This window comes from Heptranchias perlo, unplaced genomic scaffold, assembly GCF_035084215.1.
Source record: "Heptranchias perlo isolate sHepPer1 unplaced genomic scaffold, sHepPer1.hap1 HAP1_SCAFFOLD_128, whole genome shotgun sequence".
Taxonomy (NCBI): Eukaryota; Metazoa; Chordata; class Chondrichthyes; order Hexanchiformes; family Hexanchidae; genus Heptranchias; species Heptranchias perlo.
The window spans coordinates 85,189-156,338 of NW_027138516.1; the positions used below are offsets into that span (position 1 = coordinate 85,189).

General features: G+C 48.8%; 2 protein-coding genes, 1 long non-coding RNA gene and 1 pseudogene across 3 annotated transcripts; 2 read left to right on the forward strand and 2 right to left on the reverse strand.

Annotated features, from left to right (window-relative positions):
* The first annotated feature begins 1,979 nt into the window (after positions 1-1,979).
* LOC137308306 (zinc finger protein 229-like) lies at positions 1,980-31,197 on the forward strand (annotated as a pseudogene).
* A 2,282-nt stretch (positions 31,198-33,479) lies between these two features.
* LOC137308304 (uncharacterized) lies at positions 33,480-35,682 on the forward strand. The gene is made up of 2 exons (XR_010959489.1): positions 33,480-34,577; positions 34,642-35,682. It is a non-coding gene; the product is annotated as an uncharacterized lncRNA (long non-coding RNA).
* A 12,719-nt stretch (positions 35,683-48,401) lies between these two features.
* LOC137308305 (interferon-induced very large GTPase 1-like) lies at positions 48,402-53,351 on the reverse strand. The gene is given in 3 exon segments (XM_067977107.1): positions 48,402-52,205; positions 52,366-52,925; positions 52,928-53,351. Coding segments are annotated over 3 exon segments (4,788 nt in total).
* Positions 53,352-57,861: 4,510 nt separating this feature from the next.
* Positions 57,862-65,905, reverse strand: LOC137308307 (5,6-dihydroxyindole-2-carboxylic acid oxidase-like). The gene is made up of 3 exons (XM_067977108.1): positions 65,880-65,905; positions 59,768-60,153; positions 57,862-58,181 (listed from the first exon to the last, which is right to left on the reverse strand). Exons 1-3 carry the CDS (start codon positions 65,903-65,905, stop codon positions 57,862-57,864), a joined length of 732 nt encoding a protein of 243 aa, XP_067833209.1.
* Between the last annotated feature and the right edge of the window lie 5,245 nt (positions 65,906-71,150).

A 71,150-nucleotide genomic window follows, 5' to 3' on the forward strand; every position in this document is an offset into this window, starting at 1 on the left:
ATGTTGCTTCCGCTGTTTAGCATACATGTAGTCCTGAGTTGTAGCTTCACCAGGTTGGCACCTCATTTTTAGGTACACCTGGTGCTGCTCCTGGCATGCTCTTCTACGCTCCTCATTGAACCAGGGTTGATCCCCTGGCTTGTTAGTAATGGTAGAGTGAGGAACATGCCGGGCCATGAGGTTACAGATTGTGCTGGAATACAATACTGCTGCTGATGGCCCACAGCGCCTCATGGATGCCCAGTTTTGAGATGCTAGATCTGTTCTGAATCTATCCCATTTAGCACGGTGGTAGTGCCACACTGCACAATAGACGATGTCCTCGGTGTGAAGACGGGACTTCATCTCCACGAGGGCTGTGCGTGGATCACTCCTACCAATACTGTCATGGACAGATGCATCTGCGACAGGTAGATTGGTGAGGAGGAGGTCAAGTAGGTTTTTCCCTCGTGTTGGTTCGCTCACCACCTGCTGCAGGCCCAGTCTGACAGCTATGTCCTTCAGGATTTGGCCAGCTCAGTCAGTCGTGGTGCTACCGAACCACTCTTGGTGATGGACATTGAAGTCCCCCGCCCAGAGTACATTCTGTGCCCTTGCTACCCTCAGTGCTTCCTCCAAGTGGTGCTCAACATGGAGGAGGTCTGATTCATCAGCTGAGGGAGGGCGGTAGGTGATAATCAGCAGGAGGTTTCCTTGCCCATGTTTGATCTGACGCCATGAGATTTCACGGGGCCCAGACTAAAATGTTGAGGACTCCCAGTGCCACTCCCTCCTGCCTGTATACCACTGTGCCACCACCTTTGGTGGGTCTGTCCTGCCGGTGGGACAGGACATACCCAGGAATGGAGATATCTTCAGTTATCCAGGGAGCTCTAACTTTGGATGCTCTTCCTTTTCCCCTTGCAGAGATGTGTTTACTCTGTACCCAAACCAACTCATCCCTGAAGGTCTCCTATTGTTCAATTACTTATTTTGCCTCCAATTTTTGATTCTCACCCACCTGTGCAAGATCCCTTTTTAACTCACTGAAATTAACCCTCCTCCAGTTAAGTATTTTTACATTTGCTTGTTCCTTCTCCTTTTCTATAGCTATTGTAAACTTTATGATCACTGTTTCCCACATGCTCCCCCACTGAAACATGCTCCATCTGCCCCACTTCATTCCCCACACTGAGCCCACTGCTGTTCTCACATTTACAACCCCTCTCACCCTTATGGTTTAGGGCCACTGAAAGATGATGCGGTGGGTTTGGATTTCAGCACGGAGGAGTGTGGGACGGGGATTTATAGCTTTGGGGGAACAAGAGAGGAAAGAATGCAGAGGGTAGATGCTGAAAGATTGTTTGCCCTGGCCAGAGAGTCTAGAACTAAGGGACATAGTCGCAGGATAAGGGGTCGGCCATTCAAGACTGAGATGAGGAGGAATTTCTTCACGCAGAGGGTTGTGAATCTGTGGAATTTTCTACCCCAGAGGGTTGTGGATGCTGAGTCATTAAATATGTTCAAGGCTTAGATGGAGAGATTTTTGGACTCTAGGGGAATCGAGGGAATATGGGGAACGGGCAGGAAAGTGGAGTTGAGGTGGGAGATCAGCCATGATCTGATTGAATGGTGGAGCAGGCTTGAGGGGTTGTATAGTCCGCTCCTTTTTCTTATGTTCTTATGCAGAATGTTCTATCGAAACTAGAATTGTCTGTTCTGAATTTCTATCCTGTTCTTAGTGATGATTTTTGTAAACTTTTTTTTTACAGGGTATTGGAAAGAGAGAATTTGCATGCAGGAAACTCAAACTAAACATCACCACAAGATCTGACAGAGTCACTCGATTCATCAGGACCTGAATATCATTGGCCTTTGAATATTGAAGGAGAAATGTTTGTCTGTTCTGTCTGTGGGAAAAGATTTCAAACATCAGTGTGACTGGGAAAAGATTTCAAACATCAGTGTGACTGGGAAAGACCGAGACACACCCCCCCTGAGTGAGAGTGTTCCAGTGCACTGACTGTGGAAAGAGCTTTAACCAGTTACACAGCCTGAAAAAACATCGCACCATTCACAGCGGGGAGAAACCGTCCACGTGTTGTGTGTGTGGACGAGGCTTCAACTGATCGTCCAACCTGGAGAGACACAAAGACACCCGGACCACGGAGAAACCGTGGAAATGTGGGGACTGCGGGAAGGGATTCAATTACCCGTCAGAGCTGGAAACTCATCAACGCAGTCACACTGGGGAGAGGCCGTTCACCTGCTCCGTGTGTGGGAAGGGATTCACTCAATCATCCCACCTGCTGACGCACCAGCGAATTCACACTGGGGAGAGGCCATTCACCTGCTCTGTGTGTGGGAAGGGATTCACTCAATCATCCCACCTGCTGATACACCAGCGAATTCACACTGGGGAGAGGCCATTCATCTGTTCTGTGTGTGGAAAGGAATTCACTGATTCATCCAATCTTCTGTCGCACCAGCGAGTTCACACTGATGAGAGACCTTTTAAATGTTCTGACTGTGAGAAGAGCTTTAAAAGCACAAATGATCTGCTGCAACATCAACGGGTTCACACTGGGGAGAGACCGTTCACCTGCTCCGTGTGTGGGAAGGGATTCACCCTGTCATCCACCCTGCTGAAACACCAACGTGTTCACACTGGGGAGAGGTTGTTCACTTGCACTGAGTGTGGGAAGGGATTCACTCAGTCATCTACCCTGCTGCAACACCAACGGGTTCACACTGGGGAGAGGCCGTTCACCTGCTCCGTGTGCGGGAAAGGATTTACACTCTCATCCCACCTGCTGAGACACCAGCGAGTTCACACTGGGGAGAGACCGTTCACCTGCACTGAGTGTGGGAAGGGATTCACTCAGTCATCCCACCTGCTGACACACCAGCGAGTTCACCTGCGACTGCAGGGGTTGGATTCTGCTGTAATTGCTGCTGTTAATCACATCCAGGAGTGAACCATGTTCATTCTGACAGTCGGGGTTTGTTTCTGCTGATGTTAATAACCCCAATAACTGGGCTGGAGTTTAATATTCTGGATATATGTTAAATAAATCAACTTTGTTTTGAACACCTTGTTGTAGATTTTGGTCTTTCCCACCTGAGTGTTTAGCATCACCTGACTGGAGCTCAGAAAGGACAATCTGGGGGGAGGATCGTCCGGTGGGAACAGAACTTCAGTCTGGACACAGTCCGTCAGGGCCACACGGAGAGGGGCAAACGGCACTTTGGTCTTTCTCGTTCTCTCTTCACTGACCGCAAAGTCGCCGTGCGGGTTAATCGTGAGGTGTGTAAGAAATGTGTCCCAGCCGCTCTGTTCTATGGTTCAGAGCTCCAGGCACGGAACAGAAGACTCCTTTACAGCGGTGTTTAGAGTCAGGAAGAACAACAGTGAGTGCTGGAAACATGCTGTCAAATCAGAGATTGGTGTAAAACTGTGATCTGTTCCTGACTGGAAGTGAAACGGCAGGTTTAAGTCTCCAGTCTAAAAATGATCCTGGTAATTATTCTATGAAGATTTAACCTGTTTGTGAGGCAGTCCTGAGTCTACCATTTTAAGGTGAGCGTTAACTCATTTAAAATAATCTGAATTAAAATAGCAGAGGGAGGAGTTCACAGGAGCCTGTTAATTGCTGGTACAATTATTCACCAGTCATTTGGTCCCCAGATAATGAAGGACCCGCAGTGTGTTTCCAGAATTCCCTGTTTTATTGATGTGTGTTGTTAGACACCAGGGTAACTCAGAGTACATGACCCGGAGCATCCACGGGGTGGGGATGTCGATCCCAACGGTCACTCTGGGATCACTCCCACTGCGGAACTCCACCACTGACCCTGCTAAAGGTTGTAGGTTCGGGGAGTGGGGCCTCCAGGAGTGGACTGTAAGAAAGCTGGGTTTCGGTATCCTGACAAATATATGCCGAGGAACCAGAGGAATCCTTACTGGGGAACGGCCTGGGGTTTTACTGGTCAATGTAGGTCAAGAGGTGAATGATTCCTGACTCCCCAAGCTGTCTCATATTTAACCCAGGTCAGATCAAGATGAATTTAGTTTATTAAACCTTAGTTAGGTTTCCCTCAAGCTGCTGAGTGAGTGAATTAACTTTTTCTTGACAAATCACCAAGGGAGAAGCCAGACTACAAGTCATGCACTAAACACTTTATTGGTTACAGATCACAACTTATGATTAAAGCTGGATGCTTAATAGCCATGCATAAATGTAATCAGAGTTTTCTTGCAGTTGAGCAGTAAATCACTAATGGACAGAATTACTTAACAAAATAAGTAGAAAAGGTTACAGTCAATTCAGTGAATGCAGAGTATTTGGGGATGAAGTGATAAATCCCTTCCCCCACACACAGCAAAAGAATGGCCTCTCCCCAGTGTGAAATCGCTGGTGATTCAGCAAGTTGGATAAAACAATGAATCCCTTCCCACACACAGTGCAGGTGAACAGTCTCTCCCCAGTGTGACTGTGCTGATGAATTTCCAGCTCACGTGGGAAATTGAATACCTTCCCACATTTCCACGGTTTCTCTGTGGTCCGGGTGTCCTTGTGTCTCTCCAGGTTGGACGATCAGTTGAAGCCTCGTCCACACACACAACACGTGTACGGTTTCTTCCAGCTGTGAATGGTGTGATGGTTTTTCAGGCTGTGTAACTGGTTAAAGCTCTTTCTGAATTGAACACTCTTACTTGGGTGTGTTGGAATCCCGTAATGAGGTACGGTAGTCCCTTTTAATCAATTCGACCGGATACCGTATTAGTAAAGAATTGAGGTTTTATTGTTCACAAACAGCAAATGAAACACACATCATTGAGCGATAACTAATAATCCCAGACTGGAAATACATTACCTGTCTAGGACTGGACAGCCGGCGCGGGTGCCACGTCTATATTCCTCGCCACGTCTGCTTCTGTTAAGTCTCCCCTTTTAGGACCAGAGGGTTAGCCCATTTTGCCAGCATTCACGTCCCCTGATCCTTTTGATATTCCGACTGTCCTTCTGCTAGCTATGGGTCAATCTTTATACACTGTTTTCTGCCTGGGACATGCTCTGGTCTGCACGTACTGTCTTGCAGGTGATTTGGCCAGGTAGGGGGTGTGTTCCCTCTAAACCTGTGATAAGCTGATCTTCACTGTCTCCATCGCAGGTTTTTGATACACAATCACATTCCTCTTTTACTGTTTCAATGTTTCCCCAGGTGACTGAGCCATTATGTATCTGCATTCTTTCTTGCACTGAGTTGATGGCCTGATCATTTCTGGTACCTTCATACCCCTTCTTTCAGCAGGGTTAATGGGCCTGCTGGTTCATGGTTTCTTTTGCACACTCCTGGTTTGGCTGCTTAATCTTAGTTCCTTCATCCCGTCCACAGTTAATTTCATATTTCATTGTTTATTAGCTTGATTGCTTTATCTTACAGCTCCCAACCTTGAGAACGAGAGACGTTAGTCTTGAGTCATCATAGATTGTTTATTTGATCATTAATAAATTTTGTGATTTCTACGCAGGCCGTGCGATGCCTAAGTTTACCTAACATTCCCTTAAGCACGTGAAGCATACATACTAAAATTATCACAATAAAAACCTGTACCACCACTGGAACATGTGAGGCAATACAGGCCCACAGGTGTGTCGATATGCTGCTCGCTATCTCCCACCATTTTGCTTCAACATTTTTAAAAATTCGTTCACGGGATGTGGGCGTCGCTGGCGAGGCCGGCATTTATTGCCCATCCCTAATTGCCCTTGAGAAGGTGGTGGTGAGCCGCCGCCTTGAACCGCTGCAGTCCGTCTGGTTAAGGTTCTCCCACAGTGCTGTTAAGGGAGTTCCAGGATTTTGACCCAGCGACGATGAAGGAACGGCGATATATTTCCAAGTCAGGATGGTGTGTGACTTGGAGGGGAACGTGCAGGTGGTGTTGTCCCCATGTGCCTGCTGCTCTTGTCCTCCTTGGTGGTAGAGGTCGCGGGTTTGGGAGGTGCTGTCGAAGAAGCCTTGGCGAGTTGCTGCAGTGCATCCTGTGGATGCTACACACTGCAGCCACAGTGCGCCGGTGGTGAAGGGAGTGAATATTTAGGGTGGTGGATGGGGTGCCAATCAAGCGGGCTGCTTTATCTTGGATGGTGTCGAGCTTCTTGAGTGTTGTTGGAGCTGCACTCATCCAAGCAAGTGGAGAGTATTCCATCACACTCCTGACTTGTGCCTCGTAGATGGTGGAAAGGCTTTGGGGAGTCAGGAGGCGAGTCACTCGCCGCAGAATACCCAGCCTCTGACCTGCTCTCATAGCCACAGTATTTATATGGCTGGTCCAGTTAAGTTTCTGGTCAATGGTGACCCCCAGGATGTTGATGGTGGGGGATTCGGCGATGGTAATGCCGTTGAATGTCAAGGGGAGGTGGTTAGACTCTCTCTTGTTGGAGATGGTCATTGCCTGGCACTTATCTGGCGCGAATGTTACTTGCCACTTATGAGCCCAAGCCTGGATGTTGTCCAGGTCTTGCTGCATGCGGGCTCGGACTGATTCATTATTTGAGGAGTTGCGAATGGAACTGAACACTGTGCAGTCATCAGCGAACATCCCCATTTCTGACCTTATGATGGAGGGAAGGTCATTGATGAAGCAGCTGAAGATGGTTGGGCCGAGGACACTGCCCTGAGGAACTCCTGCAGCAATGTCCTGGGGCTGAGATGATTGGCCTCCAACAACCACTACCATCTTCCTTTGTGCTAGTTATGCCTCCAGCCACTGGAGAGTTTTCCCCCTGATTCCCATTGACTTCAATTTTACTCGGGCTCCTTGGTGCCACACTCGGTCAAATGCTGCCTTGATGTCAAGGGCAGTCACGCTCACCTCACCTCATTTGTCAATGTCTTTGTACAATGCTGTGTTGTCCTGCTGGAGCTGGTCTAAGTGTTTAAGGGTTGTGTTCAAGCGTGAGATTATTTTGGATAAACTGCTCAGAGTAGGGGAATATGTCGTAACCGAATCAGGCTACGCACTGGTGCAAGGCCACCTTTAAGGGTATTGTTGATGATCATATTTACCTGGGACTCGTGGTGACACAGCATGTGATTCCTGTTGCTCAGTCACATGATACGCACACCCCTGAGCCTTCGTCGACCCCATGCTCAGTTACCCAAGTATCGTTTAGGTTACAGTCCATTATGTGTCCCGATCCGTCAATCAAGCTGGTGATCTCAAGTATTCTTCGCACGTAGTCCACATGTTCCACCCTTTTCCAGTCACAGTTGGGTTACCGTGCTTTTAAGTCTTGTCTTCGGTGTATCCCAGGGCGTTTCCCAGTACTCCGACCAGGAAGCACCACTTCTGGTTCATAATTAGTGCCTCCACTTATCTATTGATCAAGCATAATACGTCAGTGACCATTTTTTAGCAGCTTTTAGCTGATTAATGTGATACCATTTGGCCTCCTTTTTATTTTTTCCTGGGTACTGGATCAGATATACCGCAGGGCTGGCTCTGTACATAATGGGGAACGGGCCTTTCCATTTTGCTTTTAATACATGGTGCTTTTTGCCATAATTAAGCACCATCACCATTTCCCCTATTTGGTATTCAAAGGATCGTACTTTTTTGTCAAAGTACTTTTTAACCTGTTGCTTTGATTTCCGTTTGTTCGGCAACAAACTGATTGGTCTGATTTATCCTGTCCACCATTTGTGCTAGCCAGGTCTGGCAGGCAGGGCCCATCAACAGCGGGGAGCAGGGTTGCTGTAGGTACTAATAAATGACCGGGTGTTGGCATCAGGCGGCCTGTCATTGCCTGATATGGTGAGATGCAGGTTGTGCTGTGGGGGTGGAATGGACGGCCATGAGCTACATGGGCAGCCTATTAGCCCATTGAGTGTGGTGATCGGCTCAAAACTTTTTCAGCATAGTTTTCAGGGTCTGATTTCCTCTCTTCACTGCCCCAGACAATTGAGGGTGCTGGGAGATATGCAGTTTATGTCCTATCTTCTTAAGCTTTTGCAGCTGGCTGAAATATTTCCCTGTGAAGTTGGAGCCCCGATTGCTATCGAACTGTACGGGCACGCCCCACCTTCAGATCACCTCGCTTAATAATACTGCTGTCAGAGCAGTGTTATCTCTGCAGGGGAAGGCCTCCATCCATTTAGTGAACTTGTCAACTATTACCAGGTCGTGTTGGTGGCCTGAGGACCAATAAATTTGGAGATGTGTCCACAGCCCGTCGGGCAGTGGGGCACTCTGTAGGAACGCTCGATTGGTGTGGAGGCCTGGGTTATGCTGGAGGCACACAAGGCAACCTTGTATTGGAAGGGTCACATCGTCACATGTTTAGTCACCATACTACCTTAACAATTTTACTGATAGTGGTGTGGGCTGAGTCATGACCACCGGTGGGATGGATATGGTGGAAATCAAAGAATTCCTCACACATTACAGGGCGTACGCATACCACGGGGAGAGTGTGACCATTGGGGTTATAGACTAGCAATTGAGAATCGTTCGGCCCGTTTCTGAGGGTGATCTGATGGCCCCATGCGTTGAGTTGGGGCAGGGACTTGCCAGCCTCGTGCCAGCCAATCGTCGGCTGATTGGGTGACTACGAGCTCTGGAGTTACCGGAGGTCTACGCTGTCTTTTGTTACAGCAGTCATCCTCTGTTGGGAAAGGGTCACTGTCCAAGGTGTCGCTGTATGGCCTGCTTCTTTAGCGGCTTTATTCGCCTCAGAATTTCCACGGGAGCGAGAGTCAGTTCTTTTAGCGTGGGCTTTGACTTTACCAATGTGGACAGGGGCTGTCCTATCTTTCAATGCATCCCATAACAACGTAAACCATGTATTCATGGCTTACCATCAGCGATACAGTAATCATTCTTAGCATATAGAGGCAGAGACAACATGGTGTTTATCGCATAGGCAATGTCGACCAAATGTTGTTCGGAGGTTTCAATGACAGCAGTGAAGAGGGCTACTACTTCTGCATACCGGGCGGAGTGGGGCACACACTTGTGCTGAAAGGTTTTCAGGGGGAGCAAAACAGAAAAACCTGTCAACAGCTTGTCGTGTTCATGGAACGATGATCCATTGTTGTAACCATCTTCAGCTGCTCCATCAATGACCTTCCCTCCATCATAAGGTCAGAAATGGGGATGTTCGCTGATGATTGCACAGTGTTCAGTTCCATTCGCAACCCCTCAAATAATGAAGCAGTCCGAGCCCGCATGCAGCAAGACCTGGACGACATCCAGGCTTGGGCTCATAAGTGCCAAGTAACATTCGTGCCAGACAAGTGCCAGGCAATGACCATCTCCAACAAGAGAGAGTCTAACCACCTCTCCTTGACATTCAACGGCATTACCATCGCCGAATTCCCCACCATCAACATCCTGGGGGTCACCATTGACCAGAAACTTAACTGGACCAGTCATATTAATATTGTGGCTATAAGAGCAGGTCAGAGGCTGGGTATTCTGCAGCGAGTGACTCACCTCCTGACTCCCCAAAGCCTTTCCACCATCAACAAGGCACAAGTCAGGAGTATGATGGAATACTCTCCACTTGCCTGGATGAGTGCAGCTCCAACACCACTCAAGAAGCTCGACACCATCCAGGACAAAGCAGCCCACTTGATTGGCACCCCATGCACCACCCTAAACATTCACTCCCTTCACCACTGGCGCGCCGTGGCTGCAGTGTGTACCATCCAGAGGATGCACTGCAGCAACTCCCAAACCCGCGACCTCTACCACCTAGAAGGACAAGAGCAGCAGGTACATGGGAACAACACCACCTGCATGTTCCCCTCCAAGTCACACAGCATCCCGACTTGAAAATATATCGCCGTTCCTTCATCGTCGCTGGGTCAAAATCCTGGAACTCCCTTCCTAATTTTCCACACCATTCACCTGAGGAAGGAGGAAGCCTCCGAAAGCTTGTGGAATTTAAAATAAATTTGTTGGACTATAACTTGGTGTTGTAAAATTGTTTACAATTGTCAACCCCAGTCCATCACCGGCATCTCCACATAATAGCACTGTGGGAGAGCCTTCACCACACGGACTGCAGCGGTTCAAGAAGGCGGCTCACCACCACCTTCTCAAGGACAATTAGGGATGGGCAATAAATGCTGGCCTCGCCAGTGACGCCCACATCCCATGAACGAATGAAAAAAACCATCACTCGCCCCTGGGAGAGGATTCTGAGATACCGGATGGGTAGGAAAGTCCACCAGAGTGAGGAGACACTCGCGCTGTTCTCCCTGATATAGTCGTATCTGTGGGAACAGGGGTGTCTGTTTCAGTGTAATGTCCAACTGTCATTGAGATAGCAACAGCGTCCAATGAGTCAGTCAGGACGAGGAGACCAATGAGTCCCCTAGCTTCATTAGCAGGTTCAGGGGTGTGTGTGGGCTGTGCAGTACTGTTCTACTGAGACCTCCGATGTAGGTGAAGTGTTTTACTGCCCAGAAGGTGACTAAGAGGTGTCATTCACAGGGGGTGTAACTCTTCCACCCCGGTCAAAATTTGGGCTGCAGAGGCAATGGGCAATAATTTGTCTTGAACGTCCTGGCATAGGACTGCGGCCAAACTCTGGTCCGTCGCCCCCCCACCTCCAGGTGGGAAGGCTTCTTGGGGTCGGGGAAGATGAGGCAGGTTGCCTGTATCACCGCTTCCTGAAGTTGTGTCATTGCTTCTGTGTGGGCAGGGGTCCATCGAGCTGATACATCGTCACTGTCTCCTTTCAGGAATTCGTACAGGGGCTTGGCCATCTCAGCAAATCGGGGAATAAAGGAGCGCTGGTAGGCTACCAGTCCTAAGAAGGACCCGAGGGCTGTCTTGGATGTCGGCAACAGCAACCTTTGAATAATGTTCATTTTGTGCTGGTCGGATGTGAGGCCGCTGCCTGAAATGGAAACTCCCAGAAAGATCACCCGTCCTTGTCAGAGCTGTGCTTTCCTGGATTAGGTTATCGTCCCGCTTTCCGGAGGAGGCACAGCAGCTCGCTGAGCAGCCGCTCATGGGGGGAAAATTGGATGAGGGCCGTTTTTGGGCGTAGGTAGCGTGCTGTACTATTACCCCACGCCCAATGACCCCCTGCACAGGCCGGACACCAGTTTCAGCCCACAGGAGCACTGACCTGCAATCAGCGTTCCATTCCGGGCCTTGCACCTGGAATCAATGCAATTTTCACTTTCCACCACCAGGGGGAGCTCAATCTCTTAAAGGGAGGATGGTCCTTCGAAATCTCTTAAAGGTGACTGGTACCTGTTATTTGCTGAGTCTGAACAGAGATCAGACATCGCACACATAAAACACAGATACAGGTCCCATCCCTATGTTTACACACTGTGTTATGTGAAAACATTGAATAAAGGTTGCGCACTACTAAATCCCACATCCTTCAATCTGCACACCAGACCTAACCAATCTGACGATCTGAGTTGGTACCAGGCCTGCGAGAGTGCGTGCACCAAGGTTCTCTGCTGATGCACTAGAGACCCTGGTGCAAGTGGTGGACAGAAGGAGGGACATCCGATATCCCCGTGGGGGGGGCGGTTGCAAGAGGCCCTCCAGATATACAACCAAAAGGCAGTGGGAGGCAGCGGGGGACGAAGTCAATGCCAGGCCCACAGCATCATGAACATGGATGCAGTGCAGGAAGAAGTTCAATGCTTTGACATGAGTGGTCAAGGTGAGTGAGGTCAACTGTCAAGTGGTGTCTCCCACCAACTGCACCACACACTACACCCCCATCACCCACATACCAACAAACTCTTTCCATCAGTACTCAACTCTTCCAATCAGATGCTTCCTCTCACCCTTACACATTACCACTGTTTCAAGCCGCCCACCCACAACTCACAGGCCATACACACTGGCAGCTATTCAACCATGACAGGCACATCACCCAGGCTCACGTCCCGATTTCTTGCAGGAGAAGGTGGCGCATATCAAGAGGCAGCAAGTGGCCGTGGCATTTAGCCCCTCGAGCCTGTTCCACCATTCAGTAAGGTCAGGGTGGACCTGTGACCTAACTCCATATACCCACCTTAGCCCCATATCCCTTAATACCCTTGGTTCACAGAAATCTATCAATCACAGATTTAACATTCACAAGTGAGCTAGCATCAACTGCCGTCTGTAGAAGAGTGTTCCAAACGTCTCCCACCCTTTGTGTGTAGAAGCATTTCCTAACTTCACTCCTGCACGTCCTGGATCTCAATGTTAGACTATGTCCCCGCGTCCTAGTATTGAAGTGTAGGAGACCTCCAAAATCAGGTACAAATGTCTCACCAGCCAGAAGCAATAATCCAGCCACTAACCTGTAAATCCTGCATGGTCCCTTTAAATAGCACCGGTGGGGGGTCCTCCAGGCACTCTAAGACACGTTCAGATGGTCGGGGTTAAGACTGTGCGTTGAGTTGAGCATTAGGTCCCAAAATGGTGTCTATCATTTTAAATCAGCGTTTCACACTGATTGAAGCCACTTTCTCCCTACTTTACATGATTCCAGTGTTCGTTATCTGCGCCTGCGCTAACTCCTATACCAAGATGGCGTCCGGCGCACATCACGCTGGAAACGTGTGTGCACATCCAAGATGCCATCTCGGATGTCAGAGAGGCCGTGTAGCACTGAAACAACGTGCGCTACACGGCCCAATTTAGCGCCCTGGGGAACTGTGATGAGACAGACTTCAGAGCAAGGTTCTGTTATTGTGAAAAAGCAAATGAACCATTCTGTAATTATCCATACTTGCAGCTTTAAGCACAGAGCTTAGTGAGGCCAAAAGCTACAAAGAATTACAAGAATCACAAAGAATTTGCAGCACAGAAACAGGCCATTCGGCCCAACAGGTCCATTCCGGTGTTTATGCTCCACGTGAGCCTCCTCCCACCCTTCTTCATCTCACCCTATCAAGTTGGGTGAATCTGCTAAAACGGAGGGAATTGCAAACAGAGTGAGGACTTTAAACACGGGAATTTGGTGAGAGTGGGAATTAAGTGCAGAGGGGAAAACAGATGCCAAGTAATTTAAACCAACGGGCAAGAGTAAATAAGTAAATACATAAATAAATAATCAGAAATTAATTAGATCGAAGGGACAAAATTACAATGAAATGAGTAGATAATACCAACATTAAAGGGATAGGAATTGAATTAAATACAAATCTGTTTTACATAAATAAATAGGAGATAAGGGGATACTAAATTAAAATGTATATATAACATAAGATGCACATACATACATATATGTAGATAGACTTTCAAGTAAAATGATGGGACAGCGGAAACCCATTGCCTGCAATTCCAGTGACATGTGGGGACACAAGTACGTTTCATGAGTCCAGGATAACCATGTGGAGGAACTGTCTCCAGCTGTTCGACCTCAAGCTCAGGGCTTCTGAGCCAGAGGAGCACATGGAGCCACTGGGGGCAGACGGTACTAATATTTACAGAGGATCCAGAGACGGTACTAATATTTACAGAGGGTCCAGAGACGGTACTAATATTTACAGAGGGTCCAGAGACGGTACTAATATTTACAGAGGGTCCAGAGACGGTACTAATATTTACAGAGGGTCCAGAGACGGTACTAATATTTACAGAGGGTCCAGAGACGGTACTAATATTTACAGAGGGTGCAGAGACGGTACTAATATTTACAGAGGATCCAGAGACGGTACTAATATTTACAGAGGGTCCAGAGACGGGACTAATATTTACAGAGGGTCCAGAGACGGTACTAATATTTACAGAGGGTCCAGAGACGGTACTAATATTTACAGAGGGTCCAGAGACGGTACTAATATTTACAGAGGATCCAGAGACGGTACTAATATTTACAGAGGATCCAGAGACGGTACTAATATTTACAGAGGATCCAGAGACGGTACTAATATTTACAGAGGATCCAGAGACGGTACTAATATTTACAGAGGGTCCAGAGACGGTACTAATATTTACAGAGGGTCCAGAGACGGTACTAATATTTACAGAGGGTCCAGAGACGGTACTAATATTTACAGAGGGTCCAGAGACGGTACTAATATTTACAGAGGGTCCAGAGACGGTACTAATATTTACAGAGGGTCCAGAGACGGTACTAATATTTACAGAGGGTCCAGAGACGGTACTAATATTTACAGAGGGTCCAGAGACGGTACTAATATTTACAGAGGGTCCAGAGACGGTACTAATATTTACAGAGGGTCCAGAGACGGTACTAATATTTACAGAGGATCCAGAGACGGTACTAATATTTACAGAGGATCCAGAGACGATTCTAATATTTACAGAGGATCCAAAGACGATTCTAATATTTACAGAGGATCCAGAGATGATTCTAATATTTACAGAGGATCCAGAGACGATTCTAATATTTACAGAGGATCCAGAGACGATTCTAATATTTACAGAGGGCCCAGAGACGGTACTAATATTTACAGAGGGCCCAGAGACGGTACTAATATTTACAGAGGGTCCAGAGACGGTACTAATATTTACAGAGGGTCCAGAGACGGTACTAATATTTACAGAGGGTCCAGAGACGGTACTAATATTTACAGAGGGTCCAGAGACGGTACTAATATTTACAGATGGTCCAGAGACGGTACTAATATTTACAGATGGTCCAAAGACGATTCTAATATTTACAGAGGATCCAGAGATGATTCTAATATTTACAGAGGATCCAGAGATGATTCTAATATTTACAGAGGATCCAGAGACGATTCTAATATTTACAGAGGATCCAGAGACGGTACTAATATTTACAGAGGGCCCAGAGACGGTACTAATATTTACAGAGGGTCCAGAGATGGTACTAATATTTACAGAGGGTCCAGAGATGGTACTAATATTTACAGAGGGTCCAGAGGTGGTACTAATATTTACAGAGGATCCAGAGACGATACTAATATTTACAGGGGATCTTGGGAGAGAGGGTCCATGAAGGGTACTTATATTTATTGGGGATCCAGAGATGTTATTACTATTTATAGTGGAACCAAAGAAGATCCTAATACTTACAAGGGTCCCAGAGATGGTATTAATATTTACAGGGGAACCAGACACAGCATTAATATTCACATGATTCCAGAGAAGCTACTAATTTTTACAGGGGATCCAGAAAACGAACTAAAATTTAAAGGGGATCCAGAGACGGTACTAATATATATATACAGGGTTTCCAGAGACGGTGTTATATTTACAGTGAATCCAGAGACAGTATTAATACTTACAGGGGTCCAGATATGGTACTAATATTTGCAGAGGATCCAGATATGGTACTAATATTTACAGAGGGTCCAGAGACGGTACTAATATTTACAGAGGGTCCAGAGATGATTCTAATATTTACAGAGGGTCCAGAGACGGTACTAATATTTACAGAGGATCCAGAGACGGTACTAATATTTACAGAGGATCCAGAGACGGTACTAATAGAAACACAGAAAATAGGAGCAAGAGTAGGCCATTCGGCCCTTCGGGCCTGCTCCGCCATTCAAAATGACCATGGCTGATCGTCTAACTCAGTACCCTGTTCCTGCTTTTTCACCATATCCCTTGATCCCTTTAGCATTAAGAAATATATCTATCTCCTTCTTGAATATATCTAATGATTTGGCCTCCACTGTCTTCTGTGGTAGAGAATTCCACAGGTTCACCACCCTCTGAGTGAAGAAATTTCTCCTCATCTCTGTTCTAAATGGCATACCCTGTATCCTGAGACTGTGACCCCTGGTTCTGGACTCCCCAGCCATCGGGAACATCCTCCCTGCATCTAGTCTGTCTAGTCCTGTTAGAATTTTATATGTTTCGATGAGATCACCTCTCATTCTTCTAAACTCTAGTGAATATAGGCCAATCTCTCCTCATACGTCAGTCCTGCCATCCCAGGAATCAGTCTGGTTAACCTTCGTTGCACTTCCTCCATGGCAAGGACATCCTGCCTCAGATAAGGAGACCAAAACTGCACACAATACTCCAGATGTGGTCTCACCAAGGCCCTGTATAACTGCAGTAAGACATCCCTGCTCCTGTACTCAAATCTTCTTGCAATGAAGGCCAACATACCATTTGCCTTCTTAACTGCTTGCTGCACCTGAATGCTCGCTTTCAGCGACTGGTGTACATGGACACCCAGGTCTCGCTGCACCTCCCCTTTTCCCAATCTATCACCATTCAGATAATAATCTGCCTTTCTGTTTTTACAACCAAAGTAGATAACCTCACATTTATCCACGTTATACTGCATCTGCCATGTTCTTGCCCACTCACCCAACTTGTCTAAATCACATTGGAGCCTCTTTGCATCCTCCTCACAGCTCACATTCCAACCCAGCTTTGTGTCGTCTGCAAACTTGGAAATGTTACATTTAGTTCCCTCATCCAAATCATTGATATATATTGTGAATAGCTGGGGCCCAAGCACTGATCTCTGCGGTACCCCACTAGTCACAGTCTGTCAACCTGGAAAAAGACCTGTTTATTCCTACTCTCTGTTTCCTGTCTGTCAACCAATTCTCAATCCATGCCAGTATATTCCCCCCAATCCCATGTGCTTTAATTTTGCACACTAAACTCTTGTGTGGGACCTTATCAAAAGCCTTCTGAAAATCTAAATACACCACATCCACTGGTTCTCCCTTTTCTATTCTACTAGTTACATCCTCAAAAAACTCCAGTAGATTTGTTAAGCATGATTTCCCTTTCATAAACCCATGCCCTCCAAGTGTTCTGTTATCACATCTTTTATAATAGACTGTATCATTTTCCCCACTACTGATGTTAGGCTAACTGGTCTGTAATTCCCTGTGTTTTCTCTCCCTCCTTTTTTAAATAGTGGGGTTACATTTACCACCCACTAATCTGTAGGAACTGTTCCAGAGTCTATAGAATTTTGGAAGATGATCACCAATGCATCCACTATTTCCAGGGCCACTTCCTTTAGTACTCTGGGATGTGGATTATCAGGCCCTGGGGATTTGTCAGCCTTTAGCCCTGTTAATTTCCCTAGCACTATTTTTTTTAGTAATACTGGTTTCCTTCAGTTCCTCCCTCTCACTTGACCCTCGGTTCCCTAACATTTCTGGGAGGTTATTTGTGTCCTCCTTTGTGAAGACAGAACCAAAGTATGTGTTTAATTGTTCTGCCATTTCTTTGTTCCCCATTATAATTTCCCCCATTTCTCTTGACATATTTGTAGAAGCTTTTTCAGTCAGTTTTTATGTTCCCTGCTAGTTTACTCTCATACTCTATTTTTCCCCTCTTAAATCAATCTCTTTGTCCTCCTTTGCTGAATTCTAAACTGCTCCCAATCCTCAGGCTTGCTGCTTTTTCTGGCAATTTTATATGTCTCCTCTTTGGATCGAATACTATCCCTAATTTCTTTTGTAAGCCACGGTTGAGCCACATTTCCTGTTTTATTTTTGCGCCAGACAGGATGAATAATTGTTGTAATTCCTGCACACGTTCTTTAAATATTAGCCATTGCCTATCCACCGTCATCCCTCTTAATAAAGTTCCCCAATCTATCATCGCCAACTCACACCTCATACTTTCATAATTTCCTTTATTTAGATTCAGGACCCTAGTTTCGGATTCAATGACTTCACTCTCCATCTTAATGAGCAATTCTATCATGTTATGGTCGCTCTTCCCTAAGGGACCCCGCACAACAAGATTGTTAATTAATCCTTTCTCATTGCACAATACCCAGTCTAGGATCGCCTGTTCTCTCGTTGGTTCCTCAATGTATTGGTCTAGAAAACCATCACGTACACGCTCCAGGAATTCCTCCCCCACAGTGTTATTGCTAATTTGGTTTGACCAATCTATATGTATATTAAAGTCACCCATGATTATAGTTGTACCCTTCTTGCATGCGTCTCTAATTTCCTGTTTAATGCCCTCCCCTATATCTCCACTACTGTTTGGGGGCCTATAGACACCCCCACCAACGTTTTCTGCCCCTTGGTGTTTCTTAGCTCCACCCACACAGATTCCACATCGTGATTTTCCGAGCCAATATCCTTCCTCACTATTGCATTGATTTCCACCTTTACTAACAACGCTACCCCACCTCCTTTCCCTTTTTGCCTGTCCTTCCTAAATATTGAATACCCCTGGATGTTCAGTTCCCATCCTTGGTCACCCTGCAGTCATGTCTCCGTAATCACAACTATATCATAACCGTTAATATCTATCTGCGCTGTTAATTCATCGACCTTATTGTGAATGCTCCGCGCATCTAGACACAATGCCTTTAGACTTGTCTTTTTAAGATTGCTAGTCATCTTAGTTTTATTTTGCACTATGGCCCGATTTGTTTTTCGCCCTTGTTTTCTCTGCCTTCCACTATTGCATCTTCCCTTTCCGTCTTTTGTTTCTATTCTTGTTTCCCCCTCCTCTGTATCCCTGCTCAGGTTCCCATCCCCCTGCCATTCTAGTTTAAACCTTCCCCAACAGCACTAGCAAACATTAGTACCGTCTCTGGATCCTCTGTAAATATTAGTACCGTCTCTGGTCGTAATCCTGAGATCACTACCTTTGAGGTCCTGCTTTTTAATTTATGTCCTAACTTCGTAAATTTACCTTGCAGGACCTCATCCCTTTTTTTAAACCTATGTCGTTGGCACCAATATGGACCACGACTACTGGGTGTTCACCCTCCCCTTCTAGAATGCCCTGCAGCTGCTCCGTGACATCCTTGACCCTAGCACCAGGGAGGCAACATACCATCCTGGAGTCACATTTGAGGCCGCAGAAACGCCTATCTGTTCCCCTTACAATTGAATCCCCTATCACTATAGCCCTGCCACTCTTCTTCCTCCCCTCCTGTGCAGCAGAGCCACCCGTGGTGCTACGAACTTGGCTCTTGCTGCTTTCCCCTGATAAGCCATCTCCCCCAACAATATCCAAAGCAGAATATCTGTTTGAGAGGGAGATGGCCCCAAGGGACTCCTGCTCTACCTGCCTAGTCCTGGCAGTCACCCATTTCCTTTCTGCCTCCGTAATCTTTACAGAGGATCCAGAGACGGTACTAATCTTTACAGAGGATCCAGAGACGGTACTAATCTTTAGAGGATCCAGAGACGGTACTAATCTTTACAGAGGATCCAGAGACGGTACTAATCTTTACAGAGGATCCAGAGACGGTACTAATCTTTACAGAGGATCCAGAGACGGTACTAATATTTACAGAGGGTCCAGAGACGGTACTAATATTTACAGATGGTCCAGAGACGGTACTAATATTTACAGAGGGTCCAGAGACGGTACTAATATTTACAGAGGGTCCAGAGACGGTACTAATATTTACAGATGGTCCAGAGACGGTACTAATATTTACAGATGGTCCAGAGACGGTACTAATATTTACAGATGGTCCAGAGACGGTACTAATATTTACAGAGGGTCCAGAGACGGTACTAATATTTACAGAGAGTCCAGAGACAGTACTAATATTTACAGATGGTCCAGAGACGGTACTAATATTTACAGAGGGTCCAGAGACGGTACTAATATTTACAGAGGGTCCAGAGACGGTACTAATATTTACAGAGTGTCCAGAGACGGTACTAATATTTACAGAGGGTCCAGAGACGGTACTAATATTTACAGAGGGTCCAGAGACGGTACTAATATTTACAGAGTGTCCAGAGACGGTACTAATATTTACAGAGTGTCCAGAGACGGTACTAATATTTACAGAGGGTCCAGAGACGGTACTAATATTTAATTGGGATCTGGAGATGGTACTAATATTTACAGTGGATACAGAGATGGTGATCTACTTACAGGGAGCCAGAGACAGTACTACTATTTATAGGGAATCCAGAGACAGTACTAATATATACAGAGGATCCAGAGACAGTATTAATATTTACAGTGGATCCAGGGGCAGCACTAAAATTTACAGTGGGATCCGGAGACGGTGCTAACATTTACAGGGGATCCAGAAACAGTACTAATATTAACAGGGAATCCAGAGATGTTACTGATGTTTCCAGACGTTCTTAATACGGTACGGAAATTTACAGGCAGTCCAGAGATGATACTATTATTTACCAGGGATCCAGAAAACGTACTAATATTTACAGGGGGGGGGGTCCAGAGACGGTGATAACATTTAATGGGTATTCCAGAGGTCGTACAAATATTTACATGGGTCCAGGGACTGTATTAATATGTACAGGGGATCCAGAGAATGTACCATCATTTACAGGCAGACCAGAGGCATTACTAATATTTACACAGGATCCAGAGACGGTGTTCTACTTACAGGGGAGCCAGAGACGGTACTAATATTCACAGGTGATCCAGAGACAGTATTAATATTTACAGTGGATCCAGAGATGGCACTAAAATTTAATAGGGGAATCCAGAGATGTCGCTAATATTTACACAGTATCCAGAGGTGGTAATGATATTTACAGGTGATCCAGGGACGGTACTAATATTTATAGGGGATCCTAAGACGGCACTAATATTTACACTGGATAAAGAGACGGTACTAATATTCACAGGCGATCCAGAGACAGTCTTGTATTTACAGTGGATCCAGAGAGGATACTAAAATTAATAGGGGGAATCCAGAGATGGTGCTAATATTCACAGGGGATCCAGAGGCTGTACTAAAATTTAAAGTGGATCCAGAGAGGTCGCTAAATTTTACAGGCAATTCAGAGACGGTAGTAATATTGACAAGGGATCCAGAGACTGTACTAATATTGTCAGGGAGTCCAGAAACGGTGATAACATTTAAAGGGTTTTCCAGAGGTGGTACAAATATTTACAGCGGATCTAGAGACATTGCTGATATTTACAGGTTATCCAGAGACTTTATTAATATTTACACAGTATCCAAAGGCGTTGTTATACACAGAGGCTCCAGAGATGGTGCTAATATTTACAGGGGATCCAGAGATGGTACGAATATTTAAATGAGAACCAAGCACAGAATTAATATTCACAAGGTTTCAGAGAAGGTACTAATATTTACAGGGAGTCCAGTGACGGTGTTATACTTAGTGGATCCAGAGATTGCACTAATATTTACAGTGGATCCAGAGACGGTACTAATATTTACAGTGGATCCAGAGACGGTACTAATATTTACAGTGGATCCAGAGATGGTACTAATATTTACAGTGGATCCAGAGACGGTACTAATATTTACAGTGGATCCAGAGACAGTACTAATATTTACAGGGGGCCCAGAGACGGTACTAATAGGTACTGGAGATCCTAGATGGCATTAATATCAACAGTGGGATCCAGAAATGGTACAAATGTTTACAGGGGAACAAGAGGCGTTTTCTAAAATTTACAGGATGTCCAGAAACGGTACTAATATTTACATGTGATCCAGAGACGGTACTATTATTTACAAGGGGCTCAGAGACAGTACTGCTATTTATAGGAGAACCATGACGATATTAATATTTACAAGGGGAACCAGAGATGCTATAAATATTTACAGGGATGGTATTAATATTTGCAGATGATTCAGACTAATAATCAAAGGGCATCCAGAGACGGTACTGATATTTACAGGGGATCCAGAGACGGTACTGATATTTACAGGGGATCCAGAGACGGTACTGATATTTACAGGGGATCCAGAGACGGTACTGATATTTACAGGGGATCCAGAGACGGTACTGATATTTACAGGGGATCCAGAGACGGTACTGATATTTACAGGGGATCCAGAGACGGTACTGATATTTACAGGGGATCCAGAGACGGTACTGATATTTACAGGGGATCCAGAGACGGTACTGATATTTACAGGGGATCCAGAGACGGTACTGATATTTACAGGGGATCCAGAGACGGTACTGATATTTACAGGGGATCCAGAGACGGTACTGATATTTACAGGGGATCCAGAGACGGTACTGATATTTACAGGGGATCCAGAGACGGTACTGATATTTACAGGGGATCCAGAGACGGTACTGATATTTACAGGGGATCCAGAGACGGTACTGATATTTACAGGGGATCCAGAGACGGTACTGATATTTACAGGGGATCCAGAGACGGTACTGATATTTACAGGGGATCCAGAGACGGTACTGATATTTACAGGGGATCCAGAGACGGTACTGATATTTACAGAGGGTCCAGAGATGGTACCTCTTAGCTTGAATCATTGCATCAACATTTGGAACAAATGACTGGGCTGAGCAATGTCTTGGATAAAAACATGGGGACCACTTGGAACTACAGAACATTAACCCTGGAAGTGAATTTCAACTGTCTCACAACTCCCTGTGTAAAGAAGATTCTCTTGATCACTGTTCTAAAACAGAGAGTTGGGGTTAAGGGTAGTTACTCAGACTGGCAAAAGGTGGGAAGTGGTGTTCCACAGGGATTGGTGCTGGGACCACTGATGTTCACAATGTACAGAAATGATTTGGACTCTGGAATCAAAAGTACAATTTCAAAATTTATGGACGATGCTAAATTGGGGGGTGTAGTTAATCCTGAGGAAGACTGTGACAGGAAGACATTAATAATCTTGCAGAATGGGTGTGTAATTGGCAAATGAATTTCAATATAGGTAAGTGTGAGGTGGTGCATTTTGGTCGGAAGGATAAGGGGGCAACATACTGCTTGGATAATAAGAGTCTACATGGGGTAGAGGAGCAGAGGGATCTGGGGGTCCAGATACACAAATCACTAAAAGTACTGGCTCACCACCACCTTCTCAAGGGCAATTAGGGATGGGCAATAAATGCCGGCCTCGTCAGCGACGCCCACATCCCATGAACGAATAATAAAAAAAACAGGTTAAAAATCAAACCATGCACTGGGGTTCATTTCTGGAGGGATAGAATTGAAAAGAAGAGAAGTTATGTTAAACTTGTACTGAACCTTGGTTAGATCACACTTGGAGTACTCTGACCTGTTCTGGTTTCCATATTATAAAAAGGATATAGAGGCACTGGGGAAGGTGCAAAAAGGATTCACAAGGATGTCATCATGTAAGTGGTCCCTGGATTTGGTGTCACAGTGTAACAGTTCCCTGGATTTGGTGTCACAGTGTAAGTGGTCCCATGTGTTTTGGGGTATCACTAGTGGTATTTTTCATCTCTTTCTACCTTTTAAAAATCTTGTTGCCAGTTTATTTAAGCCATTAACTGACTTTCGGGTAGGTCACAGAAAAAATGAGACCTCGTAAGTTTCCCTGAGAACGACAGGTCTGAATTCGAGTTAGAAAACATTTAGCAATTAAACGAGACTGGGCAGGGCGGGCCTGAGGTGCGAGTTGGTAACGGAAAAGTGGCGGCAAGTTTACTTAGCACCACGGCAGAGGGCCCCGTCACTGGGCTTTCTGTATTGTTTATTGCCCATCAATCTCGATGGGATGACAAAAAATAAATTTCTGTTCACCAATTCGAGCTTTCAACAAGGGTGAGTTTACCCAGAATGGGATTTGGGTGTCCTTGTACAGGAAACACAGAAAGTTAACATGCAGGTACAGCAAGCAATTAGGAAGGCAAATGGTATGTTGGCCTTTATTGCAAGGGGGTTGGAGTACAAGAGTAAGGAAGTCTTGCTGCAATTGTACAGAGCTTTGGTGAGACCTCACCTGGAGTACTGTGTACAGTTTTGCTCTCCTTACCTAAGGAAGGATATACTTGCCTTAGAGGTGGTGTAATGAAGGTTCACTAGATTGATTCCTGGGATGAGAGGGTTGTCCTATGAGGAGAGATTGAGTAAAATGGGCCTATACTCTCTGGAGTTTAGAAGAATGAGAGGCAACATTGAAACATGAGATTTTGAGAGTGCTTGCCTGGGTAGATGCTGAGAGGCTGTTTCCCCTGGCTGGAGAGTCTAGAACTAGGGGTCATAGTCTCAGGACAAGGGGTCGGACATTTAGGACAGAGATAAGAAGAAATTTCTTCACTCAGAGGGTTGTGAATTTTTGGAATTCTCCACCCCAGAGGGCTGTGGATGTTGAGTTGTTGAATATATTCAAGACTGAGATAAATAGATTTTTGGACTCTTGGGGAATCAAGAGATATGGGGATTGGGCGGGAAAGTGGAGTTGAGGTAGAAGATCAGCCATGATCTGATTGAATGGTGGAGCAGGCTCGAGGGGCCGATGCCCTACTCCTGCTCCTATTTCATATGCTCCATTTAGTTTCTTACCTTCTGAGGAATAAGTGGCCTCCTTAATCCTCCGACCAAAATGAACCACCTCACATTTCACTATATTGAATTTCATCTGCCCAGTCTGAAAGTCTGTTTGTGTTCCTGTATTTTGGTGCCGATCTCCACATTATTAGTTTCCCACCGAATTTAGTGTCATCCGCAAATTGCACCAACGTACCTCCAATTTCTGAGTCCAAATCATGGTGAACAACAGTGGTCCCAGCACGGACCCCTGCAGGACATCACTTCTCACTTTCTCCCCGTACCAGAAATGTCCCTTGACTCCTGTCCTCTGATCTTTCCATCCATTCTGCTTCCTGACCCTTCACTCCACAAGGCCTGACCTTGGTGATCTTCTGGATGGGACATATTGCAGACAGAGTGCACCAGCTGACATCGCTCGTGGCGTTTATCATAACTTTCCACTTTAACAAAAACTTGTTGCCAACTTTTTAAACACTTCAACAGCCTCTCCGATAGGACAGGGAACAAACGCGGCCTCGCGGGTGTCCCTCAGAATGACAGGCCTGAACTCGAGTTAGAAAACATTGAGCAATTAAACCAATCGAGGCGGGCCGGGCCTCAGGTGCGGAGGGCCCGGGCCCGGGTATCCATATCATTGATTGATTGATTGATTGATTGATTGATTGATTGATTGATTGATTCATTGACTGATTGATTATTTCTCCGCTCCGGTCCGGGCGGTCAATGGCGGGTCCTTTACCCAGAACTCCCCGCGCGGACCGCAGCAGCCGAGTGCGCAGCCGCAGGACGGGCAGTTTCCTGAGCATGCGCAGTGCGAACAGTGGCGAGAGTGAGAGGCGGAACGGGCGGGTCTCGGAGGAGACGGTGGGCACAGGGGAGGAATCGGACCTGTCGGGGAGGGGGTGCTCAGGAATGATCACTAAACACCCGCTGTAAGCCTGAGGCCCCGAATGAGAGCCCTCAGGCACCATGTTTGTACCTCGATGACTGGTCCGGTCAGCGGAGTGAGCACGGTAACTGGCCGCCATCTTACTAGCGGGTCAGGGAGAGGTCACAGCGCATGCGGGGCCATCTTGTTACAGGAACAGAGTGGGCGGGGCTTCAGGGTCCCAGTGACCTGGAACAAAGAGTGGGTGGGGCTTCAGGGTCCCAGTGACCTGGAACAAAGAGTGGGCGGGGCTTCAGGGTCCCAGTGACTGGGGACAAAGAGTGGGCGGGGCTTCAGGGTCCCAGTGACTGGGGACAAAGAGTGGGCGGGGCTTCAGGGTCCCAGTGACTGGGGACAGAGTGGGCGGGGCTTCAGGGTCCCAGTGACTGTGAACAAAGAGTGGGCGGGGCTTCAGGGTCCCAGTGACTGTGAACAAAGAGTGGGTGGGGCTTCAGGGTCCCAGTGACTGGGGACAAAGAGTGGGCGGGGCTTCAGGGTCCCAGTGACTGGGGACAAAGAGTGGGCGGGGCTTCAGGGTCCCAGTGACTGGGGACAGAGTGGGCGGGGCTTCAGGGTCCCAGTGACTGGGGACAAAGAGTGGGCGGGGCTTCAGGGTCCCAGTGACTGGGGACAGAGTGGGCGGGGCTTCAGGGTCCCAGTGACTGTGAACAAAGAGTGGGCGGGGCTTCAGGGTCCCAGTGACTGGGGACAAAGAGTGGGCGGGGCTTCAGGGTCCCAGTGACCAGGAACAAAGAGTGGGCGGGGCTTCAGGGTCCCAGTGACCTGGAACAAAGAGTGGGCGGGGCTTCAGGGTCCCAGTGACCTGGAACAAAGAGTGGGCGGGGCTTCAGGGTCCCAGTGACCTGGAACAAAGAGTGGGCGGGGCTTCAGGGTCCCAGTGACCTGGAACAAAGAGTGGGCGGGGCTTCAGGGTCCCAGTGACCTGGAACAAAGAGTGGGCGGGGCTTCAGGGTCCCAGTGACCGGGAACAGAGAGTGGGCGGGGCTGCAGGGTCCCAGTGACTGTGAACAAAGAGTGGGCGGGGCTTCAGGGTCCCAGTGACTGTGAACAAAGAGTGGGCGGGGCTTCAGGGTCCCAGTGACTGGGAACAAAGAGTGGGCGGGGCTTCAGGGTCCCAGTGACTGGGAACAAAGAGTGGGCGGGGCTTCAGGGTCCCAGTGACTGGGAACAAAGAGTGGGCGGGGCTTCAGGGACCGGGAACAAAGAGTGGGCGGAGCTTCAGGGTCCCATTGACTGGGAACAAAGAGTGGGCGGGGTTTCAGGGTCCCAGTGACTGGGAACAAAGAGTGGGCAGGGTTTCAGGGACCGGGAACAAAGAGTGGGCGGGGTTTCAGGGTCCCAGTGACCTGGAACAAAGAGTGGGCGGGGTTTCAGGGTCCCAGTGACCGGGAACAAAGAGTGGGCGGGGTTTCAGGGTCCCAGTGACTGAACAAAGAGTGGGCGGGGCTTCAGGGTCCCAGTGGGCGGGGCTTCAGGGTCCCAGTGGGCGGGGCTTCAGGGTCCCAGTGGGCGGGGCTTCAGGGTCCCAGTGGGCGGGGCTTCAGGGTCCCAGTGGGCGGGGCTTCAGGGTCCCAGTGGGCGGGGCTTCAGGGTCCCAGTGGGCGGGGCTTCAGGGTCCCAGTGGGCGGGGCTTCAGGGTCCCAGTGGGCGGGGCTTCAGGGTCCCAGTGACCGGGGACAAAGAGTGGGCGGGGCTTCATGGTCCCAGTGACTGGGGACAAAGAGTGGGCGGGGCTTCATGGTCCAAGTGACTGGGGACAAAGAGTGGGCGGGGCTTCATGGTCCAAGTGACTGGGGACAAAGAGTGGGCGGGGCTTCAGGGTCTCAGTGACTGGGGACAAAGAGTGGGCGGGGCTTCAGGGTCCCAGTGACTGGGGACAAAGAGTGGGCGGGGCTTCAGGGTCCCAGTGACTGGGGACAAAGAGTGGGCGGGGCTTCAGGGTCCCAGTGACTGGGGACAAAGAGTGGGCGGGGCTTCAGGGTCCCAGTGACTGGGGACAAAGAGTGGGCGGGGCTTCAGGGTCCCAGTGACTGGGGACAAAGAGTGGGCGGGGCTTCAGGGTCCCAGTGACTGGGGACAAAGAGTGGGCGGGGCTTCAGGGTCCCAATGAGCGGGGCTTCAGGGTCCCAGTGACTGGGAACAAAGAGTGGGCGGGGCTTCAGGGTCCCAGTGACCTGGAACAGAGTGGGCGGGGCTTCAGGGTCCCAGTGACCTGGAACAAAGAGAGGGCGGGGCTTCAGGGTCCCAGTGACCTGGAACAAAGAGTGGGCGGGGCTTCAGGGTCCCATTGACCTGGAACAAGGAGTGGGCGGGGCTTCAGGGTCCCAATGGGCGGGGCTTCAGGGTCCCAGTGACTGGGAACAAAGAGTGGGCGGGGCTTCAGGGTCCCAGTGACCTGGAACAAAGAGTGGGCGGGGCTTCAGGGTCCCAGTGACCTGGAACAAAGAGTGGGCGGGGCTTCAGGGTCCCAGTGACCTGGAACAAAGAGTGGGCGGGGCTTCAGGGTCCCAGTGACCGGGAACAGAGAGTGGGCGGGGCTTCAGGGTCCCAGTGACTGTGAACAAAGAGTGGGCGGGGCTTCAGGGTCCCAGTGACCGGGGACAAAGAGTGGGCGGGGCTTCATGGTCCCAGTGACTGGGGACAAAGAGTGGGCGGGGCTTCATGGTCCCAGTGACTGGGGACAAAGAGTGGGCGGGGCTTCAGGGTCCCAGTGACTGGGGACAAAGAGTGGGCGGGGCTTCAGGGTCCCAGTGACTGGGGACAAAGAGTGGGCGGGGCTTCAGGGTCCCAGTGACTGGGGACAAAGAGTGGGCGGGGCTTCAGGGTCCCAGTGACTGGGGACAAAGAGTGGGCGGGGCTTCAGGGTCCCAGTGACTGGGGACAAAGAGTGGGCGGGGCTTCAGGGTCCCAGTGACTGGGGACAAAGAGTGGGCGGGGCTTCAGGGTCCCAGTGACTGGGGACAAAGAGTGGGCGGGGCTTCAGGGTCCCAATGGGCGGGGCTTCAGGGTCCCAGTGACTGGGAACAAAGAGTGGGCGGGGCTTCAGGGTCCCAGTGACCTGGAACAAAGAGTGGGCGGGGCTTCAGGGTCCCAGTGACCTGGAACAAAGAGTGGGCGGGGCTTCAGGGTCCCAGTGACCTGGAACAAAGTGTGGGCGGGGCTTCAGGGTCCCAGTGACCTGGAACAAAGAGTGGGCGGGGCTTCAGGGTCCCATTGACCTGGAACAAGGAGTGGGCGGGGCTTCAGGGTCCCAATGGGCAGGGCTTCAGTGTCCCAGTGACTGGGAACAAAGAGTGGGCGGGGCTTCAGGGTCCCAGTGACCTGGAACAAAGAGTGGGCGGGGCTTCAGGGTCCCAGTGACCTGGAACAAAGAGTGGGCGGGGCTTCAGGGTCCCAGTGACCTGGAACAAAGAGTGGGCGGGGCTTCAGGGTCCCAGTGACCGGGAACAGAGAGTGGGCGGGGCTTCAGGGTCCCAGTGACTGTGAACAAAGAGTGGGCGGGGCTTCAGGGTCCCAGTGACTGTGAACAAAGAGTGGGCGGGGCTTCAGGGTCCCAGTGACTGGGAACAAAGAGTGGGCGGGGCTTCAGGGTCCCAGTGACCGGGAACAAAGAGTGGGCGGGGCTTCAGGGTCCCAGTGACTGGGAACAAAGAGTGGGCGGGGCTTCAGGGACCGGGTACAAAGAGTGGGCGGGGTTTCAGGGTCCCAGTGACTGGGAACAAAGAGTGGGCGGGGTTTCAGGGACCGGGAACAAAGAGTGGGCGGGGTTTCAGGGTCCCAGTGACCGGGAACAAAGAGTGGGCGGGGTTTCAGGGTCCCAGTGACTGAACAAAGAGTGGGCGGGGTTTCAGGGTCCCAGTGACTGAACAAAGAGTGGGCGGGGCTTCAGGGTCCCAGTGGGCGGGGCTTCATGGTCCCAGTGACCGGGAACAAAAAGTGGGCGGGGCTTCATGGTCCCAGTGACCGGGAACAAAGAGTGGGCGGGGCTTCAGGGTCCCAGTGACTGGGGACAAAGAGTGGGCGGGGCTTCAGGGTCCCAGTGACTGGGGACAAAGAGTGGGCGGGGCTTCAGGGTCCCAGTGACTGGGAACAAAGAGTGGGCGGGGCTTCAGGGTCCCAGTGACTGGGGACAAAGAGTGGGCGGGGCTTCAGGGTCCCAGTGACTGGGAACAAAGAGTGGGCGGGGCTTCAGGGTCCCAGTGACTGGGAACAAAGAGTGGGCGGGGCTTCAGGGTCCCAGTGGGCGGGGCTTCAGGGTCCCAGTGGGCGGGAGTGAAAATCCTCGACTCATGGATTTTATTCTCTCTCTGCCCACAGTGGGTGTCGAACTGAACCCAACCCGAGGAGAGGGAGAGAGAAAACTGGGAAAGAAATGTTGGAGATGGTGCGATGGGTTTGGATTTCAGAGCAGGGAGGAGCGAGAGTGCGTGGGACGGGGATTTACAGGGAGGGTGAGTGGGAGGGGGAGGGAGGGTGAGTGGGACGGGGATTTACAGGGTGGGGGAGGGAGGGTGAGTGGGACGGGGATTTACAGGGTGGGGGAGGGAGGGTGAGTGGGACGGGGATTTACAGGGAGGGGGAGGGACGGTGAGTGGGACGGGGATTTACAGGGAGGGTGAGTGGGAGGGGGAGGGTGAGTGGGACGGGGATTTACAGGGAGGGGGAGGGAGGGTGAGTGGGACGGGGATTTACAGGGAGGGGGAGGGACGGTGAGTGGGACGGGGATTTACAGGGAGGGTGAGTGGGAGGGGGAGGGTGAGTGGGACGGGGATTTACAGGGAGGGGGAGGGAGGGTGAGTGGGACGGGGATTTACAGGGAGGGGGAGGGACGGTGAGTGGGACGGGGATTTACAGGGTGGGGGAGGGAGGGGGAGTGGGACGGGGATTTACAGGGAGGGGGAGGGACGGTGAGTGGGACGGGGATTTACAGGGAGGTGGGAGTGTGTGGGACGGGGATTTACAGGGAGGGGGAGGGACGGTGAGTGGGACGGGGATTTACAGGGAGGGGGAGAGAGGGTGAGTGGAACGGGGATTTCCAGCTTTGGGGGAACAAGACAGGAGAGAATGTTCTCTCGAAACTAGAATTGTCTGTTCTGAATTTCTATCCTGTATTTGCAGCGATGAACTTTTGTAAACTCCTTTTACAGGGTATTCGACGGGGAGAATTGGCAGACGGGAAACTCAAACCAAACATCACCTCAAGATCTGACAGAGTCACTCGATTCATCAGGACCTGAATATCATCGGCCTTTGATTATTGAAGGAGAAATGTTTGTCTGTTCTGTCTGTGGGAAAAGATTTCAAACATCAGTGTGACTGGGAAAGACCAAGACACCCCCCGAGTGAGAGTGTTCCAGTGCACTGACTGTGGAAAGAGCTTTAACCAGTTACACAGCCTGAAAAAACATCGCACCATTCACAGCGGGGAGAAACCGTCCACGTGTTGTGTGTGTAGACGAGGCTTCAACTGATCGTCCAACCTGGAGAGACACAAAGACACCCGGACCACGGAGAAACCGTGGAAATGTGGGGACTGCGGGAAGGGATTCAATTACCCGTCCCATCTGGAAACTCATCGACGCAGTCACACTGGGGAGAGACCGTTCACCTGCTCCGTGTGTGGGACGGGATTCACTGTTTTATCCCACCTGCTGACGCACCAGCGAGTTCACACTGGGGAGAGGCCATTCACCTGCTCTGTGTGTGGGAAAAGATTCACTCAGTTATCCACTCAGCTGAAGCACCAGCGAGTTCACTCTGACTTGAGACCTTTTAAATGTTCTGACTGTGACAAGAGCTTTAAAAGCAGAAATGACCTGCTGAGTCACCAACGTACTCACACTGGGGAGAGACCGTTCACCTGCACTGAGTGTGGGAAGGGATTCACTCGTTCATCCAACCTGCTGACACACCAGAGAATTCACCTGTGACTGCAGGGGTTGGATTCTGTTGTAATTGCTGCTGTAAATCACATCCAGGAGTGAATCATGTTCATTCTGACAGTCGGGGTTTGTTTCTGCTGATGTTAAACTCCAGCCCAGTTATTGGGGTTATTAATATTCTGGATATATGTTGAATAAATCAACTTTGTTTTGAACACTTTGTTGTAGATTTTGGTCTTTCCCACCTGAGTGTTTAGCATCACCTGACTGGAGCTCAGAAAAGACAATCTGGGGGGAGGATCGTCCGGTGGGAACAGAACTTCAGCCTGGACACAGTCCGTCAGGGCCACACTGAGAGGGGCAAACGGCACAGAAGACTCCTTTACAGCGGAGTTTAGAGTCAGGAAGAACAACAGTGAGTGCTGGAAACATGCTGTCAAATCAGAGATTGGTGTAAAACTGTGATCTGTTCCTGACTGGAAGTGAAACGGCAGGTTTAAGTCTCCAGTCTAGTATTGTAGTATTATTATAGGTACAGCACAGGAGGAGGCCATTCAGCCCATCGTTCCTGTCCTGGCTCTTTGAAAGAGCTGTCCAATTAGTCCCATTCCCCTGCTCTTTCTCCATAGGCCTGTAAATTTTTTCCCTTCAAGTATTTATCCAATTCCGTTTTGAAAATTACTATTGAATCTGTTTCCACCGTCCTTTCAGGCAGTGCGTTCCAGATCATTACAATTGATTGTGTAAAAAAATGTTTCCTCATGTTGCCTCTGGCTCTTTTGCCGATCACCTTAAATCTGTGTCCTCTGGTTACCGACCTTTCTGCCACTGGAAACAGTTTCTCCTTATTTACTCTGTCAAATCCATTCATGATTTTGAACACCTCCAGCAAATCTCCCCTTAACCTTCTCTGTTCTAAGGAGAACAATCCCAGCTTCTCCAGTCTCTCCACATAACTGAGGTCCCTCATCCCTGGTACCATTCTGGTAAATCTCTTCACCCTGTCTGTGGCCTTCCTAAAGTGTGTTGTCCAGAATTGATCACAATACTCCAGCTCAGGCCCCACCAGTGTTTTATAAAGGTTTAGCATAATTTGCTTGCTTTTGTACTCTGTGCCTTTATTGATAAAGCCCAGGATCCCCGCAATGAAGTGACCTCTCCCCTCCCGACTTCACTGAACCCCATCAGAATATCCTTCTATTCCTTTCTCCCCCACGTGTTTATCCAGCTTCTCCTTAAATGCATCGATGCTATTTGCCTCAACTACTCCTTGTGGTAGTGCGTTCCATGTACTTTTGGGGAAAGCAGTTTGTCCTGATTTCCCTACAGGATTGATTAACGACTGGGATAAATCGGGCTGTCGATAGGACTTTAAACTAATAAAGGGGAGGGATCTGGGGAAAGAACATAACTCTGAAGAAAAAAGAGAAATAGGAAATGAGAGTAAAGGTCAGACCAAGGTAAGGGATAAGGGTAAAAGAAATGGTCAGGGAACACGTACAGTTATAGAACATCAGAACAAAATGACTGATAAAAATAAAGGGAGAGGAAAAATTACTGAAAACAAATTAAATTGCCTGGACAGTGTTCACAGCACATGACCCGCATCATCGGTGACATCACAACGACTACTGACAACACGGTGAACCCGCATCATCGGTGACATCACAACGACTACTGACAACACGGTGAACCCGCATCATCGGTGACATCACAACGACTACTGACAACACGGTGAACCCGCATCATCGGTGACATCACAACGACTACTGACAACACGGTGAACCCGCATCATCGGTGACATCACAATAACTATTGACTGCATGATTTAGGGTTAATGGTCATTAGGGGTTCTTGGTTAGGACTAGGGTAAGTGGTTAGGGCTGGCTGTTAGGACTGAGGTTATTGGTTGGACCTGGTGGTTAGGACTGGGGCTAGTGGTTAGGATTGGGGTTAGTGGTTTGGGCTAGTGGTTAGGATTGGGGTTAGTGGTTTGGGCTGGTGGTTAGGATTGGGGTTAGTGGTTTGGGCTGGTGGTTAGGATTGGGGTTAGTGGTTTGGGCTTGTGGTTAGGATTGGGGTTAGTGGTTTGGGCTAGTGGTTAGGATTGGGGTTAGTGGTTTGGGCTAGTGGTTAGGATTGGGGTTAGTGGTTTGGGCTAGTGGTTAGGATTGGGGTTAGTGGTTTGGGCTGGTGGTTAGGATTGGGGTTAGTGGTTTGGGCTGGTGGTTAGGATTGGGGTTAGTGGTTTGGGCTGGTGGTTAGGATTGGGGTTAGTGGTTTGGGCTGGTGGTTAGGATTGGGGTTAGTGGTTTGGGCTGGTGGTTAGGATTGGGGTTAGTGGTTTGGGCTGGTGGTTAGGATTGGGGTTAGTGGTTTGGGCTGGTGGTTAGGATTGGGGTTAGTGGTTTGGGCTGGTGGTTAGGATTGGGGTTAGTGGTTTGGGCTGGTGGTTAGGATTGGGGTTAGTGGTTTGGGCTGGTGGTTAGGACTGGGGTTAGTGGTTAGGGATGGTTATTAGGATTGGGGTCAGTGGTTAGGATTGGTGGTTAAGTTTGGGGTCTAACTGCCCTGGGAGTGTTTGCTGGAACAGTGCAGTTTACTCTGTATCTAACCCCTGCAGTACCTTCCCCGGGAGTGTTTGATGGGACAGTGTAAAGGGAGCTTTACTCTGATCTAAACCATTTCGCACCTGCCCTCGGAGAGTTTGATGGGCTGGTGTAGAAGAGCTTTAGTCTATATCCAACCCGTGCTGTACCTGCCCCGGGAGTGTTTGATGGGACAGTGTAGAGGGAGCTTTACTCTGTATCTAACCCGTGCTGTCCCTGCCCTGGGAGTGTTTGATGGGACAGTGTAGAGGGAGTTTTACCCAGAATCTCAACCCATGCTGTCCCTGCCCTGGGAGTGTTTGATGGGACAGTGTAGAGGGAGCTTTACTCTGTATCTAACCCGTGCTGTACCTGCCCTGGGAGTGTTTGATGGGACCGTGTAGAGGGAGCTTTATTCTGTATCTAACCCGTGCTGTAACTGACCTGGGAGTATAAATTCCCCCAGGGACCCAAATCAATAATACCTTCTGGCTAGAATTTTCATTAAATTACAACGAAGTGAATACATGTTAACTTTAACCAGTTCACTTCAATTTCTTACTAAAATTAGACATCAACATTACTTTGAAAACATTTTAAATACAGTGTAAATACCGTCAAAAAAGATCAGGTTGAGTTTCACTTCCTTAATGTGGGGGATGTGTGGTGTACTGGGGTTCAGGTACAGCTCGGGACCAATGGGTCCAATTCCTTAATGTGGGGGATGTGTGGTGTACTGGGGTTCAGGTACAGCTCGGGACCAATGGGTCCAATTCCTTAATGTGGGGGATGTGTGGTGTACTGGGGTTCAGGTAGAGCTCGGGACCAGTGGGTCCAATTCCTTAATGTGGGAGATGTGTGGTGTACTGCGGCTCGGGTACAGCTCGGGACTAATGGGTCCAATTCCTTAATGTGGGGGATGTGTGGTGTACTGGGGTTCAGGTAGAGCTCGGGACCAGTGGGTCCAATTCCTTAATGTGGGGGATGTGTGGTGTACTGGGGTTCAGGTACAGCTCGGGACCAATGGGTCCAATTCCTTAATGTGGGGGTGTGTGGTGTACTGGGGTTCAGGTAGAGCTCGGGACCAATGGGTCCAATTCCTTAATGTGGGGGATGTGTGGTGTACTGGGGCTCGGGTACAGCTCGGGACCAGTGGGTCCAATTCCTTAATGTGGGGGATGTGTGGTGTACTGGGGTTCAGGTAGAGCTCGGGACCAATGGGTCCAATTCCTTAATGTGGGGTGTGTGTGGTGTACTGGGGTTCAGGTAGAGCTGGGGACCAATGGGTCCAATTCCTTGATGTGGGGGATGTGTGGTGTACTGGGGTTCAGGTAGAGCTCGGGACCAATGGGTCCAATTCCTTAATGTGGGGGATGTGTGGTGTACTGGGGTTCAGGTAGAGCTCGGGACTAATGGGTCCAATTCCTTAATGTGGGGGATGTGTGGTGTACTGGGGTTCAGGTAGAGCTCGGGACTAATGGGTCCAATTCCTTAATGTGGGGGATGTGTGGTGTACTGGGGTTCAGGTAGAGCTCGGGACCAATGGGTCCAATTCCTTAATGTGGGGGATGTGTGGTGTACTGGGGTTCAGGTGGAGCTCGGGACCAATGGGTCCAATTCCTTAATGTGGGGGATGTGTGGTGTACTGGGGCTCGGGTACAGCTCGGGACCAGTGGTTTTTAAAACTGGATGAAGCTCATTCAGCTACTAATGCCCAGTTGCCCTCGATGATCTCATGGGGGAATCTCGCTCTGCTGCCCGCTCCTACTCAAATTCATCGTCACTGGATCTCGTTCCAATCTGCTCACAGGATGAAAACACCACACCCATATCAGGTGCACTGTTCAGTCACTTTCTTTCTCTTGTTTTTAACCTTGTCAAAGTTGAAAATCCAAGTTTGCTCACAGAGGTTATTGTAAAAACGGCAACAACAACAGTGGAGACTCTTTGAAAGCTCTGATCCAAGAAGATGATAAGCTGAATGCCGTGTGGTGTGTTTCCAGTCTGCTATCACAGGTGAGTTGCTCCAGCTCGTTTTATTGCTCAGGCCTCCAGTTCAGCTTCATTAATGATTCAGGATTAAATTATTAAAGTTTGTATTTTTTTAAATAACCCAGGCTTTCCTCGCTACTGGACTGCATCTAAATTCCTCAGCTGATAAAAATGGCTCTGTTCACACGTTTGGATAAACAGATGTCGAGCTCTGCTCTTCCCCAGTCTGGGAGGTGCGTCTGGGTCAGTATAACTCCATACTGCCAACTTGCTGCAGTCTCAAATCTACACCAGTACAGAACAAATACAATATAATAATACAAATAAATTACAGTAACTGAGACAACATTGGTGCTGAAGACTGGAACAGTAACTTTCGAAATACTTTTCGGAGGGGTGGGTGTGAGGGTTTGACGAGGGACCGTACAGTAGTTTCAATTTGTAAATGTCAGATCTGTTCACGTTTGCCAGCTCCATGTGGAAGGACAAACTTTCAGGTTGTAAATTGCTGCTGTTTCCAGTGGGGAACAAACAGGGTCACTTCCTAAAAAGAGGCCAACACTGCAGCACAAGGTGAAACCAACTCAAGTCAGTTTATTCCTGAGATTCGATAGCTAGAATATAAAACTGCCTCTAGGAGGATTACATTTTCAGTCCTTTGAGCACACTGATTTTTAAAAAGGAAACATTGCAACTGACGAGATGACGTAGCTCAGAGGTTCAGGAAGAAACCTTTTCAGAGGAATCAGAGTCGACCTCCTCACCCCCTCTCCCCCCAAAATAAACTCCAGGAGAAACAGGCTGCCTGCAGTGGCCCTCGGGGTTGATTAGTTGAAGGAGGAGCCGCCGCACTGCTCCCAGGGCACGGGCCGCGATATGGTGGGTGTTTTCCTTTTAAAGAACAGCAGGAGGAGGCCTGGTTTCTGAGCCCAACAAAAGGTGTGGGGGTGAGTGAATAAAACAGACTTCCTATCCACTCTATCTAGGTTCCTCATAATTTTATATACCTTAATTAAATCTCCCATCAGCCTCCTCTGTTCCACAGAAAACAACCCCAGTCTATCCAATCTTTCCTCATAGTTAAAATTCTCCAGCCCTGGCAACATCCTTGTAAATCTCCTCTGCACCCTCTCTAGTGCAATCACATCCTTCCTGTAATGTGGTGACCAGAACTGTACACAGTACTCAAGCTGTGGCCTAACCAGTGTTTTATACAGTTCCAGCATAACATTCCTGCTCTTATATTCTATGCCTTGGCTAATAAAGGAAATTATTCCATATGCCTTCTTAACCGCCTTATCTACATGTCCTGCTACCTTCAGGGATCTGTAGACATGCACTCCAAGGTCCCTCACTTCCTCTACACCTCTCAGTATTGTTGACCGGAAGTCACCGGTTAACGGTTTTAGCTTAGTACACAGAGGAAGAGTCAATTCTCTCTTAATTCTCAATTCGCTTTATTAACGTTATTAGATCATGTACATACCGCTTATACGTCTAGTTAGATATAGGCATGTAGTTTACAGCAGGTTATACAGGTTTATACTCAAACTAGGATTTAAACGCACACCCACGAGGTTTCTCTATTAATACTCCCCGAGTATCAGGCTTTAAACGCACACCCACTAGGTTTCTCTATTAATACTCCCTGAGTATCAGGCTTTAAACGCACACCCACTAGGTTTCTCTATTAATACTCCCTGAGTATCAGGCTTTAAACGCACACCCACTAGGTTTCTCTATTAATACTCCCTGAGTATCAGGCTTTAAACGCACACCCACTAGGTTTCTCTATTAATACTCCCTGAGTATCAGGCTTTAAACACACACCCACTAGGTTTCTCTATTAATACTCCCTGAGTATCAGGCTTTAAACGCACACCCACTAGGTTTCTCTATTAATACTCCCCGAGTATCAGGCTTTAAACACACACCCACTAGGTTTCTCTATTAATACTCCCCGAGTATCAGGCTTTAAACGCACACCCACTAGGTTTCTCTATTAATACTCCCCGAGTATCAGGCTTTAAACGCACACCCACTAGGTTTCTCTATTAATACTCCCTGAGTATCAGGCTTTAAACGCACACCCACTAGGTTTCTCTATTAATACTCCCCGAGTATCAGGCTTTAAACGCACACCCACTAGGTTTCTCTATTAATACTCCCCGAGTATCAGGCTTTAAACGCACACCCACTAGGTTTCTCTATTAATACTCCCTGAGTATCAGGCTTTAAACGCACACCCACTCGGTTTCTCTATTAATACTCCCCGAGTATCAAGCTTTAAACGCACACCCACTAGGTTTCCTGACGACACTCCCAGAGTGGTCCCAGAATAGAAAGGATATTATATTACCCAGAAAAGAGAGACGCTGCTGGCCAGGCAATTCTCCCTCTTACTCCCGACGTCGTCTCCACGTCCTCGACGCAGTCTTCACGTCCTTGACGCAAGGTTCCCACTTCCACGAGGGTTAGTTTCCAGAGTCTCCCAGAGTCTCCTTCACAAACAAAGACACACCAACAAAAACACACACACACACACACACACACACTCTCTCTCTCTCACAAACAAACAAAGACACACACTGAGACCAAGCCAGCGACTCTTCAGTTTTTATTCCCCAAGTCTGTCTTTTCGAACGATGCTGTCTTCTCCGGTTGGCTCAGAGTTGCTGGAGTGACCGATGTCATCCCCTGATTGACTCTGTTCCAAGGGCTCAGGTAGCATCACCGTTTCTTTGTCTCTGTAAGAAGCGGAACGAATTCAAACCGGTTCTGGCCAGTTCAGACCAGTGACTGAACTCCAGGTCACCTCAGTTCAAAAGGTTAGTGTCTTTGTTAGCACTTTGAATCCAGCTCAGCAGCCTTCTGCAGCCTCTGGCCAACATCTCCCCCCTTTTGATCCAAAGATGCCTATCTTAGGATATTATTCTCCCTTTCTAGGTACCACTCCTGAGGCCGTCATTGTCCCCCAATGGGTATGTTACATCCGCGATTTCATATGATTATAGAAAAAATATATAAATGGTTATATAAACAATACAAAAAGGAAGCGTATAAAATATACTTCACACACTGTCCTTATGTTGATCGTCGCTTCTTCTGTTTCATTAGAGCACTAACACTCAATTGTTGCAAAATTTCATTTTTCCACCTTCTAAGCTGATATACATTGAATATGACAAGTATTAATGCACATAAAATCACAATTACAGCAGCATGTGATAAAATCCTGACCCATGGATGTATTTGAACATTAGATCCCCAATTCCAAAACTTATCCCAGAACCCGGGGTCCCGTAACAGTTCACCTGCTTTATCAGCATGCGTTTTAATTATTTTAGTGTGTTTAGTCCATTGATGAATTATCTCATTGGCTTCCTCCGCTATTTGCGTCCAATCTGCAGTCAGGTGCGGAATGGGTGGTAGTTCGGTAGGAACACATTTCCACAGATCTTGGTCTATATCGGTACGATGGACTGTGAGGTTTTCGTTTATTACCATCCTCATTATTGGCTTAGGCAGAACATGTCCACCGACAACCAGGTCTGAGGTCACATTGTTAATGGCCACATTGTGTCCCTCCAGAGGGCACTGTTTCCATCCTTTGTTATAGCTCATAGCCGCTGTGGCTATGTAATACGTTTGTCCCACAAGGGCGTATTGTAAAAAGGACTGGTTGTTAACCGGCAAAATGGACAATGAACAATTTTCATAAGTACTGAACCCACAATTAGTAAGTTTCTGTCTCGTTATCTCTTCTGGACAGGCCCAGTGATTCCCTCCTTGGTGACACTTTGACAAATCTACCCCTTTCTCAGCACCGTCCATTACAATAGCATGAGATGGTGGATTGCTCAAAGAGATCCAAGTACCCTCATGATACTTGCCCACGTTATGAACTCTTTTTAACGGATAGGTCAAATTGCCTCCGTGCCGGGGAATATGAAACACCGCCCCAACGTAATATTTCCCTTTATGAGTCACTACTCCAGTCAATATTTACATAGCTGTGGTCCCAGTGGACCATAATTTACCTCGACCGTCGCTCCCCGATGGTCGCTCCATAAATGGACCCACAAATTGATTAATAATATTTCCCTCTGGGATTACCGATAATGTCACCTCTAGAACTGTGTTACATGAAAACCGTACTCCCGCTCCCTCCGGTATACCCAAAGTCTTTCCTACACACGCTAACCCATTCACTCCCGTATAATACAAATTTAAATCCCCTCTTTTCCCTTTGTTGGTTTGGACTGTCTTATTCTGCAGAGCAAAGTTGTCCCTGGTCTCGGGATCTCCCTCCGCCACCGACACTGCTTCAGGCACGTTCATTCGTCGTGACGGCTCCGAGGCAGGTTCAACCGCAGTTCTGATGACGATCAATCCGAGAGCAACAAAATGCATCATCCCCTTCATTCTAGGCTGGACCTGGAATAAACAAGCGTAATTTCTGCTCTTATGTACAGTTTCTTTTAGGTATTATCATAAGTCCAGTCTCTCCATATACTGAGCCAGACCGTCCAAATCCTGTTCCCAATTTGTTTCAGATTCTAACCGTCCGTTTCTTCGAACCCATTTATTCCCCCTTTTTGTTTTATGTTCCTTTCGTTTTGTTCCTGGATTCGCCTCTGCATGTGAACGCACAGTATCAAATTTGTGTTCAATCACCTCCTCTTGGACCTGTAACTGGTCCAGTTCTTGATCTCCCTGACCTTCAGAATTCAGAACATCGTTAGCATCGAGCAGCACATGCCAATGATGATTATCTTGTTTTTCTCCTACCAACTTTAGCTGATTAATGTGGTACCAGCCACTCTTATCTGGTGCCGTTAATATTCTGTATACAGATGGGCGAGCTTTGTCTACTATCTCATAGGGACCGGCAAACTTTGGACTCAAGAATGAGGTGGGCTGGTATATTCTAATCATTACTCTCTGTCCAGGCCTCAACTCTATGTATGTCCCACAGCCAGTTCTCCTTTCCCCATCCTGTACTGATGAAGAGCCATTCACAAAAATTTTAAAATAGGGTTCTTCCTTTCCTGTTTCCTTTGTCTTTCTGCTTTCAGGCCCCGTCTTACCCCCTCCTTTTTGTTTTGGTACAAATGGGCCCTTGGGGTCATTTGCTATCATCAATTGACACTCATGTTTTTCTCCCTGATAAACTAAGTTATCTGCTAACATCGTGGTGGTTTTTACCCCCTTTACGGTTATATTTCTCCCTTGCAGCAACAATGTCCATCTAGCGATTCTATTTTGGCTAACTGAACCATCCTTAATCCTTCCATCTAACAGTAACTGTACTGGGGTGTGTTCTGTTAATATTGTAAGTGGGTTTAGTCCCACTATATAGGTAAAATGCTGCACTGCCCAAAAGACAGCTAGCAAGTGTCTTTCGCACACCGTATACCCCTGCTCTACTGGTGAGAGCATACGTGAGGCGTACGCCACTGGTCGTAATTTCCCGTGTTGTCTGTGGTAGCCACCTCCAATGCAAACGGCTCAGTTTGATTTGGGGTTTTTAAAGCAGGCGCAACAGCTAGTGCTTGCTTTAGATCAGTCATGGCCTGGCTGTGTTCTGTTTTCCACTCCCAGGACACATTCTTTTTTAATAATTCCATCAGCGGGGCCGCCTTTGTGGCGAATCCATCAATATGGTCCCTGCAATATCCCACCAACCCTAAGAAGGACCTCAACCCTTTCACATCCCGCGGAACAGGGAGTCTACCAACTGTCTCTACCCTTCGCTTGTCAATGTCCCTTTGTCCCGGCGTCAGAATCACTCCCAAGTAAGTAACTTTTTGTTTCATGATCTGCGCTTTTTTAGGGTTAATCTTTAATCCCAAGTCATGTAACAACTGCAGTAATTCACTTAGCAGTTGATAATGTTCCTTCTTGGTTTCAGTTTGTAGGAGTCAGTCGTCTACATACTGCACGAGACATTCAGGCCTTGAGAATCCTTTTAACCCTTCCCCCAGTCGTTGGTGAAATATGGACGGGGAATTGTGAAACCCCTGCGGCAGGGCGGTCCATGTATATTGCTGTCCTTGGAAAGTAAATGCAAATTTATATTGACATTCTTTCTCCAGTGGAATAGACCAAAAACCGTTACTTATGTCCAAAACCGTAAACCACTGCGCATCCTCCTTTTGTCGAACTACTGTCTCTGGGCGAGTTGCTACTGTAGGGGCTGTAAACGGGGTGACTTTATTTAATTCTCTGTAGTCTATTGTTAGTCGCCAGCTACCGTGGGGTTTCCCCACTGGCCAAATAGGTGCGTTATTAGTAGAAGCTATTGGTCTGAATATCCCTTGCTGCAGCAGACTCTGTATCACCTTCTCTATCTCTTCTTCTGCTTGTTTTGGGAAACCATACTGCTTCTGTGGTTTGGGGTCTGGACCTTGTATACACACACTCCCGGTCGTTTTCCCACAATCATGTTTATGTCGGGCAAAGACTATTGAGTTTTGTACAATAATCTGTTGTACTTCACGATCGTTACTCATTTCTCCTGGTTCTATCCACATTTCCCCGATCGTGCATATCCTATCCTGATATTCCCCCACTGGGACGACTGTGTGATTTATACTGCCCATGCCCAAAGGCATTTGCCAAATCATACAATTAACGGGGTCGAAGCAGAATCCCGCTTTGGCCATATAGTCACTCCCTAATATATGTTCTTGTTCTCTGGGTAATTTAATAAGGACCACTGAATGCTCTATCACTATGTCTCCCACACCGACTTCCAACGGTACACTCACATATCCCACTTGTGAATGCCCTGTGAATCCACTGAGAATAATTTTGTTTTGAATTTTCCAATCTATGTCATTGATCTGAGTGGTGTTAACGGTGGTTCGGGATCCCCCTGTGTCCCAAAGAAATGTAAGAGGGCGGCCTCCGACCCTACCATTCACTAGGGGTCTCCCCATGTCATCCAACCGCACGTCACACACCCATAACGGAGAGGCCTGAGACCGTTATTGCAGTTCAGGGTACAACCAGGAACTCGGTGATATTTCTATCGTATCACACTGAGGACTTGGTCTATTCGGCCCTTCCACGGGTAGGCTCTGATTCCTTCCCCGACCTGCACTCTCTCGTCTTGGGTTCGGGCAGTCCCTTGCGAAGTGTCCCTCTTGGCCACAGTTATAGCATTTGGACACCTCGCCTTGAGTTCTCCCCGTTCCTGAGAAGTTTCCTTTGCCTCTACCTCTTCCCACTGTCTGATAATCTGGAGGGGGATCCCCCTGAGTAGGTCCCCTCCCTTCATTTCTCCAAATTATCACCTGATCTTTAACAGGCATTGCTCTGTCCCCGGATGCCTTGGATCGTTTGGGTATTTCCCTTTCCCATACTCTAACCATCTTCCTAATTATCCAGGGTTCCGTATGTGTATCATCAGCGGGGTCAAACTGATCTAGTGCCTTCCTCGACTCCTCAGTGCCGTGCGACACTAGTGTTCTCAGCCATCGGTTCCTAACCTCCCGCTGTAAATTATCCCTGTCTAAGTCTGTACCATAGACCCCTTGAAACACCGCCCAAATGCGGGCCGAAAATACAGTGGGGTGTTCACCTTTCCTTTGATAGCATCTCATCAGCGCCTCCACTGGATCCCCTCTGTTATCGCCCATGACAGATAATACCTGGTCCTTTAAGGCTTCATTTGTGCCTCTACCAAGTTTTTGTTCCTCCGGTAGGGCGGAGTGTAGATGTGGGTGTAGGCACATTCGGATTAATTTCCTTTCCTCAGCATCATCTAAGCCGTGTATCGCTCTCTGTTGCCTGACCGCTAGGAACAACTCCCTAGGATCATCCCCAGGCGCACACGTTCCAATATCTTTCGCAATAACCCTCAGTTCCTGTACCCCAAGTGGGGTGGAATATGTCATATCCTGACCATCTTCCCCCATCTGTGCTCTAGTGGTTACCAGGGGGGCCATTGGGGCAGACGGTTTTTTCGGCTCTGGAGCATATGCTGGCGGTGGGTCCCCTAGTGGAGGTTCCCTATCACTGCTGCTGTATCTATCCGCCTTGTCTGCTAAATCATCCCAATCTACATCCCCGAAACCACTTTCTTCACCTCTTCCGGGTGCAAAAGCACACAATATGCCCCTCTGTGCGGCTAGCTGATCTTGCAGCCTCCCTATCACTTTCTGACACGTTGTGTGATCACCAGTACTACTCCTCTTCTCCTGAGCTGCTCTGTGAATCACATTCATAGCAGTTTTTAAATCACTACATTGTTGTTTCCATCTCTCCACCTCAGCTTTAGCTGCTTGGGCTTCTCCCTCTCTCTCATTCTTTTCATTAGTCAATTTTTCGCACTGTAACTGATATTGGTTCATGTGCATCAAATCTGCACTTCTCTGTCCCTGTCGATCAGTTACCTTCTCACTAAGGCGGGCTATCTCCTCACGGAGTTTTTTATTCTCTTCCCCTAATCCGTCTTGGATTTTCTGAGTCCCTTCTTTCTCTCTCCTAGCCTGCTGTTGGCATTCTATCCATTCCTCAAGTAAACATCCGATCGCTACGGACTTCTGTATCTTTTTCAATTTCCTATCTGACATCTTTGTTTGCGTAATTTTCCAAAGGACCTCCCCAACAGGCGTTCCCTTGTCTCCAATGTGACCCGCATACTCCCCGTATTGCGGCCACTTCCCGATTACGTATTTTTGAAGGAGTCCCTTCCAATCAAAACAGTCCAAGTCCCCAGGGCTTGGAGATTTCCCTTTATTCGTCATCTTATGTTATTAACTATGAATGAACCCAAACTCCTGTTCTCTGTATACTTTGCCAAATTCGGTTCGCCTCGAGGCTCCCACTGACGCAACGGAGAGATTTATCCTCGAGCCCACCCGGGGACGCCAAATATGTTGACCGGAAGTCACCGGTTATGATTATTGGCTTAATACACAGAGAAGAGTCAATTCTCTCTTAATTCTCAATTCGCTTTATTAACGTTATTAGATCATGTACATACCGCTTATACGTCTGGTTAGATATAGGCATGTAGTTTACAGCAGGTTATACAGGTTTATACTCAAACTAAGATTTAAACGCACACCCACTAGGTTTCTCTGACACACCCTGAGTGGTCACAGAATAGAAAGGATATTATATTACTCGGAAAGGAGAGCTGATGCTGGCCAGGCGTTCGTTCTCTCTCTCTGGACGTAGTCTCTACGTCCCTGACGTAGGGTTCCTACTTCCGCGATGGTTAGTCTCCGGAGTTTTCCTCCCACAAACTGCCACCAAGCCTGCAATTCTTCAGTTTTAACTCCAAGCCTGTCTTTTCAAATGATGCTGTCTTCTCCGGTTGGCTTAAAGTTGCTGGAGTGGTCGGTGTCATCCCCTGATTGACTCTGTTCCAAGGGCCCAGGTAGCATCACCGTTTCTTTGTCTCTGTAAGAAGCGGAACGAATTCAAACCGGTTCTGGCCAGTTCAGACCAGTGACCGAACTCCAGGTCACCTCAGTTCAAAAGTCAGTGTCTTTGTTAGCAATTCGAATTAACCTCAGTAGTTTGCTGCAGCCCCTGGCCAACACATGGATGAGGCTTTCACTGACAGGTAACTAAGGCAGGGCCAGAAACTGAGAATGTTGTGGATGTGGAAGAAGACGGTCTTTGTAATGGAGGTGAAATGGGGCTGGAATCTCAACTCAAATAGGACGCTGAAGTTGTAACTATTTTGGTTCAGCCTGAAACAATGGCCAGGGAGGGGCACGGAATCGATGGAGAAGCTGCTGAGTTTGTGGTGGGAGCTGAAAAATATGGCTTCCATCTTCTCAATGTTTAACTGGAGGAGATTTTGGCTCATCCAAGACCGGAAATCGAACGAGCAGTGGGACAACACGGGGGCAGTTCAGGGGTTGTGGTGGAGAGGTGGGACTGGGTACCATCAGTGGAAACTAGCCTCATGTCCGTGGATGGTGTCGTTATGTTCAGATAGGGAAGACTGGAACCATGTGAGAGCTGTCACACTGAGCTGGACAACAGGTGAGCAGCCCTGGAAGCGGATGTCGTGGTCCACTGTGTCAAAACTTGCAGAGAGGTCCAGGAGAAGGAGCTGGGATAGTTCACATTCACAGAGGATGCCATGGAGTTACAGAAAGATGGGCACGGATTTGGGAGGCGACATTACGTTCAAGGACTTTGGAGAGGAAAGGGAATTTTGAGCTAGGGCGGTTGTTTGCAAGGACAGAGGGGTCGAGCGTGGGATTTTTGAGGAGGGCAATGATGACGGTGGTTTTGGAATGGGTAATAATGGTTGTTTTTGAAGAGAGGGGGACAGTACCTGAGGAGAGGGAACCATTTACAATATCAGCTGGCATGGGAACCAGCAAGGGAAGTTGGGTGGGCAAGGGAGCAGGGGGTGGGTCTCATGGAGAACATGAGGTCGGAGAGTGCATGAGGGAGAAACGTGAGAAAAACGTGGGCTCACGGCAAAGACAGGGGAACATTAAGGACAAGTGTAAGGGGGAAGGAGCAGAGGCAGCTGAACGGGTTGTCTCAATTTCAAAGACAAAAAAAGTCCATGGGCTCCTCGCTTGGAGGTGAGGGTCGGTGAGGCCGAGTGATGGTGGGTGGTGGAGTAAAGAAGCCTAGGATTAATTTTGCTCTCCAGGATGTTCCTGGAGTAGTGGATGGTTCTGGTAGAGGACAGTTCGGCACGACAGTGATTGATGTGGCCACACAGGTTTGGTGCTGGATGGATGAACCAGTTGTGCACCAGATACGCTCACACCTGTGCCCTGTGAACACGAGTCAGCGAAGACGGACGTCATCCCAAACGGATGGACCAGGATGGGAGAGAGTAAAGGTTTTGGTCCTTTGGCATCAAAGGCAGAGGTAATGGATTAGCTGAGCAGATCGACGACTGTACATGCATCTTGTCGAATGGTGGGGGAACGGCTGGGCTGTTGAGATTTAGAAAGTGCGGCTGTAAGTGACTTGGCAGAATTTTGTTTCCAGGTAAGGATGCAGAAGGAAGAGGAATTTGAAGGGGGTAGGGGGATTTGGGTTGCAAGGAGGTGGTCAGAGATGGTCATTACTGTGACAGAGGACACGGGAGTAGGGAGGCCACAGGAGATTTCAAGGTTGAGGAGTGGTCCTGAATATGGGAAGGAGAGTTTCTATGGAGGGAGAGGTTTCGGGGGGACAGGAGGGCAGTGAACTCAGAGGAGAGAGGGCAAGGGGAGCTGAGATGGAGATTAAAATCCTCCGAGGATGATCAGCGTCTCAGTGGAGAGGCTGAAGGAGGAAAGGACTAAGGATAGCTTGGTGGGATGGGGCTTGGCGGCGGTGGAGAATGAGGATTTTAAAGGAGGTGAGAGGGGTGGATCAAGGTGGAATATTGAAAGGAGGAGAAGGTGACAGAGAGTGAGGAGATAGGCCAAGGTGCATTTTGGTGAGTAGAGCCACACTACCATCGTGACTGTTTGGGTGCGTCAGGAAAGTAAGGCCAGGTTGGAAGCTTTAGTAAGCACTAGGTGTCTGCATCCGTGAGCCAAGTCTCAGTCAAAGCCAGTATGTCAATGCAATCATCCACAATCATGTCATGGGCGGAAAGGGCGTGGTTGATGAGTGAATGGAAATTATGGAGTGAAATGCAGGGAGTGGCTGTGAACATTGATCTGTTGGCAGAGACGAACAGGTCAGTGGCAAGGTGGGGTGAGCGAGATGGGAAGGATGTCAGTGAGGTTAGTCCCCAGAGGGTGCGCTGGGTGGGAAGTTTGGCAACTTCGTGATGCCATCGGAGAATGCTGAGAGGCCCGGGGCATGTCCAAGGGGGATTCAAGCCCAGAACTGTGGCAGGAGAGTGGGAAGACAGTGGAGCAGTGATGGGTTGGGTCGGGATGGAGGGTGCAAAGTTCTCGAGAGGAAGAAACGAAAGGTGGCATGACTGGGATAAAGGACAAACAGGCCTAAGAGAGACTGAGAAAGATATGAGATAGAGCGAATGGGCTCAGGTTGGAAGCAGCAGCAAAGATGTGAGCGTGAATGGACAGAGATAGAATTCAGGTTACACGTGTGGCAAAGATTAGGAGAGACATGACCTGGCTGTAAACAGAGCACAGGGAGGAGTTGATATGAAAGGGTTGTAGGGGGTGGTGGTGTGTGTCAGCTTTACCTCTGACTTCTGAGCGGTTCGAATCGCTCCCACTCCCTGGGTTCTAGACCTTGGACTTATTTGGGGGTTGTGACAAAGTGCAGCAGACAATTGGTTTTGGTGCAAGAAACTTTGACAAAGACATGGCCCCACCATGTCTGGAGCAGTTGCCTCTTTCAATGGCCGACTGCCTTTCGAATTAGTGCTGAGTGTTGACCACCTGCTGTCGGTTTTGCATTAAAACAGAGACATGTCTGAAGCATTAATTCTCCAAAGTTCCACGGTGTGTGTGTTGTTGATTCGTCTGGTGACCTCTCACCTATCCTTCCATTTTAGGATTATAGTCAATGGCCAAAGTTTTCCCATACTCAGGGTTTCTTTAGGGTTTTTCTCCGAGTTTTGGGGGATCTGTGAATTTTGAGAATCTTACAGGGTCCAAAGTTAAAGTTTGAGCTTTTGTGGTGGTTGAAGTCAGCTTGGAGAATCAACGGCACCAATGGCCAGGTTCGGAGGTAGTTGTGAAGGGGGAATGAGTCCATCAGCTGTTTGAAGTGTCCAGTATCCGTGCGTGGGCTGCTGCAGGTCTAGTGGAAAATAGAGGGCCGGAAAGTCTCGGCCAATTTGTACTGATATCGGATAAAGGGAATTGTGTGGATAATTTCACCTTCCTCAGCAGGGTATCAGTGAAGATTATTTTCACCAACATAACTTAAGCCTAAGGTTGAGGAGACAAAGAGAATTGACTAGTCTTCACATGATATTCCGTTTCTATGTCTGTCCTTATCTTCTCCCACGGGATGTTCCAATGGGAAATCTTTGTTGCAGGGTCCGCCTTGTATTTCTCTGCGAACTCCTTGTTATAGGTGTAAAACACCCATTTCCAATAAGGTGGTACCTCAGCCTCCGGAGCTACAGGGATGTTCCAGGGATTCAATCGGTTGCACCGTGTTTCTATAAAGGCCATACGAAAAAATCGTTCCTTCACGTTTCGCACAAATCTTCGCCAATAAGTTTCTCTTTCTGTTCGGTACCAATACAATTCGGTGGCTATCGCTGGGCAGCTTTCCGTCACTAGTTCCTTGCTTGGTCTCCAGTAACAGCCTCCAATGCCCTGTGACCAGTGATATGTAGCAGAATGCTCTGCATGGGTATTACTGGTGAGGTCACAGGATACTCGGCAGAATGGGCAATGCTCCCCGCACCCAGACAACATCTGGTAGAGCTCCTTGGAAGGATCTGTCGGAAGACCTGACACCTTCTTTTCAACATCCCATTGCTCAACACTTTGCAGGAGGCGTCTTTTCAAATCCACGATTGAAATGGTCAATTTAGTGACAAAGCTTGGAGCGTTTTTGAAAGCACTGTTGTTTTCGAGCATGCTCAGTGGGAACACGATGTGTTCTCCAAGTCTCTGTTTGAATTCATCCAAGAAGTTTTCAATATCATCGGTAGAACTTTTTATAATGTCTTCAATCGTTGTTTGTATTAGATTTATTTTTTGCTGCAGAATTTCCGCAGCTACCCAATAGAGGACGGGTTGTCTCCTCTTTATGCTTTTGCAATGATTCAGTACTTGCTTTTTCACCCAATCTTGTTCGAAGGTTTGAGTCTGTTCAATGTATCGACAGTACTCGGCGAAGCTATTTTGCTTTTTCAGATCTAGCATAATGCCCACTTGTAGGTTTCTGCGTGATTGGAATTCTGTTTTTCCCTCATTCCTGATGTGATCTACAATCGCCAATCCCAGTCGCTGGTCAAGAGCAGCCAACAAGGCAGGTGTTAGGATGGAATCACAGAATAGCTTGGCACATGGCTCACTCTGGTCCTTTGCAGAGTAGAGCATTTTAAATATTGCAAAGTAATATTTTCTATCACCTTTTAGCCTCTTTAGTGGATTATGTTCATCAGAGAATCGCTCGTGCATCTCCTGAAATCTCTGAACTGCAAAGCCACAGATGTGGATTTTCACATCTGTCCTGAACAGCTCATTGGCCTTGAATGTTTCGCCATCGAATTTCTGTAATTTTTCATCCAGTTCTCTGAGAAGTTCTTTGCAGAGTTGCGGATCGTACCCGTTCCCTTTCTTCACCATCTCTTGCACATAGTCTTTGCATTGTGATATCAATCTCTCAGCTCTCACATCTGCTTCTGCTAAGCACTCGGTTTCCACCCATGATTCCATTTCATCCTTTTCCAAGTTTCCTTTCTTTTGATACAAGATACAATCTTTAACATTACTAGAAAATTTATATGCTTTTTCTGCAAATGTTTTCATGAAAGATGTTTTGCTTGCGTCAATGTGCTGCTTAGTAATTCTCCACTCCATCTCGCTCAGATGACGGAGGCTATGGCCGGACGCCAGCTTCTCTGTAAGTATACTCCCACGTGTCCTCATATTATTTCTCAAGCTATTTTCCATGTCTCTCTCGATATTGATCGCCACAGGCTCGAAATGTATTGATGGTATTGTTTTCAGCCACATGTTTCCAAACGCCTCGCTGAGTTCACTTTCACTTTGTTCTGTTGGTTTCAGTTTCAAGACTTGTAAATGTTGATCAACTTGTTCTTGTATTTTATCTAAGTAGCCACACAAAACATTGTTTAATTGATTGAAACTTTCTTGTCTGATCACTGCTGCCCCACATTTCTTCTTTGTGTGCGTTTCAAGATCCAGACACACTGACTCAAAACTCAGCGTCATCTCTGCCTTAAAATCCTCAACCAGATGTGCTTGGTTAGTGTCACTGTTGAAATAATCTTTCATTTCATTCAGCATTTGAGTTTTCTTTTCGGCGATCACTTTTAAAACTTCGTTGTTCAAAGTTTCGTGTAGTTCTTGAAGATTTCCCTTACAGTTGTGAATTCGTTTGTGTGCTGTCTCCAGCCAGGAATATACCTCACTCCGCATCTTCCATTCCAGGTCCGAGTACTTCACAGAGAGTTGGTTGTAGGCGTTCGCAACCAGACAGTTCCTGAAACTGAAAATGAAATTTTCATGTTTCACAGCGTTCCACGTGCTTCTCATCCAACTGATGAACTCGGTGATGGTGGAAGGTTTCCTTTTGAGGAAATACTGCAAAATGTTCTGTTTCAGTTCTGTCACTTTCTGGCTATATCCAATATTAACTGCGGCCATCGGTGGGGTCCCACACCACAGCCCTGGAATGTACCAGTTGTTTGTCTCAGGATCATAATCTAACACATCAGAGAACTTTGAAAAGTTACAATTCTCAGCTTTAGCCGCGATCCTGGTCATCTCATCCAGCTCCTCGTGCATCATTTTCCGATTTATCACGTTCTTCTGATACGCAGACACGTCTCCAATATTTTGGTGGATAAATTGACAATTGGGTCTTTTCCCGACTATTCTCATGCAAATAAATGCATGGACCACAATTTGTAGCACCTCCTTCATCTCTGAAGCATTCTCTGTTGACATATTTATTAATGTTAAATCGCTTAAGCCAGACACCAGTGTGGCCAGTTCATTATCGTGTTCATGTGTGCCACCAGCAAGGGCGAGTTCTTGAGCTTTCAAACCCTCTGTATCGAGGAACAGGATGAAATCGCAGCCATGCTTCTGGATCTGGCCGGTGGTTTTAATGAGCTGCATGTAAACTCCGCGAGTGCACCGTCCGCATCCGACTGCAAACTGCAAGCCAAACATTGTGTTCAGAAGAGTGGACTTGCCTGTACTCTGGACTCCCAGCACCGACACAACAAAAAGACGACAAGGTCCAACTTCCTTCTCAACTTCTTCAAACACGGCGGCGACCCACTCCACGGGTATGTTGGACACATCTCCATCCATGAGCTCGAGTGGGAAACCGTCCAGCATCAGATCAGCCGCTATGGCAGGAGACGTTCTGATATCTGGAGGAATATTCTCTGATGTCAGAAACATTTCATAAATGAGCCCCATTTCACGGAGGAAATGCTCCAGACCCAATGAACTGTCGATAAGCTTCTTACCGAGTTCAGTTAGTTGTTTCTGAATATCTGGATTTTGGGTTTGCTTCTGAGACTCTTGGTTCAATTTGATGTGCTGTTGATGTAGATCATGCAGTACTGTGCATGACCTGGAATCCAGTTCACATTTCAGCCAATTGATAAAGAGTTTCCTTTTGTCGCTGGTGGTCTGGAGTACTCTGATCATCTTACTCATCAAATCTGACACTCCTCTATTTACCAGCCGCTCACTAAGTTCATGTCTCGCCTTCTTCAGTTCACCAACATAATCAGCCACAATTTCCTCCTCCCGCCCCCTGCTCCCGAGGCACCTTAACCGACACAGCTCCTTCTCTCCATCCGAAATCTCTTTCCAAACAATCCCCTGGAAATACAAATGTCTTTCTTTGAACTCTTTAATATTTTCACTCAGAATCGAATTAAGAATTTCTTCTGACATTTTCCTGACTTCTGAAAACTGAAACTCGTCTTCATCTACCAGAAACTCACTTTCTCTCGCCACTGAAGCCACCACTTGCAGGCTCGTTACCTTCACGCACTCCTGGCCTCGCTGTTAGGATGCCCACTAATTTGGATCTAACCATTTCCTCAAAAGCTGCTTCATTCATTTGATATTTTGGTAAAATGTGATCCTTTTCTAAGATTCCAGATTTGACTAATTTATTTAAATAGCTGTTTGTGATTCCCAATTGATCACAACTGGGACTGACTAATAAAAACAACTTCTGTGGAATCTGGACATAGGATGACAGAAAGGTTTCTACTTCTTTGTTCAAATGATCAATAAAAATGAAGACAGCGGTAACGGCTTTTGTCAGGAACTGGACGTGTTCAGGCAACTCTTGGGCATTGCCCCGGAGGTTCATTATGGCCAGTGGTTCTGGAATGATATCGACATCTTTACTGCCACCGGGCAAATACCAACACATTTCGATCAGGCCATCTGAGACCATTCGAGGTGTATTGCCAGAACTCATATCTGAATGGACAAAATAATTCTGGTGCTGTTGGGAGTTGCTAAAAATGTTATTTAATATTTTTGATTTTGAGGCCGAGCAGCGACCGAGTCGGGCGAAAGCAAAGGTTGGGATATCTGCCGTCGCCATGCATTACTCCATGAGTCCAGCATTCTTTTTCATTGACTGAGGCCGGTACCTTCTCACAATGGAACGCATTGGCCGCAAAAGAAAAGTTGGTCTCTCTTCGAGATGGGGTAATAATATTGGCACCGCAAACTGACACAAGGACATTTTCAAAACCAGCTCCTGTTGGCGGAAATGATGTCTAATGGGTTGAAAGGTGCTGCCGTGGTCTTTGGACTGGGAAAAGGTGGGAAAAAGTTCAGGTCATCTTCCACCACCGCATCTTGTGTCAAACCGGCTGTTGGTCGAAGTTTGATGGTTCTTGCGGTGGAATTCGCCACCATCAACATCCTGAGGAAACACCAGGGAATGTCTGCAGGTAGGGCTGGTACTTTATCTTCCAGGGTCTCTGCACTAATCTCCAGTACTTTGTCAAGGGACAGTTTGTTTGGGTAGAATTCCTGCAGCCCCAGCTTTGTCAGTAGCTGTGTACATTTATCCCGACCAGAGATACTTATTTCAGCACCTGTGCTTTCTGTGGAGGGACATACTCTTTGATCAGAATTCCGACGGTGAGCAGTGCAAATCCTTTCTCTGTGAATTGAATCTTCCATTTTCTGAAAAAAATAAGAAAGACTTGGATTTCTACAGGGTCTTTCACGACCTTAGGCCATCCCAAAGCACTTTACAGCCAATTAAGTACTTTTGAAGTGTAGGCACTGTTGTAATGTAGAACACAAATATAGTATGTTATCGGTGTATGCAATACGTAAGATTTTGAATATCTATAGTATATCTAAACCTTATATAGTTGGGCACTTCCACTCCGTGCCCCTTGACCTCCCGCTGTCACATTTTGGTCACAGTTCTCGTGTCAACATTTTCCTATTATAAATTGTTATCGCCATGGAAACTTACCACTCGGATTGGGTGATCTGCATCCCAGGTTGTGCAGCCTGGCCACCGAGATCTCACTGTTCCCTCAAAATGCGTCCTGAAAATCCATCAGTAAAAGAATTCTTATATCCAAAATAAGGATTCAAACAATACTTTTAAAAATTTAAAAGTTACAGTTCTCAGTGCCATGATTAAATTTATCAATTAATGTTTGTGACTTTTAATGTTTTCATCAAAGTTGTTACTTGAAGGCCTCAGCCTCTCCCAAAAGCCTGACCTTGAAGCTGATATTTTTACTCAGAACTGTGTCTCAATTTGTCAGGTGAAGTCTGAGCACAATAGTGGTCTTCATTCCCCAGGATGCACACTACGGTTCACTCAGCTATATTGAGGGATATGTTTCGTCAGCTCTGGAAATGACTGCATTGTTACTTTTTTTCTGAAAGAATTTGAAGAAAAGCTAGAGGACAAATCTCGAAAGCTTCAGATACGTTAATTGTTGAAGCAGCGAGTAGCTGTGTGTATTTGTGCACCACTGTGTGAGAGAAAAGTGAGGAAAAGCAAGTGTTCAAATGAGACAGTTGTCATAGGTGTTGTTTTGTGCTGTACTCGTTATGCACCGGTTGCAGCTTCTGTTTTGAATTTACCAGATTGATACCGGGGCTAAAAGGGTTAAATTATGAGGACAGGTTAAATAGACAAGGTTTATATTCATTTGAGTTTAAAAGATTGAGAGGTGATCTGATCGAGGTGTTTAAAATGCTAAAAGAATTTGATAGGGTAGATAGGGGGAAATGATTCCCCTGGTGGGGGACACCAGAACAAGGGGTATCACTTTAAAATTACAGCCAGGCCATTGACAAGTGAAATCAGGAAAAAACCTTTTCACATGAAGGGTAGTGACAATCTGGAACTCTCTCCCCCAAAGGCTGTGAAAGCTAGGTAAATTGGAGCTTTCAAGATTGAGATCGTTAGATTTTTATTGGGATAGGGAATCAAGGGATATGGAGAAAAGGCCAGGAAATGGATTTTCCGCAGAGGTCATCCATGATCTTATTGAATGGCGGAGCAGGCTTGAGGGGCCGAATGGCCTACTCCTGTTTCTGTGAATTTGATTAAATGTTTGAAGATGAGGAAAAACAATGAGAAAGAGAGTGAGAGAGAAAGAGAGAAGAACTGAGATCAGAGAGAGTGAGAGAGAAAGAGAGAAGGACTGAGATCAGAGAGAGTGAGAGAGAAAGAGAGAGGACTGAGATCAGAGAGAGTGAGAGAGAAAGAGAGAAGGACTGAGATCAGAGAGAATGAGAGAGAAAGAGAGAAGGACTGAGATCAGAGAGAGTGAGAGAGAGAAAGAGAGCAGGACTGAGATCAGAGAGAGTGAGAGAGAGAAAGAGAGAAGGACTGAGATCAGAGAGAGAAAGAGAGCAGGACTGAGATCAGAGAGAGTGAGAGAGAAAGAGAGAAGGACTGAGATCAGAGAGAGTGAGAGAGAAAGAGAGAAGGACTGAGATCAGAGAGAGTGAGAGAGAAAGAGAGAAGGACTGAGATCAGAGAGAGTGAGAGAGAGAAAGAGAGCAGGACTGAGATCAGAGAGAGTGAGAGAAAGAGAGCAGGACTGAGATCAGAGAGAGAGAGAGAGAAGGACTGAGATCAGAGAGAGAGAGAGAGAAGGACTGAGATCAGAGAGAGAAAGAGAGAAGGACTGAGATCAGAGAGAGAAAGAGAGAAGGACTGAGATCAGAGAGAGTGAGAGAGAAGGACTGAGATCAGAGAGAGAAAGAGAGAAGGACTGAGATCAGAGAGAGAGAGTGAGAGAGAAAGAGAAGGACTGAGATCAGAGAGAGAGAGTGAGAGAGAAGGACTGAGATCAGAGAGTGAGAGAGAAAGAGAGAAGGACTGAGATCAGAGAGAGTGAGAGAGAAAGAGAGAAGGACTGAGATCAGAGAGAGTGAGAGAGAAAGAGAGAAGGACTGAGATCAGAGAGAGTGAGAGAGAAAGAGAGAAGGACTGAGATCAGAGAGAGTGAGAGAGAAAGAAAGGCAGGCAGACAGTTATTTCCTCATTCCTTCAGTTTTTTTTAAACAAACAAGTTCATTTTTGAAAGCCAAAGATGCCTTTATGAGGGAAGCAGATTGGAAGGGATTGTAGGAGAGGAACTAGAGGAAGAAAACAGGTTGGGATTGATTCGACCACTGGCCTCTTTCCATCTGCTCAAGAGGAAATCAATTGGGTTTTGGGGAATGTATTGAGGGTTAAGGGTTAGGTGAGAAACATCAGAGAAGGGGAAGGGGAGGATACAAGGGACGAGCAGGCAGTTCAACGTGGTAGAAGTCAGGGAACAATGGGAGTCAGGGCAGAAAAGAAGGCCTGGGGATATGGGATGGTGAAGGGGTGGTGGTAGACGGGGTCTGAAGGTTTGGGGATATGGGATGGTGAAGGGGTGGTGGTAGATGGGGTCTGAAGGTTTGGGGATATGGGATGGTGAAGGGGTGGTGGTAGACGGGGTCTGGAGGTTTGGGGATATGGGATGGTGAAGGGGTGGTGATAGACGGGGTCTGGAGGTTTGGGGATATGGGATGGTGAAGGGGTGGTGATAGACGGGGTCTGAAGGTTTGGGGATATGGGATGGTGAAGGGGTGGTGATAGACGGGGTCTGGAGGTTTGGGGATATGGGATGGTGAAGGGGTGGTGATAGACGGGGTCTGGAGGTTTGGGGATATGGGATGGTGAAGGGGTGGTGATAGACGGGGTCTGAAGGTTTGGGGATATGGGATGGTGAAGGGGTGGTGATAGACGGGGTCTGGAGGTTTGGGGATATGGGATGGTGAAGGGGTGGTGATAGACGGGGTCTGAAGGTTTGGGGATATGGGATGGTGAAGGGGTGGTGATAGACGGGGTCTGGAGGTTTGGGGATATGGGATGGTGAAGGGGTGGTGATAGACGGGGTCTGGAGGTTTGGGGGTATGGGATGGTGAAGGGGTGGTGATAGACGGGGTCTGAAGGTTTGGGGGTATGGGATGGTGAAGGGGTGGTGATAGACGGGGTCTGGAGGTTTGGGGGTATGGGATGGTGAAGGGGTGGTGATAGACGGGGTCTGGAGGTTTGGGGGTATGGGATGGTGAAGGGGTGGTGATAGACGGGGTCTGGAGGTTTGGGGGTATGGGATGGTGAAGGGGTGGTGGTAGACGGGGTCTGGAGGTTTGGGGATATGGGATGGTGAAGGGGTGGTGGTAGACGGGGTCTGAAGGTTTGGGGATATGGGATGGTGAAGGGGTGGTGATAGACGGGGTCTGAAGGTTTGGGGATATGGGATGGTGAAGGGGTGGTGATAGACGGGGTCTGGAGGTTTGGGGATATGGGATGGTGAAGGGGTGGTGATAGACGGGGTCTGAAGGTTTGGGGATATGGGATGGTGAAGGGGTGGTGGTAGACGGGGTCTGAAGGTTTGGGGATATGGGATGGTGAAGGGGTGGTGGTAGACGGGGTCTGAAGGTTTGGGGATATGGGATGGTGAAGGGGTGGTGGTAGACGGGGTCTGAAGGTTTGGGGATATGGGATGGTGAAGGGGTGGTGGTAGACGGGGTCTGGAGGTTTGGGGATATGGGATGGTGAAGGGGTGGTGGTAGACGGGGTCTGAAGGTTTGGGGATATGGGATGGTGAAGGGGTGGTGGTAGACGGGGTCTGAAGGTTTGGGGATATGGGATGGTGAAGGGGTGGTGGTAGACTGGGATAGAAAGGCCTGGGGATATGGTATAGAAACATAGAAACATATAAAATAGGAGCAAGAGTAGGCCATTCGGCCCGTCGGGCCTGCTCCGCCATTCAAAATGATCATGGCTGATCGTCTAACTCAGTACCCTGTTCCCGCTTTTTCCCCACTTCCCTTTCGCATTAAGTTTGAAGCTTATTTAACCAAGGTCTCAAATTAACTCCAATTTGTTTCAATTTTAAACCCTACTAAAAGCCATGACAGCTCCCATTAATGAGTCAGGAGTAATCATTTTCAGTGCAGGCCAATGATAGATGGCTTATTTCATTAAAGGCTGCAGCAGGTCATGAGATTAGAGCTTACTTCTCATTAGATCTTCTATCTGAACAGTCACAGGAAGTCACCCTGTTTTCTTGCTGCACATCATCGGTGTGGAATAAAAGCATGAAAAAATAAATCAAAGAAGGAGTCAGATAGCAGACTGTGAGGCTTTTTGGATTACTGTTGATGCATCATATTATGAGTAGTGCTGATACAGAGTTTCTAAGAGAGGTTGGTTCAGTTCACTTGCAGCCAAGTTTCTTCTTCTTCTGCGTAAAGCTAACATGGAGACCGTGAAAACAACAGCAACCAACACGAGAGCTGCCACAATCCCCACCGTTATCATTTCCAACAATGAGAGTGTACGATTTGGCCATGGAACTTCATAGGTGTAGCCAAGGTTTTCAGGTGCTGTGATAAAAATTTCTACATTGGTTACAGGAGGCCAAAAGGGAACCCTATTGTACCCTCGGTTATGTCCTATGGGAGCATTTTCAAATGGAAAGATAGATAAATGTGGATAAATCCCCAGGCCCGGACGAAATGTATCCCAGGCTGCTGTGTGAGGCAAAGGAGGAGATTGCGGGGGCTCTAACACATATATTCAGAACCTCTCTGGCCACAGGGGATGTGCCAGAGGACTGGAGAACCGCTAATGTAGTACCATTATTCAAGAAGGGGAGTAGGGAAAAACCGGGGAACTACAGGCCAGTGAGCCTAACATCAGTGGTAGGAAAATTATTGGAAAAAATTCTGAAGGACAAAATTAGTCTCCACTTGGAGAAGCAAGGATTAATCAGGGATAGTCAACATGGCTTTGTCAAGGGAAGATCATGTCTGACTAATTTGATTGAATTTTTTGAGGGGGTGACTAGGCGTGTGGATGAGGGTAACGCAGTGGATGTGGTATACATGGATTTCAGTAAGGCCTTCGATAAAGTCCCGCACAGGAGACTGGTCAAGAAGGTATGAGCCCATGGAGTCCAGGGTGCCTTGGCACTTTGGATACAAAACTGGCTTAGTGGCAGAAGGCAGAGGGTGATGGTCGAAGGTTGTTTTTGTGACTGAAAGCCTGTGGCCAGTGGGGTACCACAGGGATCTGTGCTGGGGCCCTTGCTGTTTGTGGTCTACATTAATGACTTGGATATGAATGTAAAAGGTATGATCAGTAAGTTCGCTGATGATACAAAAATTGGTAGGGTGGTAAATAGCGAGGAGGATAGCCTCAGTCTGCAGGACGAGATAGATGGGTTGGTCAGATGGGCGGAACAGTGGCAAATGGAATTTAACCCGGAAAAGTGCGAGGTGATGCACTTTGTAGGGACTAACAAGGCAAGGGAATACACAATGAATGGGAAGACCCTAGGCAAGACAGAGGGTCAGAGGGATCTTGGTGTGCAAGTTCACAGATCCCTGAAGGCGGCGGAACAGGTAGATAAGGTGGTAAAGAAGGCATATGGGATACTTGCCTTTATTAGCCGAGGCATAGAATATAAGAGCAAGGAGGTTATGATGGAGCTGTATAAAACACTGGTTAGGCCACAGCTGGAGTATTGTGTGCAGTTCTGGTCGCCGCACTACAGGAAGGATGTGATCGCTTTGGAGAGGGTGCAGAGGAGATTCACCAGGATGTTACCAGGGCTGGAGCGCTTCAGTTATGAAGAGAGACTGGGAAGATTGGGTTTGTTTTCCTTGGAGCAGAGGAGGCTGAGGGGGGACATGATTGAGATGTACAAAATTATGAGGGGCATAGATAGGATGGATACTGAGGAGCTTTTTCCCTTCGTTGAGGGTTCTATAACAAGGGGGCATAGATTCAAGGTAAAAGGCGGGAGGTTTAGAGGGGATTTGAGAAAGAACTTTTTCACCCAGAGGGTGGTTGGAGTCTGGAACTCACTGCCTGAGAGGGTTGTGGAGGCAGGAACCCTCACAACATTCAAGAAGCATTTGGATGAGCACTTGAAATGCCATAGCATACAAGGCTACGGACCAAATGCTGGAATATGGGATTAGATTAGACTGGGCTTGATGGCCGGCGCGGACACGATGGGCCGAACGGCCTCTATCCGTGCTGTATAACTCTATGACTCTATGAGATAAATCTGCATTACTCCTCTTCAACCACTCATCAAATATTGCATCAGTAAATGTATGCAACAACACAAAGATAGGGTCATATGGGGACAAGTGGGTTTGCCCACCAGTTCCATTAAGAAATAAATGTGCCAGATTATGCAAACTGCGAACTGCTGGATCATACCTTCCTGAAAGATCACTATAACCTTCCACCGTGTTTCGGAAACTATCGGTTGAATTGGAGTAGAAAGGTGGTGTGTCGTAAGAGGAGATGTCTAAACATTGTGCTACATCCTGGGCATCAGGTAGACGCTGCACCATCGGTCGAGCAACATTCCCACCTGGATTCCACCGAATAGGACCACCCTCAGTGCCACTGCATATAGTTCCGAGGGTATCATAGTCTTCCAAACTTTGGAATGGTGAAGGGGTGGTGGTAGACGGGGTCTGAAGGTTTGGGGATATGGGATGGTGAAGGGGTGGTGGTAGACGGGGTCTGAAGGTTTGGGGATATGGGATGGTGAAGGGGTGGTGGTAGACGGGGTCTGGAGGTTTGGGGTTATCGGATGGTGAAGGGGTGGTGATAGACGGGGTCTGGAGGTTTGGGGATATGGGATGGTGAAGGGGTGGTGGTAGACGGGGTCTGGAGGTTTGGGGATATGGGATGGTGAAGGGGTGGTGATAGACGGGGTCTGGAGGTTTGGGGATATGGGATGGTGAAGGGGTGGTGGTAGACGGGGTCTGGAGGTTTGGGGATATGGGATGGTGAAGGGGTGGTGGTAGACGGGGTCTGGAGGTTTGGGGATATGGGATGGTGAAGGGGTGGTGGTAGACGGGGTCTGAAGGCCTGGGGATATGGGATGGTGAAGGGGTGGTGGTAGACGGGGTCTGAAGGTTTGGGGATATGGGATGGTGAAGGGGTGGTGGTAGACGGGGTCTGAAGGTTTGGGGATATGGGATGGTGAAGGGGTGGTGGTAGACGGGGTCTGGAGGTTTGGGGATATGGGATGGTGAAGGGGTGGTGATAGACGGGGTCTGGAGGTTTGGGGATATGGGATGGTGAAGGGGTGGTGATAGACGGGGTCTGAAGGTTTGGGGATATGGGATGGTGAAGGGGTGGTGATAGACGGGGTCTGGAGGTTTGGGGGTATGGGATGGTGAAGGGGTGGTGATAGACGGGGTCTGAAGGTTTGGGGATATGGGATGGTGAAGGGGTGGTGGTAGACGGGGTCTGGAGGTTTGGGGGTATGGGATGGTGAAGGGGTGGTGATAGACGGGGTCTGGAGGTTTGGGGATATGGGATGGCGAAGGGGTGGTGGTAGACGGGGTCTGAAGGTTTGGGGATATGGGATGGTGAAGGGGTGGTGATAGACGGGGTCTGGAGGTTTGGGGATATGGGATGGTGAAGGGGTGGTGGTAGACGGGGTCTGGAGGTTTGGGGATATGGGATGGTGAAGGGGTGGTGGTAGACGGGGTCTGGAGGTTTGGGGATATGGGATGGTGAAGGGGTGGTGGTAGACGGGGTCTGGAGGTTTGGGGTTATCGGATGGTGAAGGGGTGGTGATAGACGGGGTCTGGAGGTTTGGGGTTATCGGATGGTGAAGGGGTGGTGATAGACGGGGTCTGGAGGTTTGGGGGTATGGGATGGTGAAGGGGTGGTGATAGACGGGGTCTGAAGGTTTGGGGGTATGGGATGGTGAAGGGGTGGTGGTAGACGGGGTCTGGAGGTTTGGGGGTATGGGATGGTGAAGGGGTGGTGATAGACGGGGTCTGAAGGTTTGGGGATATGGGATGGTGAAGGGGTGGTGATAGACGGGGTCTGAAGGTTTGGGGATATGGGATGGTGAAGGGGTGGTGGTAGACGGGGTCTGGAGGTTTGGGGATATGGGATGGTGAAGGGGTGGTGATAGACGGGGTCTGGAGGTTTGGGGATATGGGATGGTGAAGGGGTGGTGGTAGACGGGGTCTGAAGGTTTGGGGATATGGGATGGTGAAGGGGTGGTGATAGACGGGGTCTGGAGGTTTGGGGATATGGGATGGTGAAGGGGTGGTGGTAGACGGGGTCTGAAGGTTTGAGGATATGGGATGGTGAAGGGGTGGTGATAGACGGGGTCTGAAGGTTTGGGGGTATGGGATGGTGAAGGGGTGGTGATAGACGGGGTCTGAAGGTTTGGGGATATGGGATGGTGAAGGGGTGGTGATAGACGGGGTCTGAAGGTTTGGGGATATGGGATGGTGAAGGGGTGGTGATAGACGGGGTCTGAAGGTTTGGGGGTATGGGATGGTGAAGGGGTGGTGGTAGACGGGGTCTGGAGGTTTGGGGTTATCGGATGGTGAAGGGGTGGTGATAGACGGGGTCTGGAGGTTTGGGGATATGGGATGGTGAAGGGGTGGTGATAGACGGGGTCTGGAGGTTTGGGGATATGGGATGGTGAAGGGGTGGTGGTAGACGGGGTCTGGAGGTTTGGGGTTATCGGATGGTGAAGGGGTGGTGATAGACGGGGTCTGGAGGTTTGGGGTTATCGGATGGTGAAGGGGTGGTGATAGACGGGGTCTGAAGGTTTGGGGATATGGGATGGTGAAGGGGTGGTGATAGACGGGGTCTGAAGGTTTGGGGGTATGGGATGGTGAAGGGGTGGTGATAGACGGGGTCTGGAGGTTTGGGGTTATCGGATGGTGAAGGGGTGGTGGTAGACGGGGTCTGGAGGTTTGGGGGTATGGGATGGTGAAGGGGTGGTGATAGACGGGGTCTGAAGGCCTGGGGATATGGGATGGTGAAGGGGTGGTGATAGACGGGGTCTGAAGGCCTGGGGATATGGGATGGTGAAGGGGTGGTGATAGACGGGGTCTGAAGGTTTGGGGATATGGGATGGTGAAGGGGTGGTGATAGACGGGGTCTGAAGGTTTGGGGATATGGGATGGTGAAGGGGTGGTGGTAGACGGGGTCTGGAGGTTTGGGGGTATGGGATGGTGAAGGGGTGGTGATAGACGGGGTCTGAAGGTTTGGGGATATGGGATGGTGAAGGGGTGGTGGTAGACGGGGTCTGAAGGTTTGGGGATATGGGATGGTGAAGGGGTGGTGATAGACGGGGTCTGAAGGTTTGGGGATATGGGATGGTGAAGGGGTGGTGATAGACGGGGTCTGGAGGTTTGGGGTTATCGGATGGTGAAGGGGTGGTGATAGACGGGGTCTGGAGGTTTGGGGTTATCGGATGGTGAAGGGGTGGTGATAGACGGGGTCTGGAGGTTTGGGGTTATCGGATGGTGAAGGGGTGGTGATAGACGGGGTCTGAAGGTTTGGGGATATGGGATGGTGAAGGGGTGGTGATAGACGGGGTCTGGAGGTTTGGGGATATGGGATGGTGAAGGGGTGGTGGTAGACGGGGTCTGGAGGTTTGGGGGTATGGGATGGTGAAGGGGTGGTGATAGACGGGGTCTGAAGGCCTGGGGATATGGGATGGTGAAGGGGTGGTGATAGACGGGGTCTGAAGGTTTGGGGATATGGGATGGTGAAGGGGTGGTGGTAGACGGGGTCTGAAGGCCTGGGGATATGGGATGGTGAAGGGGTGGTGATAGACGGGGTCTGAAGGTTTGGGGATATGGGATGGTGAAGGGGTGGTGATAGACGGGGTCTGGAGGTTTGGGGGTATGGGATGGTGAAGGGGTGGTGATAGACGGGGTCTGAAGGCCTGGGGATATGGGATGGTGAAGGGGTGGTGATAGACGGGGTCTGAAGGTTTGGGGATATGGGATGGTGAAGGGGTGGTGATAGACGGGGTCTGGAGGTTTGGGGGTATGGGATGGTGAAGGGGTGGTGATAGACGGGGTCTGAAGGCCTGGGGATATGGGATGGCGAAGGGGTGGTGGTAGACGGGGTCTGGAGGTTTGGGGATATGGGATGGTGAAGGGGTGGTGATAGACGGGGTCTGGAGGTTTGGGGATATGGGATGGTGAAGGGGTGGTGGTAGACGGGGTCTGGAGGTTTGGGGATATGGGATGGTGAAGGGGTGGTGATAGACGGGGTCTGGAGGTTTGGGGATATGGGATGGTGAAGGGGTGGTGATAGACGGGGTCTGGAGGTTTGGGGGTATGGGATGGTGAAGGGGTGGTGATAGACGGGGTCTGAAGGTTTGGGGATATGGGATGGTGAAGGGGTGGTGGTAGACGGGGTCTGAAGGCCTGGGGATATGGGATGGTGAAGGGGTGGTGATAGACGGGGTCTGGAGGTTTGGGGTTATCGGATGGTGAAGGGGTGGTGATAGACGGGGTCTGAAGGTTTGGGGTTATCGGATGGTGAAGGGGTGGTGGTAGACGGGGTCTGGAGGTTTGGGGATATGGGATGGTGAAGGGGTGGTGGTAGACGGGGTCTGGAGGTTTGGGGATATGGGATGGTGAAGGGGTGGTGGTAGACGGGGTCTGAAGGTTTGGGGATATGGGATGGTGAAGGGGTGGTGATAGACGGGGTCTGGAGGTTTGGGGATATGGGATGGCGAAGGGGTGGTGATAGACGGGGTCTGGAGGTTTGGGGATATGGGATGGTGAAGGGGTGGTGATAGACGGGGTCTGGAGGTTTGGGGATATGGGATGGTGAAGGGGTGGTGATAGACGGGGTCTGGAGGTTTGGGGATATGGGATGGTGAAGGGGTGGTGGTAGACGGGGTCTGGAGGTTTGGGGATATGGGATGGTGAAGGGGTGGTGGTAGACGGGGTCTGGAGGTTTGGGGATATGGGATGGTGAAGGGGTGGTGATAGACGGGGTCTGAAGGTTTGGGGATATGGGATGGTGAAGGGGTGGTGGTAGACGGGGTCTGGAGGTTTGGGGATATGGGATGGTGAAGGGGTGGTGATAGACGGGGTCTGGAGGTTTGGGGATATGGGATGGTGAAGGGGTGGTGATAGACGGGGTCTGGAGGTTTGGGGATATGGGATGGTGAAGGGGTGGTGGTAGACGGGGTCTGAAGGCCTGGGGATATGGGATGGTGAAGGGGTGGTGGTAGACGGGGTCTGAAGGTTTGGGGATATGGGATGGTGAAGGGGTGGTGATAGACGGGGTCTGGAGGTTTGGGGATATGGGATGGTGAAGGGGTGGTGATAGACGGGGTCTGGAGGTTTGGGGATATGGGATGGTGAAGGGGTGGTGATAGACGGGGTCTGAAGGTTTGGGGATATGGGATGGTGAAGGGGTGGTGGTAGACGGGGTCTGGAGGTTTGGGGATATGGGATGGTGAAGGGGTGGTGGTAGACGGGGTCTGGAGGTTTGGGGATATGGGATGGTGAAGGGGTGGTGGTAGACGGGGTCTGGAGGTTTGGGGATATGGGATGGCGAAGGGGTGGTGATAGACGGGGTCTGGAGGTTTGGGGATATGGGATGGCGAAGGGGTGGTGATAGACGGGGTCTGGAGGTTTGGGGATATGGGATGGTGAAGGGGTGGTGGTAGACGGGGATACAGAAGTGGTGGAATAAGGAAAAGAAGTGATTGGAGGAAGCAATGTGAATGGCTTCATCACAAGAGGTACAGAATATAAAAGCCAAGAGCGAGTGATGATCTTATATCAAACCTTAATAACACCTCAGTTGGAGACTGCGTGCAGTGTTGGGCTGCACACTATAGGAAGAATATGGAGGTTTGAGAGAGGACAGAAAGCAGATCACTAGATGCTGCCTGGAGTGAGGAAACACAAATATGAAAAAAAGCTTCAAAAATTGCATGTTTCTTCATTGGAATAAAGTAGATTCCAGGGCAATATAATCGAAGAGTTTAACATCATGAAATAATGGGACATGGTTGATCGAAGCAAACAGTTTCCAAGCAGAGGAGCAGTCAAGAATGAAGGGCCACAGATACAAGGTTAAATGGAAAGGGTTTCGAACAGAAGGCAGGAGAAAGCTCTTCACACAGAGAGTGCAATTCACTGCCAGGGTTAGTGGTTGAGGCAGAAACTGTGTCAACATTAGATTGGACAAACAAGGGTGGATTTGGGAAGAGGGCGGGGAAACGCGATTCCAGCTATTTGCTCGTGTGGAGATTAGACAACGGATGGGACTGGTCGGGCCGAATGGCCAGTTGCTGTGTTGTAACTTCGATGTATTTCCTTTGAATGTACTGCTCATTATCACATCTCCCCCGCAACACCAACCACTGACGCAGCCTGCGATAGTTCATGATTTCATGCCACACGTCACCTCCCACCCGGAAGCAAAGAAGAAAGTGATAGAAAGCAAAGCACAAGTGTTAAGGAAAGAGACACAGAGAGAAGAGAAAGAGAGAGGGGGGCAGGAGAGACAGAGAGAGAGAAGAGAAAGAGAGAGGGGGGCAGGAGAGACAAAGAGAGAGAAGAGAAAGAGAGAGAGGGCAGGAGAGACAGAGAGAGAGAAGAGAAAGAGAGAGAGGGCAGGAGAGACAGAGAGAGAAGAGAAAGAGAGAGGGGGGCAGGAGAGACAGAGAGAGAGAAGAGAAAGAGAGAGAGGGCAGGAGAGACAGAGAGAAAGAGAAGAGAAAGAGAGAGGGTGGCAGGAGAGACAGAGAGAAAGAGAAGAGAAAGAGGGAGGGTGGCAGGAGAGACAGAGAGAGAAGAGAAAGAGAGAGGGTGGCAGGAGAGACAGAGAGAGAGAAGAGAAAGAGAGAAGGTGGCAGGAGAGACAGAGAGAGAGAAGAGAAAGAGAGAGGGTGGCAGGAGAGAAAGAGAGAGAGAAAAGAAAGAGAGAGAGGGCAGGAGAGACAGAGAGAGAAGAGAAAGAGAGAGAGGGGCAGGAGAGACAGAGAGAGAAGAGAAAGAGAGAGAGGGGCAGGAGAGACAGAGAGAGAGAAGAGAAAGAGAGAGGGGGCAGGAGAGACAGAGAGAGAAGAGGAAGAGAGAGGGGGCAGGAGAGACAGAGAGAGAAGAGAAAGAGAGAGGGGGGCAGGAGAGACAGAGAGAGAAGAGAAAGAAGGAGGGGGCAGGAGAGTCAGAGAGAGAAGAGAAAGAGAGAGGGGGCAGGAGAGACAGAGAGAGAAGAGAAAGAGACAGGGGGCAGGAGAGACAGAGAGAGAAGAGAAAGAGAGAGGGGGGCAGGAGAGACAGAGAGAGAGAAGAGAAAGAGAGAGAGGGCAGGAGAGACAGAGGGAGAAAGAGAGAGAGGGCAGGAGAGACAGAGAGAAAGAGAAGAGAAAGAGACAGGGGGCAGGAGAGACAGAGAGAGAAGAGAAAGAGAGAGGGGGCAGGAGAGACAGAGAGAGAGGGGCAGGAGAGACAGAGAAGAGAAAGAGAGAGGGAGGCAGGAGAGACAGAGAGAAGATAAAGAGAGAGGGGCAGGAGAGACAGAAAGAGAAGAGAAAGAGAGAGAGGGGCAGGAGAGACAGAGAGAGAGAAGAGAAAGAGAGAGGGGGCAGGAGAGACAGAAAGAGAAGAGAAAGAGAGAGAGGGGCAGGAGAGATAGAGAGAGAAGAGAAAGAGAGAGGGGGCAGGAGAGACAGAGAGAGAAGAGAAAGAGAGAGGGGTCTGGGGAGACAGAGAGAGAAGAGAAAGAGAGAGGGGGGCAGGAGAGACAGAGTGAGAAGAGAAAGAGAGGGGGCTGGGGAGACAGAGAGAGAAGAGAAAGAGAGAGGAGGGCAGGAGAGACAGAGAGAGAGAAGAGAAAGAGAGAGGGGGCAGGAGAGACAGAGAGAGAAGAAAAAGAGAGGGGGCAGGAGAGACAGAGAGAGAAGAGAAAGAGAGAGGGGGGCAGGAGAGACAGAGAGAAGAGAAAGAGAGAGGGGGCAGGAGAGACAGAGAGAGAAGAGAAAGAGAGAGAGGGGGCAGGAGAGACAGAGAGAAGGGAAAGAGAGAAGGGGGCAGGAGAGACAGAGAGAAGAGATAGAGAGAGAGGCAGGAGAGACAGAGAGAGAAGAGTATGAGAGAGGGGGGCAGGAGAGACAGAGAGAGAAGAGAAAGAGAGAGGGGGGCAGGAGAGACAGAGAGAGACGAGAAAGAGAGAGGGGGCAGGAGTGACAGAGAGAAGAGAAAGAGAGAGGGGGGCAGGAGAGACAGAGAGAGAAGAAAAAGAGAGAGAGGGGGCAGGAGAGACAGAGAGAGAAGAGAAAGAGAGAGGGGGCAGGAGAGACAGAGAGAGAAGAGAAAGAGAGAGGGGGCAGGAGAGACAGAGTGAGAAAGGAAAGAGAGAGGGGGATGGGGAGACAGAGAGAGAAGAGAAAGAGAGAGGGGGCAGGAGAGACAGAGAGAAAAGAGAAAGAGAGATGGGGCAGGAGAGACAGAGAGAGAAGAGAAAGAGAGAGAGGGGGCAGGAGAGACAGAGAGAGAAGAGAAAGAGAGAGGGGGCAGGAGAGATAGAGAGAGAAGAGAAAGAGAGAGGGGGGCAGGAGAGACAGAGAGGGAAGAGAAAGAGAGAGGGGGGCAGGAGAGACAGAGAGAGAAGAGGAAGAGAGAGGGGGCAGGAAAGACAGAGAGAGAGAAGAGAAAGAGAGAGGGGGCAGGAGAGACAGAGAGAAGAGAAAGAGAGGGGGGACAGCAGAGACAGAGAGAGAAGAGGAAGAGAGAGGGGGCAGGAGAGACAGAGAGAGAAGAGGTAGAGAGAGGGGGCAGGAGAGACAGAGAGAGAAGAGAAAGAGAGAGGGGGGCAGGAGAGACAGAGAGAGAAGAGAAAGAAGGAGGGGGCAGGAGAGTCAGAGAGAGAAGAGAAAGAGAGAGGGGGCAGGAGAGACAGAGAGAGAAGAGAAAGAGACAGGGGGCAGGAGAGACAGAGAGAGAAGAGAAAGAGAGAGGGGGGCAGGAGAGACAGAGAGAGAGAAGAGAAAGAGAGAGAGGGCAGGAGAGACAGAGGGAGAGAAGAGAAAGAGAGAGAGGGCAGGAGAGACAGAGAGAAAGAGAAGAGAAAGAGAGAGGGTGGCAGGTGAGACAGAGAGAGAGAAGAGAAAGAGAGGGCGGCAGGAGAGATAGAGAGAGAAGAGAATAATAGAGGGGGGCAGGAGAGACAGAGAGAGAGAAGAGAAAGAGAGAGGGCGGCAGGAGAGACAGAGAGAGAGAAGAGAAAGAGAGAGGGGGGCAGGAGAGACAGAGAGAGAAGAGAAAGAGAGAGAGGGGCAGGAGAGATAGAGAGAGAAGAGAAAGAGAGAGAGGGGCAGGAGAGATGGAGAGAGAAGGGAAAGAGAGAGGGCAGGAGAGGCAGAATTAGAAGAGAAAGAGAGAGGGGGGCAGGAGAGACAGAGAGAGAGAAGAGAAAGAGAGAGGGGCAGGAGAGACAGAGAGAAAGAGTAGAGAAAGAGAGAGGGTGGCAGGAGAGACAGAGAGAGAGAAGAGAAAGAGAGAGGGGTCTGGGGAGACAGAGAGAGAAGAGAAAGAGAGAGGGGGGCAGGAGAGACAGAGAGAGAAGAGAAAGAGAAAGGGGGCAGGAGTGACAGAGAGAAGAGAAAGAGAGAGGGGGCAGGAGAGACAGAGAGAGAAGAGAAAGAGAGAGAGGGGGCAGGAGAGACAGAGAGAGAAGACAAAGAGAGAGGGGGGCAGGAGAGACAGAGAGGGAAGAGAAAGAGAGAGGGGGCAGGAGAGACAGAGAGAGAAGAGAAAGAGAGAGGGGGCAGGAGAGACAGAGAGAAAAGAGAAAGAGAGATGGGGCAGGAGAGACAGAGAGAGAAGAGAAAGAGAGAGAGTGGGCAGGAGAGACAGAGAGAGAAGAGAAAGAGAGAGGGGGCAAGAGAGACAGAGAGAGAAGAGAAAGAGAGAGGGGGGCAGGAGAGACAGAGAGGGAAGAGAAAGAGAGAGGGGGAAGGAGAGACAGAGAGAGAAGAGAAAGAGAGAGGGGGCAGGAAAGACAGAGAGAGAGAAGAGAAAGAGAGAGGGGGCAGGAGAGACAGAGAGAAGAGAAAGAGAGGGGGGACAGCAGAGACAGAGAGAGAAGAGGAAGAGAGAGGGGGCAGGAGAGACAGAGAGAGAAGAGGAAGAGAGAGGGGGCAGGAGAGACAGAGAGAGAAGAGAAAGAGAGAGGGGGGCAGGAGAGACAGAGAGAGAGAAGAGAAAGAGAGAGAGGGCAGGAGAGACAGAGAGAGAGAAGAGAAAGAGAGAGAGGGCAGGAGAGACAGAGAGAAAGAGAAGAGATAGAGAGAGGGTGGCAGGAGAGACAGAGAGAGAGAAGAGAAAGAGAGAGGGGGGCAGGAGAGACAGAGAGAGAAGAGAAAGAGAGAGAGGGGCAGGAGAGATAGAGAGAGAAGAGAAAGAGTGAGAGGGGCAGGAGAGATAGAGAGAGAAGAGAAAGAGAGTGGGCAGGAGAGACAGAGTGAGAAGAGAAAGAGAGAGGGGGCAGGAGAGACAGAGAGAGAGAAGAGAAAGAGAGAGGGGCAGGAGAGACAGAGAGAAAGAGAAGAGAAAGAGAGAGGGTGGCAGGAGAGACAGAGAGAAGAGAAAGAGAGAGGGGGGCAGGAGAGACAGAGAGAAGAGAAAGAGAGAAGGGGGCAGGAGAGACAGAGAGAAGAGATAGAGAGAGAGGCAGGAGAGACAGAGAGAAAGAGAAGAGAAAGAGAGAGTGGGGGCAGGAGAGACAGAGAGAGGAGAAAGAGAGAGGGGGGCAGGAGAGACAGAGAGAGAAGAGAAAGAGAGAGGGGGGACAGGAGAGACAGAGAGAGAAGAGAAAGAGAGAGGGGGGACAGGAGCGACAGAGAGAGAAGAGAAAGAGAGAGGGGGCAGGAGAGACAGACAGAGAAGAGAGACAGAGAGGGGGCAGGAGAGACAGAGAGAGAAGAGAAAGAAAGAGGGGGCAGGAGAGACAGAGAGAGAAGAGAAAGAGAGAGGGGGGACAGGAGAGACAGAGAGAAGAGAAAGAGAGAGGGGGCAGGAGAGACAGAGAGAAGAGAAAGAGAGAGGGGGGGCAGGAGAGACAGAGAGACGAGAAAGAGAGAGGGCAGGAGAGACAGAGTGAGAAGAGAAAGAGAGAGGTGGGCAGGAGAGACAGAGAGAGGGAAGAGAACGAGAGAGGGGGGCAAGAGAGACAGAGAGAGAGAAGAGAAAGAGAGAGGGGGCAGGAGAGACAGAGAGAAAGAAGAGAAAGAGAGATGGGGGCAGGAGAGACACAGAGAGAGAAGAGAAAGAGAGAGGGGGGCAGGAGAGACAAGAGAGAGAAGAGAAAGAGAGAGGGGGCAGGAGAGACAGAGAGACAAGAGAGACAAAGAGGGGGGACAGGAGAGACAGAGAGAGAAGAGAAAGAGAGAGGGGGGCAGGAGAGACAAAGAGAGAAGAGAGAGAGGGGGCAGGAGAGACAGAGCGAGAAGAGAAAGAGAGAGGGGGCAGGAGAGACAGAGAGAGAAGAGAGAGAGGGGGCAGGAGAGACAGAGAGAGAAGAGAAAGAGAGAGGGGGGCAGGAGAGACAGAAAAGAAAGAGAGAGGGGAGCAGGATAGACAGAGAGAGAGAAGTGAAAGAGAGATTGGGCAGGAGAGACAGAGAGAGAA

Bases quoted from the DNA above. Each gene is read 5' to 3' on its own strand.
- LOC137308307 (XM_067977108.1), bottom strand. From the start codon at position 65,905: ATGAACTATCGCAGGCTGCGTCAGTG. The intron at 60,154-65,879 runs GTTGGTGTTGCG...ACCATTCCAAAG, and splicing joins TATCGCAGGCTGCGTCAGTG to TTTGGAAGACTATGATACCC. The intron at 58,182-59,767 runs ATTTATCTCATA...GGATTTATCCAC, and splicing joins GTTGAAGAGGAGTAATGCAG to ATTTATCTATCTTTCCATTT.